This window comes from Gossypium hirsutum, chromosome A07 (assembly GCF_007990345.1).
Source record: "Gossypium hirsutum isolate 1008001.06 chromosome A07, Gossypium_hirsutum_v2.1, whole genome shotgun sequence".
Classification (NCBI taxonomy): domain Eukaryota; kingdom Viridiplantae; phylum Streptophyta; class Magnoliopsida; order Malvales; family Malvaceae; genus Gossypium; species Gossypium hirsutum.
The window spans coordinates 4,497,994-4,570,082 of NC_053430.1; the positions used below are offsets into that span (position 1 = coordinate 4,497,994).

The 72,089-nt window shown below is 32.8% G+C and overlaps 3 protein-coding genes and 1 non-coding gene across 7 annotated transcripts in view; 3 read left to right on the plus strand and 1 right to left on the minus strand.

Moving 5' to 3' along the window:
* The window catches only part of LOC107933129 (protein NRT1/ PTR FAMILY 6.2), a 3,784-nt gene extending 1,549 nt beyond the window's left edge, over window positions 1-2,235 (plus strand). The window contains exons 3-6 of the mRNA XM_041117267.1: window positions 188-405; window positions 515-1,062; window positions 1,143-1,483; window positions 1,560-2,235. Of these exons, the coding sequence (XP_040973201.1) occupies window positions 188-405; window positions 515-1,062; window positions 1,143-1,483; window positions 1,560-2,092 (1,640 nt within the window). The 3' untranslated portion in view covers window positions 2,093-2,235. The remainder of the gene's footprint in view (window positions 1-187; window positions 406-514; window positions 1,063-1,142; window positions 1,484-1,559) is intronic.
* A 19,956-nt stretch (window positions 2,236-22,191) lies between these two features.
* On the plus strand, window positions 22,192-46,563 carry LOC107933173 (nuclear pore complex protein NUP205). Of its 4 annotated transcripts, none has more exons than XM_041117268.1 (45): window positions 22,194-22,534; window positions 22,639-22,734; window positions 23,119-23,193; window positions 23,302-23,406; window positions 23,538-23,648; window positions 24,613-24,772; window positions 26,702-26,787; window positions 26,927-27,049; window positions 27,149-27,376; window positions 27,909-27,998; window positions 28,774-28,929; window positions 29,441-29,557; window positions 29,653-29,859; window positions 30,869-30,970; window positions 31,127-31,270; window positions 31,595-31,725; window positions 31,799-31,918; window positions 32,676-32,799; window positions 33,325-33,522; window positions 34,296-34,414; window positions 34,502-34,652; window positions 34,774-34,886; window positions 34,978-35,059; window positions 35,205-35,291; window positions 35,403-35,480; window positions 36,039-36,242; window positions 36,905-36,997; window positions 37,075-37,188; window positions 37,304-37,471; window positions 37,571-37,626; window positions 37,707-37,779; window positions 37,876-38,066; window positions 38,150-38,276; window positions 39,678-39,755; window positions 40,356-40,520; window positions 41,483-41,647; window positions 41,729-41,863; window positions 43,006-43,149; window positions 43,621-43,743; window positions 43,868-43,963; window positions 44,069-44,206; window positions 44,365-44,465; window positions 44,698-44,817; window positions 45,460-45,592; window positions 46,110-46,563. In XM_041117268.1, the coding sequence occupies exons 1-45, from the start codon at window positions 22,394-22,396 to the stop codon at window positions 46,191-46,193; spliced, it is 5,652 nt and encodes a 1,883-aa protein (XP_040973202.1). In that variant the 5' UTR covers window positions 22,194-22,393; the 3' UTR covers window positions 46,194-46,563. The 4 variants fall into 4 exon arrangements, 2 of the variants coding, with proteins under 2 accessions (XP_040973202.1, XP_016720827.2); XM_016865338.2 differs by having other exon boundaries at window positions 22,195-22,534; window positions 37,301-37,471; XR_005930232.1 differs by lacking the exon at window positions 46,110-46,563 and having other exon boundaries at window positions 37,301-37,471; window positions 44,365-44,462; window positions 44,696-44,817; window positions 45,460-45,593.
* A 17,584-nt stretch (window positions 46,564-64,147) lies between these two features.
* On the plus strand, window positions 64,148-64,229 carry TRNAS-GCU (transfer RNA serine (anticodon GCU)). Its single transcript has one exon. It is a non-coding gene; the product is annotated as a tRNA-Ser (tRNA).
* Window positions 64,230-65,149: 920 nt separating this feature from the next.
* LOC107933185 (SPX domain-containing protein 1) lies at window positions 65,150-67,842 on the minus strand. Its single transcript, XM_016865350.2, has 3 exons — window positions 67,293-67,842; window positions 66,602-66,728; window positions 65,150-65,760 (listed from the first exon to the last, which is right to left on the minus strand). The coding sequence occupies exons 1-3, from the start codon at window positions 67,605-67,607 to the stop codon at window positions 65,300-65,302; spliced, it is 903 nt and encodes a 300-aa protein (XP_016720839.1). The 5' UTR covers window positions 67,608-67,842; the 3' UTR covers window positions 65,150-65,299.
* Between the last annotated feature and the right edge of the window lie 4,247 nt (window positions 67,843-72,089).

Sequence of the window (72,089 nt, forward strand, 5' to 3'; positions counted from 1 at the left end):
CAAGTTTTTACATGGCATCCTAGGGTTTTCTGATAGAAAGCTTTAAATCATTGTATCCCTCACCAGCAAAGGAGAAAGCTGATAAAAATGATTTCTTTTGTATCCGAGTTCTTTTCTTTTTTTGAGCTCTTTTTTTTTTTTCATTTATAAAGAAGTAAAGAAAAATAAGTTTGAAATGATTTCACAGGGATTGAGATCTGTGAGAGGCTTTCAACAATGGGAATTGCAGTTAACCTTGTGACATACTTGGTTGGTGTACTGCATTTGCCAAGTTCAACTTCAGCCAATGTTGTGACAGATTTCATGGGGACATCTTTCCTCTTGTGTTTGCTTGGAGGCTTCCTTGCTGATTCATTCCTTGGCAGATACAAGACGATTGCCATCTTTGCCGCTATACAGACACTGGTGGGTGTTTTAAACAGCTCCCTTCTTAACTTAAAACAACTCAAAAGTGTTATTTCAATCTTCTGCAGCATGTCAGGTTTTTTGACTTTGATGGTAATGGTGATTTTAGGGGACTGGGGCATTAGCAATAGCTACAAAACTGCCACAACTACGCCCACCACCATGCCATGCGTCGGCATCCCATACATGCAAACCAGCCAATGGATTTCAGATGGGGATTTTATACGTGGCCTTATATCTAATTGCACTAGGCACTGGTGGCCTAAAATCTAGTGTCTCAGGATTTGGAACTGATCAGTTTGATGACAAAGATGAAAAGGAGAAAGCCCAAATGACCTATTTTTTCAACAGGTTCTTCTTCTTCATTAGTACCGGAACCCTGACGGCGGTTACGGTGCTCGTCTACTTACAAGATGAAGTCGGTCGAAGCTGGAGTTATGGAATCTGCTCTGTTTCCATGTTTGTAGCCATCTTGATATTCTTATCAGGGACTAAAAGATACAGATATAAGAAAAGTATAGGAAGTCCAATAGTTCAGATTTTCCAGGTTATTGTAGCTGCAATAAATAAGAGGAAGATGGAACTCCCTTACAGTGTTGAATTGTTATATGAGGACACCCCAGAGGCTCAAAGAATTCATCACACAGATCAGTTCCAGTGAGTTTATTTCACGGGAGTAAATATATTACTTAATGATTTATTTCTTTGGTTGTTGTGCTAATATAACTCTACACTAGGTTCTTGGACAGGGCAGCCATTGTTGCCGAAGGAGATTTCGAAAGAAATGTTGTTTCAGCTCCAAATCCATGGAAACTTTGTTCTGTCACAAAGGTAGAGGAAGTGAAAATGATGGTGGGGCTTTTGCCGGTGTGGGCCACAACCATCATATTTTGGACCACTTACGCCCAGATGATCACTTTCTCAGTGGAGCAAGCCTCCACCATGGAAAGATCAATTGGAGGTTTCCTAATTCCTGCCGGTTCCCTCACCGTCTTCTTCGTAGCAGCTATACTTATCACCCTTGCGGTATACGACCGTCTCATTATGCCATTATGGAAGAAATTAAAAGGAAAACCAGGCAAGTATATGACACAAAAAATCTGCTATGATAACTGTTTCAATGGTCTTAAACTAATTACCATTTCCTGCAACAGGTTTTACCAACCTACAGAGAATTGCCATAGGCCTAGTGCTATCAACGTTGGGAATGGCGGTCGCGGCACTAGCCGAGAAGAAACGATTGGCAGTGGCGAGAACCGTGGGTGCCAACACAACAACGCTGCCTATAAGCGTCTTCATGCTGATCCCACAGTTCTTCCTAGTGGGGGCTGGTGAGGCCTTCATCTACACAGGCCAACTTGATTTTTTCATCACTCAATCCCCCAAAGGAATGAAAACCATGAGCACTGGTCTCTTCCTCACGACACTATCGCTGGGTTTCTTCGTCAGCAGTTTCTTGGTATCAGTAGTGAAAAAAGTGACGGGAAGCAATGATGGGCAAGGATGGCTAGCGGATAACATAAACCATGGGAGACTTGATTGCTTTTATGGACTTTTAGCAGTTCTAGGCGTGATAAACTTCGTACTGTATCTTGTTTGTGCGGTGTGGTATAAACCAAAGAACCCAAAACCTGCCCTACAGATGGAGACCATTGTCAATGGCTCATCTGCTGAGAATAAGTGCTAGAAACGTGTTATAATTGCATTTTGTTGGTGTTGTTGTAACTTTAGTTTCATCGCCTTCTTTTGTGTATTAATAACTGGTTTGGGTTTGGTTTCCTTTCTCTTATTGTCTTTTACAATCAATAGAGAATCAAGGTTTCAGTTTCATCTCAAGGATTCTTTTCCCTACGCCGTTATACCACAATATGCAGCCACTTTGTACTCTTCTTGGAAAATCATAAGTCATGATGAGATTACCCTTAGCTTAAAACAATATCAACCTCTAAATCAATATATGACTCATGCCAAATAAAACAACCGTCTATATTGCCCAGTTTCTTACTATTCCATGAAATACAAATGTTAAAATTGCGTGACTCAAATTGTTGTTAACGAAATAATACAGTGGTGAAACTAGTTGATCTGTGCAGGGCTTAAGCCACAAATAATAGATGTAGATTTTTCTTGTATCATTCGATTTTCAATAATAGTGAATTTTCTTCTCTTCTGCTCGTAATTTTTTCCCGAAAAAGTTTCGTGTGTTTTATTTTTATTTTTTATTTCTTTATGATCATTCTATATTGTTATTATTGATGTTTAGTTTTAGCAATTCACTTTAAGCTCAAAACATAAAAAATGTCTAAGTATTTCGTAAAATATGAAATAAACTATAATGTATACATAAAAACATAAATTTGTAAAAACTAAAAAATTAAGTGTTTCATAAATGATTTTTATTTTTCATTATCTTACTAATTTGACTTTTAAAAATAATTATAATATTTGATTTAAATTTATTAGATAAAAAAGTGACATAAAATTATCACTTGAATAGAATTCTAAGAATAAAATATATAAGGAAATTGTAAAAATTATAATTATTATTTAATTTACAATTATTAGTTAAAAATAATTATAATTTAATTTTAAAATTATTACAAAAATAATTTTTTTTAAATTGTGCTAATTTTATTTATATAAAATAAAATTATTAATTGAATAAAACTTTAAGCATCTTATTTATCGCTTAATTAATATTAAAATTATATACCAATTAAATTTAACTTTAGCTTTATAAGTAGCATCTAGTAGTTAAGTATACTTAATCCAATAATATTTTTAAAAAATTATCCAAAAAATAGAGATTAATAATAAAAAATTAAAATTATAAAAAAAAAGAATGAAAAGATTCTAATCCAACAAAATTTTCCATGCATAACAATTTGTTTTATGTTTACTTTGACTCATTTATATGTTGGTGTTTGTTTATATTATTTTTTTCGTAATATGTTGTTGTTTGTGTTCTTTTATGTGCTTAAAATTTTATAAATTTATATATAATTTTAAAATTATATCTAAATTTTTACGCGTGGATATTATGTCATCCACATAAATTTTCCATGACATAATATGTTCAATTATTTTATTTTTTTCTATATTTCAATTCATCTCATAATTAATCAAAATAATTTAATTTTAATAAAAGCTAATATTAAAATTTAAAAATTTAATGTAAAATTCAAAAGCCAAATGAAAAAGATACTCTAATTAATGGTAATTTGCTTGAAACCACAGCCTCTAATCCACTCCAAAATAATTTAGAATTGGAATATGAACTAAGTCATAAAAGATTTGGGATCTATGATATCATAGGCCCTGCTTCTCTTTTTATATAAGTTAGGATAAAATTTAAACACAAATATATTCTTTGAAAGAAGAAAGAAAACGAGGGAAAATATTTGGTATACTTCTAATAAAGTTTTTAAACATCATGAGTAAAATTTAAAATTTTATAGGTAAAATTCATGGTTTACGTTTGTCTTATAAAAATATAGTAAAATATTTTTGAAAAAATACATATGACAAATTTTAAAATTATTTGTGAAATATTAAAAATATACTTATAAGTATATCAAATACTATTCCTATTTAATATAAAAAGATATATAATCTTTTCCATATTATATCAAATAGATGTATTAAATAAAATACTTTTTAAGCTATTAAAAAAAATAATGGAGAATCTAAACAACACAGTATATATCTATCTCTAAACAGGGCTGTATTGATTCTACACCCCATGTTTGGTATCTTACAAATTGGAATAGGTAGCTAAGCCTTCCATCTTTTTTGTCAGAAGAGATCCCATTTTTTCCAACATCATATCGAAGAAAAGTAGCATATTTTCGGGTTTTTGAATCAAATAGTAGGCTATTTTATTAAATTGACTCAAAAAATAACTTAAATTAAAAAATAATCACTAAAATAATTTGAAATGAATAGTAGAATAGGGTTTTGGCCTATCAATGGTCACCACTAACTCGTACTTTGGACCCATGATTGCCTGATAATTATGTCAGGCTTTAAAATTTTTTTTTTGTTTTGGCCCGTCAATGGCCATCACCAATGTATTTTTTTTAAATCGTATCATACTGGTATATAAAAATACTAGTATTAAAAAAAATTTGGTGCTGGCCTGTCAATGGCCGGCAATAGAGTACGATTTTTTTTAAAAAAAATTTGGCACCAAGTACAAAAAAAAAATCAAATTTTTTTGATGTTGCCCTGTCAATGGTTGACACCAGAGTACGAATTTTAAAAAAAAATTATATACACCATAATCGAGAGTAAATGGATATTGCGTGACCGGAGGTGCCGATAGAAAAATATCCTCAATGGTGGGTGTAAGTGCTTCGGGATGCATCTCCAGGTGGTATGAGGACGATCCGAATTGTGTCGAATGTTGTGGCTCGATGTCGTCACCAAAAATATCCTCGAACGATGGAGGAATTTCTCGCAACGGATCTGGATCTCGGTTGTGTGATGATGAGCCGGTTGTGTGATGGCCATTGACAGGCTAGCACCAAAAAAAATTAATTTTTTTTACTTGGTGCCGGCCAAAAAAAATATTTTTTTTGAAACTCGTACTCTGGTGCCGGCCATTGACAGGGCAGTATCAAAAAAAATTGATTTTTTTTGTGTACTTGGTGCCGGCCATTGACAGGCCAGCACCAATTTTTTTTTAAAATACTGGTATTTTTGTATACCAGTATGATACGATTTAAAAAAAAATACATTGGTGATGGCCATTGACAGGCCAAAACCAAAAAAAAAAATTTAAAGCCTGACACAATTATCAGGCAATCATGAGTCCAAAATACAAGTTGGTTGTAGCCATTGACAGGCCAAAACCCCATTCTACTGTTCATTTCAAGTTATTTTGGTGATTGTTTTTTAACCTGGACCATTTTTGTATATATTAAAATTTTTTGAGTCAATTTAGTAAAGTAGCCCAAATAGTATGTGAGCAAAAATCGGCACTCGATTTGCTATGCAAATCGGCACCACAAATGCGGAATTGTGGTATGCCAGTCTATGTCCCTACTCCCCTGACATTGACAAGCCCTTTCATTGCGGGAATCTAAGAAGAAATGCTGGAATCAAAGAGAAAAAAAACTTGGGTTTAAAGTTACAGTTTGAGATTCAAAATAACCTTAAAAAAAAAGACCTCACTTAGCCAAAAAAAATATATCATTTGTTAATATATTAAAGAAAAAACACTTGTGAAAAATTTTGTTGCTTATGTATACTACGAAAGCAAAATTTATCGATCTAAAGTTGTTGTTGGTTTTGAATCCAACCAACAGATCGATGTAAGGTTCAATTGTGATGCTAGGATTGATGAAGTAAGAAGAAAGATTGAAGCGAAAATATCCCGCCGTTGTGGAAGGATGATATCAAGATTCTTCTACATATATCCAATATCATCTAATCCTCGTATCTTAATACCTTGGAACTTGTTGACAATGAAGATGTGAATACAATGGCATATGTACATACCAAATACGAGGACCTCTATGCTACTGAGTTGTATGATGAGTTAGAATGTAACAATGTTGAAGTGGAGGTAGATATTCAATGGACATCATTGGCGGATGTTGTAATTGATGCTACTCCAGTAAATTAGTAAAATCCTAGAGCTCAATGCCCCTACGATTTCGATCTTAACACCTGTTGGATTGATCCACCTTAATGTAGTGTGGCACCAGCATCTGGTGGCAACCTTAACTATACCTAACCATCAGTCGTCAAGTTTGAAAACAACATAAGGTTACCAGATGAAATAAAATAAGAAAAGGAAGATAAAGAGGTCCCAAATGTCGATGTTGATGAATTTAGCGAATAAGATTAAGATGAAATTTCCAATGACGAATTTGATGAAGACCAAATTCAAGATTTTCATGACTTCCTACAGACTGGTCGAACTTTGGGTGGTATGGTAATCAAATTCCAACCCACTGAATATTTATCAACTATAGATAGGCGTACTCATGGGTCAAGTCGAGCCAGGTTTGGGTTGGACTAAGCAAGGTATTTAAACCACTTTTTCAAAAAATGGGCCAAATTCGACCCAAAAATGGGCTTACTCTTTTGCCTAAACTCGATTTGATTTAAAAAAAAAGTAAACTTGGACTCGACCTGACCAGTTCATATTTGAATTTTTTAGATTAATTTTTATTTAAATTTATTTTAAAATATATATAATGCACTAAAAATATTAAAATAAAAGTTTTCCAACACGTTAAAAAATATTTATATTATAAACACACTATCATAAATATAATAAATGTTTTATTATATTTTCCTACAAAGTCAATAAAAAATACGTCTAGTTGATTTTGATAAATAAAAAACTTTTCCATGTTATTTGGGTAAAAGATATCGACTTATTCCGTTAATTTTTTTTAAAAAAAAGTTAACCTGTTAACTAATTTAACGAATTTGCCCTCCATATTATTTCCATCAATAATTGTGGGTTTATGTTATTTTGATAAATAAAAAACCTTTTCATGTTATTTGGGTAAAAACCCCATACTATCCTAAGTTTTGAGTATGGAATTATGACTGGTATACATTCGTCCTATTTCTTCCCTTCTTTTTTTTATTATGCCTTTTGGTGTCAAATCTTGACGAGACAAAAGCTGGGTGAGAAATGGACAGTTTGATTGATGATGATATATTATTCTCCTGCAAAGGGATCGCTCACTTGTTCTTATGGTCTGCAACCATTGATATATGTAGTTACGTGGCCAATTATGGTACACAATTGTAGAAAGGGTTTGGGGGCAGCTCATCTGAGATGATTTGTAGGTTTGAAGGAGTTGACAAGTCTAGTAACCTAGTTTTATTTTAGATTCAACGTACACCTCTGAAATCACAACTTGTATATATGTTTGGTCGTTTAAATCAACTTGATTTGAAAGCAAGAAATGGTCGATGATAACCGTAATTTTGATTCCAATCATGTCATCACTTCAAAGGATTTCCTTACTAATTATGTGTAAAATATTTATATAATAGGAGCTTTCATTTTTTTCTAAAAAGAAGATTTAACTACAGTCACATTTTTTTACTTTTATATTGTTCAATATAATATTATTTATTAATATCCGGTGTTGAAATGTTATTTTACATGGATGTTGGCAGATAGGAGTTCAAAAGTTTGTCAAATTCATAAGATTTGAGTTTAATATAACTTGAGTTCATAATAAATTTGAGCCCTAAAAAATTCAAGAAAATATTTAAGCTCGAGAAAATTTGAGTTCAAGAAAGTTCAGACTTGAGAAAATCCAAGCTCAACAAAACCCGAACCCAAGAAAGCCTGAGTCTAATACCAATTTGGCCCAAGTCGGAGATAAATCCGATCCAAAACTTGAACAAAGTTTATATATATATATTAATTTGGAATGAGTTTACTTTTATTTAGATTGGATTTTGAATAAAGCTTAAAATGGACTTAGGTTTGAGTTTAAGCTTGATTGGTATTGGGTTTGAATTTGAGTTTATATATATAGATATAAATTTGAGTACTTAATATACTACCAATCACCCAAGCAATTTAATTACTATCCATCATACAATTACATCAAAAATTCAATTTCATACAATTAATACAAAGTAAAAAGGATGAAATTGCAAAGTTGAGAAAAGTTTGGGATTTGTGCAGAAGCTCCTTGATTCAATGGAAAGAATAATTCATTCCACAAAATTGATGAAAGCCCGGTTGCTAAAATCTTCAATTGAATAATAGAAACAAATAAATTGCAAGTAAAAATACTAACCTTCAAAAATAGTCCCTATCCCATTCCAAACCCTAGAAAAAAATCAGTAGCTGGAATAAAATTAACTTAAAACTTTTAAAACTAATTTCTAACCTCCCTTAAAAGCTATTATAGAGTACTATTTATAGGGAAAAAGTTTTTTAACCTATCAATTACAATAATACAATTAATTATAAACTTGATGGAAAATTTGACCCAGAGTGTCTTCATGTTGCCCTCTTGATTTTAACTCCGTTAAGTTCAACATCACGACATCATGTCTAATGTCGCAACATTCTCATCAGGAAGCTCTAGGTTGCAAAATTGAGAGGGTGTGGTCGTAACCTTACTCGATTCTTCCACACCATGGCTGAGGTTGATGTTGCGGTGACTTCAAAGGGCTCAGAGTCGCAACTTTGAAGATTGAATGTAGGAGCTTTAAGGGCAGGCTCCTTGGCAGATGGATAACAAGCAATGTTGCAACATTCATAGGTAATGTCACGAACTTAGGGTAAAAAAAACTCTTGGTTGTAACATTGCATCTATCTGCTTACTTGCCTCATCACTCTCTTCATTTAAGTATTTGAAAAGGTCTTAAACTTCAAGTATGTACATAAAAACATATAATTGATATTTTTATTCAACTAAACATAAAACAGACTAGAAATTGTAATTGAAATTAAAATCTACCCTAAATATGAAGAAACGATAAAAGGCTCAACTAATTACATGAAAACAAGCTCTTTACATGCTTAAAGAGCATGATTTGTCATATCGAAATATGACACATCAACAAGGTTGTGGAAACTTTTAATTCACCTTACAATAAGGTTAAACTGAGGTTAAAGAAAAGGTATTGGATTTCCTTGAAAAGTGAAAATGCTTTCAGTAAAATAATTTATGAAAAATTATTAATGTAACATCCCGAAATAGGGCCTAAACGGAACAGTGGTTGCGAAACCACAAATTCGAGGTAGAAAATTTTATTTTATTATTATTTTAAGGTTCATGATATGATTGCATGATTATGTGAAAATTTCGTAATGAAATTCTTTGCATAAAATGCTTAAGTTGAGATTAGGGACTAAATCGAATAATTTGCAAAACTTGCATTCTAGAAGTTTTTAGTATAAAATTGCTTTGGAATATTAATTAGGAGGGTTTAAATAACAATTTGACAAATTTCTAAGTTCATGGACAAAATAGGACATGGATGGAATTTTTGAAAGTTTAATAAGGAAGGGCATTTTGGTCATTTGGATATTAAATAAAATAAAAAGGGAAAAATAACACAAAATTCATCTTCTTCTTCATTAGCACGAAATTTCAAGGGTTCTCCATAGCTAGGGTTTGTTTCAAGCTTTCAAGCTCCATAATCAAGAAGAGCGAAATTCGGGAGTAGATCGGGGAAAAGAAAAAGTAAAGGACTAAATTGTAAAGTTTAGTCACATTTTGTATCGAGGTAAGTTTACAGTAAATAAATGCAATATTCTTTTATTTTACATTATTATTGTCAATTTTCAGCATTTATATGCTTATTTTCTTTGAATATTTAAAGTCGAATTAAAGGCGAAGTGACAGAGAAAAAGCATTAGAAAGCCCCGTTTGAACATTAGGAATGTTAGGATATTGGGGTTGACAGGACAGGACAGGACAGAAATGAGCCATGTAAGTCCATATCAGTTATATGGCTTTGGAGACAGGAATGAGCCATGTAAGCCCATATTATATATATATGGCATTGGAGACAGGAATAATTCATGTAAGTCAATGTCGAAGACATGGCATTGGTAGGATATTGATAGACAGGAACGACCCTAGTATCCTTAGTATTCCGAGTGGTTCAACGGGTCATTGTACACGTTAAATTACAGTGAATTATCAGCAAAAGGGAAGGTAGATTATATTTATGAATAGTGAAAAGTCAGGTAAGAAAGAAGGTAAGTGAGTAAAGAAGAATGTAGAAAATGAGAAGTAAAGAAAGTTTATGAGGCTAGGTGACATTATGTATAATTATTCATTATGTTGAATGTTGTAATTTATTTGCTTGTAAGCTTACTAAGCCTAGTGCTTAATCTATTTATTTTCTTTTTCTTATAATTTTTATCAAGCCACTCGGGGATCGAAGGAAACGTCGGAGACCCGATCACATTATCGAAGAAATCACATTGGTATAGTTAGACGTTTCGTTTTGTGTATGGCATGTATAGGAACTTGGTTTCTTTTGATATTATATGATCAATGAATGATGTGTAAATACTTGCTAGTGATTAGCTAATAGAGTGGCTGATGATATACATGTTTAATAGTATGTATGATTAAGTAGTAACTATCACATGAAAACTAAGAAAAATGTGAAAGTAACTTAAAAACATATTCAAGTATCAGAAATAACGGGATTTTGAAAAATCACAAGAAATTGTAGAGACATGGTTTGATGGTGAATAATATATGAAATTAAAGCTCGTTGTGTCTATTTTCATATGGAATAAATAAAACAGGTAAATGTTTTGTATTTTATAGGGTATCTGAGTTTTGGTGAAATAGGGCCAGAGTGATTTCTGGATCCCCAGTTCCAACTTTAGAAATTCACCATAAATTTTAAAAAAAATAATTAAGTGGTGTACTTTATATGGTTAGAATCCTTATTGAATATAGTTTTAATAGAAACAAACAGTATAGTCATATGATTTTTGTACAGAGAGAAAAGTGGTTCGTAGTAAGTAGAGGCTAATGCAGTCGAATTCTGAAACAGGGGTAACTTTAACTAATAAACTGTACTAATTGGCTGAGTCAAAAATTCTAGAAAAAATTGTTAGATAGATATATGAGTCTAGTTTCAGAAAAAATTTACGGATATTAATTTTGAGTTTTGAAACTCGAGAAATGAATTTTTAAGCAACCATGATGCAGAAAAACTGTTTATTCCAAAAATTAAAATAAGTGGTTTAGAGTTGTTTAAAAGGTAAGATAAGTTTAGTAACACCTCAAGCTTGACTCCGGTGACTGTTTCGGGCTTGGGGGTGTTACATTTATTGGTAGCAGAGTAAGTTTAGTCGGTTCTCGGAACAGTTAGTGTGAGTAAAAGTCTAGCTATACATGCCATACCTGTATTTTGATAGTGTGACGACTCATGACGATTTTTAGATATTTTTTTTATAGTAATGGATCCCGAGCGAGCTGGTGATGATGATGTAGAAAGTAATGCGCCTGCTTCCGTGGAAGGGGCAGTGCCATCTAAGAATAGGCCAGTAACAGTTAATTAGGGAGGAGTGACTCGAGAAGCTCTCTTCCAAGCTTTGAATGATTTGTTTGCCGAGTTCGTTTGTACGAATCCAACAGTTAGACCTCCACCCCCTCATGATTCTCAGGCTACCCATGTAGCTCAAGCTCCCCCAGTCACAGGTACAGTGATAAAGAGAAAAGCCACCAGTTGATAGAATCAGGAAACAAGGGGCAGAAGAGTTCCAAGCCACAAAAGATGATGATGCAGAAAGAGCAGAATTTTGGTTAGAAAATACTATCAGAGTCTTTGACGAATTATCTTGTACACCGGAGGAATGTATGAAATGTGTAGTATCACTTCTTAGAGACTCAACCTACTACTGGTGGAAGACACTTGTATCAGTTGTACCAAAGGAGAAGGTCACTTGGGATTTATTTCAGGAGGAATTTCGTAAAAAGTATATCAGTCAGAGGTTTATTGACCAGAAGAGAAAGGAATTCCTAGAATTGAAACAAGGTACTATGACAGTGACCGATTATGAGTGCGAATTTGTCAGGCTTAGTAAATATGCTCGAGAATGTGTGTCCACAGAGGCTATTATGTGTAAAAGGTTTGAGGATGGGTTAAATGATAATATCCGACTGTCAGTGGGTGTCCTAGAAATAAAAGAGTTCGTTATTTTAGTTGAGAGAGCCTGTAAGGCAGAGGAGCTGTTAAAAACAAAAGGCAAAGTTGAGACAGAGACACAAGATACAAAGAAGAGACAGATGAGCAGGTCATTCCAGGCTATATCCAAAAGACCAATGGAGTTTTCTACCAGATCTAGTTTCTCAGCCGGGTATTCTAGTCAGAATAGAGGCAGCAGATTTAAGGATTCGAAGGCTCAGAACACCTCGATTGCAAGTGTAGGTAATGTTGGACAGGGTAGATTAAGGTGTTCACGGTGTGGTAGACTTCATTATGGTTCTTGTCGGGTAGGCGAAAATGTTTGTTATAAATGCGGTGCTCCAGATCATTTTGTACGAGAATGTCCAGAGGTGGCTAATCGAGAGATAACACAGAGTGCTAGATCCAGAAATGCTCCTACTAGAGGCAGATCACCGAGGCAACCGGGAGTAGGAGCAAGTAACAGAGGTACCTCAAGAGATTCGGCTGTGAGACCAGATGTTAGAGCCCCTACAAGGACTTATGCTATTCGTGCACGTGAAGAGGCATTCTTCCCCGATGTGATTACGGGTATATTTTCTCTATATGATATTAATGTCATTGCTTTGATTGATCCGAGTTCAACTCATTCATATGTTTGCAAGAAATTGATGTCTAGTACAAGTATGCCTATAGAATCTACAGAATTTGTGATTAAAGTATCGAATCCATTAGGCAAGCATGTATTAGTAGATAAAGCAATTAATGAACAAAAGTATTGCACTTGTGAAAGTACTATGGAATAGACATGGGGTAGACGAGGCTACATGAGAACCCGAAGAGGCTATGAGAAAAAAGTACCTAAATCTCTTCACAGGTAAGATTTTCGGGGACGAAAATCCCTAAAGAGGGGAGAAATGTAACATCCCAAAATAGGGCCTAAACGGAACAGTGGTTGTGAAACCATAAATTCGAGGTAGAAAAATTTATTTCATTATTATTTTGAGGTTCATGATATGATTTCATGAATGTGTGAAAATTTCGTAATGAAATTCTATGCATAAAGTGCTTAAGTTGAGATTAGGGACTAAATCGAATAATTTGCAAAACTTGCATTCTAGAAGTTTTTAATATGAAATTGCTTTGGAATATTAATTAGGAGGGTTTAAATAACAATTTGACCAATTTCTAAGTTCATAGACAAAATAGGACATGATGGAATTTTTGAAAGTTTAATAAGAAAGGGCATTTTGGTCATTTGGATATTAAATGAAATAAAAAGGGAAAAATAACACAAAATTCATCATCTTCTTCATTAGCACGAAATTTCAAGGGTTCTCCATAGCTAGGGTTTGTTTCAAGCTTTCAAGCTCCATAATCAAGAAGAGCGAAATTCGGGAGTAGATCGGGGAAAAGAAAAAGTAAAGGACTAAATTGTAAAGTTTAGTCACATTTTGTATCGAGGTAAGTTTACAATAAATAAATGCAATATTCTTTTATTTTACATTATTATTGTCAATTTCCAGCATTTATATACTTATTTTCTTTGAATATTTAAAGTCGAATTAAAGGCGAAGTGACAGAGAAAAAGCATTAGGAAGTCCCGTTTGAACCTTAAGAATGTTAGGATATTGGGGTTGACAGGACAGGACAGGACAGAAATGAGCCATGTAAGTCCATATCAGTTATATGGCTTTGGAGACAGGAATGAGCCATGTAAGCCCATATTATATATATATGGCATTGGAGACAGGAATAATTCATGTAAGTCAATGTCGAAGACATGGCATTGGCAGGATATTGATAGACAGGAACGACCCTAGTATCCTTAGTATTCCGAGTGGTTCAACGGGTCATTGTACACGTTAAATTATAGTGAATTATCAGCAAAAGGGAAGGTAGATTATATTTATGAATAGTGAAAGGTCAGGTAAGAAAGAAGGTAAGTGAGTAAAGAAGAAGGTAGAAAATGAGAAGTAAAGAAAGTTTATGAGGCTAGGTGACATTATGTATAATTATTCATTATGTTGAATGTTGTAATTTATTTGCTTGTAAGCTTACTAAGCCTAGTGCTTACTCTCTTTATTTTCTTTTTCTTATAGTTTTTATCAAGCCACTCGGGGATCGAAGGAAACGTCGGAGACCCGATCACACTATCGAAGAAATCACATTGGTATAGTTAGACGTTTCGTTTTGTGTATGGCATGTATAGGAACTTGGTTTCTTTTGATATTATATGATCAATGAATGATGTGTAAATACTTGCTAGTGATTAGCTAATAGAGTGGCTGATGATATACATGTTTAATAGTATGTATGATTAAGTAGTAACTATCACATGAAAACTAAGAAAAATGTGAAAGTAACTTAAAAACAGATTCAAGTATCAGAAATAACGGGATTTTGAAAAATCACAAGAAATTGTAGAGACATGGGTTGATGGTGAATAATATATGAAATTAAAGCTCGTTGTGTCTATTTTCATAAGGAATAAGCAAAACAGGTAAAGTTTTGTATTTTATAGGGTATCTGAGTTTTGGTGAAATAGGGCCAGAGTGATTTCTAGATCCCCTGTTCCAACTTTAGAAATTCACCATAAATTTTACAAAAATAATTAGGTGGTGTACTTTACATGGTTAGAATCCTTATTGAATATAGTTTTAATAGAAACAAACAGTATAGTCATATAATTTTTGTACAGAGAGAAAAGTGGTTCGTAGTAAGTAGAGGCTAATGCAGTCGAATTCTGAAACAGGGGTAACTTTAACTAATAAACTGTACTAATTGGCTAAGTCAAAAATTCTAGAAAAAAATTAGTAGATAGATATATGAGTCTATTTTCATGAAAAATTTACGGATATTAATTTTGAGTTTTGAAACTTGAGAAATGAATTTTTAAGCAACCATGACGCAGAAAACAGTTTATTCTGAAAATTAAAATAAGTGGTTTAGAGTTGTGTAAAATGTAAGATAAGTTTAGTAACACCTCAAGCTTGACTCCGGTGACGGTTTTGGGCGTGGGGGTGTTACAATTAATATTTTAAAAAGCTAATATCTTGTTAGATGATTATATGAAAAATATTTTTTTATTGTTTAACAAAATTTATTAAAATATTTAAAAATATATAGTGAAACAAGCATAGCTTAGATTATATTTATTGAAAAATATGATATAAGCATTTACTTTTTACAATTGGAATTTATTTTATAATAACAAATGTCTTATAATAGTTTTAATAATAACCCTTGCCTAATTAAAAATTTAATTTGAAGTTATATATATATATATACACACGAGAGTGGATGTAGATATATTAAAGTTGGAAAGAATACATAAAGCTAAAATAAGCATATATTCATATTTTATACTATAAAATATTTATTACTAAATATTTATAAATTGTAATATACATTTATTATTAAAATATTAATATAAAATATTTTTCAATAAAGTATTAAGAATAATATTTAAAATTTAAATTTATTTCTAATTTTAAGATTTGTTATTAAAACGAAGTTGTAATATTAAATAAGTTTGTTAAGGTAATAAATTATATCAATAATAATTAATTCTACCATCTAATATAAATATGTATGTTTAATAATGTTTTATTATTAAATATAATTTCACGAGGCTGTTTTCCTAAAATGGTTTTTGTTATATTTAAATAAAAATTATTAAGTTAGTATGCAAGTTGATCGGGGATGGCTGGCGGTAAGCTGATCAATGATGGTCGAGGATGCCTGGCATTAAGTCAATCGACCATGGTTGACGACAGCGTTAGCCGGTGGTGGTTGACGATAGTGGTCGAACGGTGAAACCCTCTGTTGTTTAATTATTCAAGTTTTGGGATTATTTTTGACGAATAGGTTAATTTGCGGGTTTTGGGAATTTTTTAATGGAATCCGTAAATTATTTGACTTTTACTCAAAAGACTTAAAAGAATTACTTTGGAAAAATACTGTAATTTTAATTATTTTATTTTTCTTTAGGATGAAATCATGGAAAGCTTTGGTTAATTAGAGCTAGTGTCATTTTTTTTGCAATCTTATAGCTATATGAGAATGATATGAAATTAAATTGAAAAAGTATATTCATGCATATATAATATAAGCATATCATATAGTTTAGGAAAAAAAATGCTCATTTTTGCCTTTTTTAGTAATTTCTTTTCAAAATTTAATACTTAAATCAATTTAAGTTTACTCACCATAAATCTTTATTATAACTCTATGAGTAATGAAATCGCACTTTGACTTGTTTCCGATAAAAATAAGAAAAGTACAATTCTTTTTAAAATTTAAATTTTAGTACTTTTTGTCACATTTTCAATTATTTTCACTTTATCTCATCTTCAACGTCATATTCCTTTCCTAAAATTTATTATCCAAGTCATTCCATAAATTATCTCATAATTTTTTCAGTATTCGACCCCAAAATTATGTCACATGACATAAAATTTTTTTTGAGGCATTACCATTCTTTAGGGATGTCGTCGCCCCCTATATGTACTACTTAGCATAAAACTTGTATCTTATATTAAATTATTATTATTTAATTAGACATTATTCAAACAAAGCTCTTGTTTCGTTTCTCTATAAATAGGAAATATGAGTCAAATTATTTAGAAATATTATTAAGCGTCTTATTCTATCAAAAAAATAGTTAAAATTTATTTTTAGAATAAATTTTATTTTTTAAGAAAAATTAATAGTTTCTAGTTTATAGATAAAATTAACTTTCTCACTGAGAGTTAAGAAAAGTTTTCATTCTATGTACTTGATTTGTTTTGTTTGAATTCACACTCAAAACAATTCGAAGTTCAAAAATAGCAAATGAGACCGTGTTGGAGAAATTTGGTTAAGAAAAAAGTTATAACAGTTACAATGAAAGTTTAAAAATTTTCAAAACCAAGCCACTTTGTGACATTTATGGCAATGAACCTTAACCGACATGTATATGTGTTTTGTGTGAAACGAATTTGAGTTGATCATAACTTTCGACCAAATGACCTTCTTCACTATCATTGTACCCCAAATTGCACCAAGTGTGGTCTTGAACAACACAAACCAACACAGAAAAAGAAATGATGTAATTACTTTCAGAAGAAAACATTTTTTCTCAATATAAACCTGTAAATATCATAATTCTCATAAAACAAAATTCATTTTTAGACAATATATTCTTATTATTTTCTAGCAGAAATGCAGTGTATGAAACTTATAATTCTAGGTCAACCAATGTCATTTATTTATAGGGAGAGATACAATAATACTGGTTGAACAAGTCATTGTAAAATAATATTATTTAAATAGAAGACACACTCCTACTCTAGTTAGAGTAGGGATGGGCAACACACCCTAGTAAATACTAGGGTTGTTGCCCCACACTTATCATATGAAGGAGTTTGGGCCTCTCATGTAGTGAGTCAATTTATACATGCTTCTTAAACTTTTGATCCGACACTTTATAATTTAATTCAACTCAATATTTTTTTTATTTCCCCAATTAAATATTATTTATTACATCAATTTAATTAATTAAATTAACTAAATTAATTTTTCAAATAAATAACTTTCTAAACTCAATTTTAATTTCAGCAAAGTAATGATGATAAGTTTACCATAAAAGAATCTATGAGTAAATCATTAATTAAATAGTAATTTAAAAAACTTAAATTAATTTTCAAGTCATTTTTGCATTTAGTGAGAAAACACATTCGTTTGTGAATGCGACGCGTTTCTCTAATTTCATCATTTCCATTCATTTCTTGCCATTTGGTTCTTCATGCAATTCATTTTTTATTTCAACGAGTTAGTGGAGGGATTGATTGGACATATATATTAGGACTCAAATAATTTATAATTAAGTTACACTTTTTATTATTATTAATTATAAACTTATTTAATCACGAAGTTATTTCACTAAAGTATTGTGATTGAGCTCTCCCTAATTACAGACCATTATAAAAGCTAGTTAATAAATACTCGTCCAATAACCTTGTCGTAAGTGTGTTACCCTCATAGAATATCCTTAATCTTTTTGGAATAAATTCGTTTTTCCAATATAATCCTATTTTATCTCATGTAACCATTACATCTTTCTTTATGGAAAGTCAATTACTATCAAATAGTAATAGAATAATTTATCACAAAGACAAATGACTTGTGATCACATTTATTTTTCATCTTTCATGTAATGTTGATGAGAGGATATCATTTACCATTTAGTTCGGCTTTTGAATTCCGCTATTTTGGAGTGATGTTACATACTGCAGAAGTCGTATACCCAACACACTGACTTTTGGTTCATTATCTGTTTGAACTTAAACTTTTACTTACATCAAAATATACGAGTCACGTATACATATTCCATCATCCACTCATGATTAAAGTATGTCACATTATAAACGTCACAAGTGAATAGATCCATAAATAGATGTAATATTTATTCTACTAAGGTCTTGTCTGATGTACTGGTAATTTAGTCAATCACATTTATATCTTATTTTCTGACAGTCATTTGCCTCGATGCTTAAGATAAAAACATCTACCTAATTAGACTTGATATATGACATTAGTCTTTCAATCGATTTGCTCATTTTTTATTAAATTAAGGACCTATTTAGTTTTATCTATTAATATAAGTTGTCTTTTCATATTACAATCAGACCACGTAATATTGTTTAGTATTAGTTAAATGTTAGATAACTAGTGACCCAACATTTGCTTATATTTTTTTGTGTGCAAAAACTATTGAGGAAAATATACAATAATATTAATATAATTGTTAAGATTGACCCGATTAAGCAACAAGTAAAAGAAAAATAGCAGAATAAATTGAGAAATTGAAGACACAAATTTAACATGAAAAAACCCCTCCAAAGAGGATAAAAAATCACGGGCAAAAATAATTTTATTATAATGACAAAAGAACGAAGAGTACAAAAGATGGAGATAAAAACTAAACCCCGAAAATCCAAAAACAAAAAACTTTCAAAACGTAAACACAAAATTCTCTAAATGTGTTATGATTTCTAATCTCTAATGGGTGTATTTTCTAAGGTTGCAAAAGAATCTATTTATAGACTAAATTAGTAGGTCAAATAACTATGCTAATAAATGCTAAATATATTATACTAATAAATACTAAATCTTCTAAAAAAAATATATTTGGTTTAACTTGACTTGTAAGCAATCTCTTAGAATTTGATTCACACAACTCTGACAGTAATTATTAAATATTTTTATTAAATTAGTTTATTAGAAAAATACAAATATACGTAGATGAAAATACTACACTAAAGACACTAGATCTAACAAACTGTTCGGTAGAAAGCTAAATCGATTTTAACTCAAGCACATGTATAATTTTGGTTAAGAGTTTATTGTCATAAATATTATAAGGCTCGATTTTAAGAAACTTTTTAAACTTTCACCGTGCTTAAAAACACTATTTTGTAAATCAATTTTTTCAACCGTTTTTGGTTAAGAGTTTATTGTTATAAATATCACAATGCTCAATTTTAAGAAACTTTTTAAACTTTTACCATGCTTAAAAACACTATTTTATAAACAGATTTTTCCAACAGTTAGGTCTGTTCGAATCAGGTTTGTTTTATGCCCGATAGATGCATCTCTGATAATATTATTGGGGCTAAAGAGATTATTCATTCGATTAATAGAAAATTGGGAAAAACAGGATGAATGACTATTAAGATAGGTATGGAAAATACATATGATCAACGAGGGCTGAAATTTTATTAACGAGGCTCTGTTTGACGTGGGGATCTTGGGAAATTTGAAATATCTTATTATGCAATGTGTCATAACTCCTATAATATGGATTAATTGGAATGATGTACTTATGGATGAATTTATACCCTTGCATGGCATTATACAGGGTGATCCCCTCTCTTCCTACATTTTTGTGATCTGCATGGAGAGATTGGCTCATTCTTTTACTTGGGAGGAGGTGAGTAGGGGTAATTGGAAGCCAATTAAGTTGAGTAGAGAAGGCCCAACTTTATCTCATTTACTTTTGCCTAAGATTTGTTTTTATTTGCTGAAGCTTCCTTGGAACAAATGAGAGTCTTAAGCAAGGTAATCGATGAGTTTTGCCAATCATCTGGGCATAAGGTGAACATCCGGAAAACTCAAATTTATTTCTCCAATAATGTGTCAGATGAGTTGCAAGAGACTGTTAGCTGTGGGATTGGCTTCTCGAAAGTGAATGATTTAGGTAGGTACTTGGGTGTTCCTTTGCTGCACAAATGAGTTACAAGGGAAACTTATGGGTACTTGTTGCAACGGATTCAGAATAAACTTACTAGTTGGAAAGCTCACCATATTTCGATGGTGGGCAGAGTAATCCTGGGTATATCTATTTGAACTGTTATTACGTCTTACGTAATGCTATTGACAGGGCCATTCGAAATTTCATTTGGGGTCAGCTAGATGACAAGAGGGGAATTAATCTAGTGAGTTGGGAGGAAGTTTGCAAACCAACAAATGAAGGTGGACTTGGTCTGCATTGTATGTAACATATTAACACTTCTTTTTTGATGAAGATCGACTTCTAGCTGCTCAAAAGCTCTAACCATCTTTAAGTGCGAGTTCTTCGTCCTAAATATAAGTGGACCGATGTTTTCCTTTCACCGCAACGTACACCATAGCTTGCGTCTTTGGCGAGGGGTCTGCTAAATTGTTAGTAAGCTCGAGGAAGACTTAATATGGAATGTGAGAAATGGGCGAAATATTGATTTTTGGCAAGATAAGTGGATTTTGAGAGAGAACTCCTTTGTGAATTTATGCTATAATCGGGAACTTATCCCCCATGATTTCGTTTCTGTTGCTTCTATGGTAGCAGCGAACCATGATTAGGAGTGGAGCAAGTGTTGGGATTTATTGCCATAGGATATGATCTTAAGAATAGTAGCTACGTTGCCCCTAACAGCAATTGATTCTGATGATGATCGTGGTTGGGCGTGGGATGATAAGAAGATATTCACAGTAAAATCAGCATATCGATCCCTTCAACGTCAAGATAGTGTGCATGACTGTGATTTGTGGAAGCATCTCGGGCATTAAAGAGGGCCGCCAAGATTGAAGAATTTGCTTTTGCTAGCGTGCAAAGGTAAATTACTCACTAATCTTGAACGTTTTCAACGGTCCATTGCGCCTAATGGAAATTGTCCTTGGTGTCCAAATACTGCTGAAAGTATAAAACGTGTTAAGGTGGTGTCCTTATGCTCTTAGGCATTGGTCATCAATCATAATCCTTGAGAAATTGCATGAAGTCCTTGCTATGGATGATAAAGATTGGCCTATGACCAATCACTGTAAACCAAGTTCCTTCTCGACTATTCCTGATTGGAAGCTGCTATTTGGTTTTATCCACTGGGGGCCTTGGAAATTCATATGCAAGAGGATTTTTGAACCTGATCTAGGGTTTAAGGAAGGTGTTTTGCAATGGAGTGTTAGATAGTGTAATGAGCTGACAGTTGCAATGAACAAAATCTTTACTCGTCTGCAGGTGTCGCTCGGGTATTGCAACAATTGTGTTGGTCTTCCCCCTGCTAGTTGGTGTAAAACTAAATATGGATGGAGTCTCTCGACAGTTGGATGTGTGGTAGCTGCTAGAGGGGTGATACGGGATGAGAACAGACATTGGATGGAAGGCTTTGCCAAGCCTTTAGGCATATGCTCGACGAATGGTGCTGAATTTGGGCAGGTTTTTGAAGGACTGAAACGAGCTTGAAGTCTATGAATCGATAAACTGTTGCTTGAGACCGATAATTTATGGATAGCCAAAATGTTGCAAAAGGAGGCCTCTATAGATTCTCCAAGGTTGCAGGAAAGGATTAGAGATTGGTTGGCCATAGCGTGGACTGTTACTATGAAGTATTGCTATCGGGAATGCAATGGAGTCGCTAATAGGTTAAGTAAGATGGCGTTACTCGATCAAGTAGAAGCACATGTTTTTGTACGCCACCGAATGAAGTCATGAAGCAACTGCATGATGAGTCAGCTGCCTAACCGGAGACTTCGCTACATGTAAGGTTCAATAACCAATAAAATAAAAGAATAAAAAAATAAAAAAAATTTCCCTCCTGTGATCAAACTGACGGGAAAATTTTAAATTCGACCCGTTAGATTAGATTTTAGGGCTTAGGGAGGGTTTCTATTTTTTTCCTGTCTTCTCCTTTCTGCCGAGTCCATCCCTTTCCTTTTTTACCCTCCGACATCCATTTACTTGTCCACTTTCTCTGTTTTCCTCTCATTCTTTTTTCCTCTATATGCTACTCATTTCCAAGATCTCGTCCTCTCTCTCTTAGGGTTTCATTAAACAAAGATGGTGACGCCAAAGCAACTCCTCTCCATCATCGAATCCTCTGTCGTCAGTCCTTTTCCTCCATCGCCGGCGCAGCGAATCGAGCTCCTTCACGCCATTCGAACCTTACTTCCCTCTTTCAAATCTCTCCTCTCCTATCCGGTATTTTCTTTCTTCTACAATTTGTACGAAAGCTCTTTTTTTTTGTTTGCTACTAAATTGTTCGTTCCTTTATTAATTCTTTAAAAAAATTGCGGATTTTGTAGCCCCCGAGACCCTCCGACCGGGCGCAGGTTCGGTCCAAAGAAGTGAGACTTCCGAATTCTCCGCCAATCTCGCTTGACGATCAAGATGTTCAAATTGTCAGTTGAATTTTGCTTTAATGCTTTGCCGTTTATTTTCTATTCCTTTTGCAGTTTCTTTTCTTATGAAAATGAGGCGTTGATTTTAGGTTTTGTTTTGGACAGTTAATTAGAAATTGGCTTAAAAGTTAGGTGAAATACTTTTAGTCGGTACTGTTTAACGTGGTTCTTGGATGGAGAGGGAATTACTATGTGTTTTTTTGTTTTTCATGAGTCCATTGACCAACCTTGATGTGGTTCCATTGGGTTCAGTTTTAGTAATTTCTTCACTGTGGAAAAAATTGCTGCATTATGACGCCGTTGTTGGAACTAAGTTGATTATGCCATTTATTCTTTATCATCTGCAATGTTATTATCTTATTACCATGCTACTTTTGATTATAGGCATTGAAATTGAGTGATGAGCTCTATCTAAATGAGATAGATTGCGTTCAATTGCTTGTTTCTGCCAACCAAGAGGTATCTTTGTCCTTTCTGTATGTGCAAATTTTTAATAATTCTGTTGTTCCATGCTTGTAGACTAATGTTTTGTTCGGGCATTTATGTTTTATTATGAAAAATTTCCAGTGGGGCTTAGTTGGACGAGGACCTCTAGAGATTTTACGCCTTGCAGCAGGACTTTGGTATTCTGAGAGGCGAGATATAATGATGTCTCTCTATACACTTTTGAGGGTAATTCCCTCCCTAATGCCATTCAACATCCTGCATCATTTGGTTGCAATTCTGTTCTTTCATTTTTTTTTCTTTTTGTTGCTGTTGTTGTAAGAACTGATAATTGTTTTTTTCTTTTTTCTTTTTGTTAGGCTGCTGTGATTGATCCGGGACTTGAAGCTGGTCTTGTGGCTGATATTCAGAAGTACCTGGAAGATCTTATCAATGCTGGACTTAGACAGCGATTGATTTCTCTAATAAAGGTGTGGAACTTTGTAAAATGGTTGCTTTCGTATTATGCCTTCTGAGAATGGGTCTGTCTTTTTGCATTAATTCTTATTCTTCTTTTAGATTGTTAATATTGTCCAGTTGTGAGAGAATTGATAGCTCATTGCAATTGTCCATAATCTGCCTAACCATCATTATTGTTCTGAATGGTTCAACATTTGATTTGATCATTATTTCTGGATTTTGTGATGGTCTTCATTTGACTAGTCCATTACGTATTTTTCATGATAAGATGGAATAAATGACTTAATAGTTATGTCTATCAGATATGTGGTTTATTTGAGAATCATATAGCTTAAAGGTAAATGTATAATATATGTGTTTCTTTCCTTTAGTTTTACTAGTAAACACTACTTGAACTACTTGTTATAGAGCCAGGGAACTATATAGAGCATGCCCAATGATGTAGATAACCGTGAATATGATCTGTTTTCTAGTGGATTTGATGGGCTGAATGATGTACCTATGTCTCTGAGCATTTAACAAGTACATTATATTGGAAATTTTCTAAGTGAAGTTCTTTTGTAATCTAGTTTATAGAACTGTATAGCATTACCACCTGGTTAGTTTAACTTTCTTTAAATCTAAATCATTTTTTTAAATCATTTTTTTTTCTTTTCTGAATAGAATGGCCTAATTAGCCTGGTTGTCAACTTGATTTATAGTTTGAGTTGCAGAATTGAAAACCCACCTTTTTTACATATTTATTTTGTGAAGTAGTTGTAAGTGGTGTCAGGTTATATGTTATGAGATTTCATATTTGAGTACAACCGTCATTTTAAAGATGCATTTAGTTGAGCTTTATCTCATTTCACTTTGGTGAATCGTAGGTGATTGGTTTTAGGATAACTTTCCCTTTCTTGTTGGCGTTAAATATGAGCTTTCCTCTAGTACTTTTCTGTTTGGTCTTTTAAATGCAATTAATTGTCATTGGCTTAGGAACTCAATCGGGAAGAACCAGCTGGTCTAGGTGGGCCTCTCTCTGAACATTATCTTCTTGATTCTAGAGGTGCCCTTGTTGAGCGGCGAGCAGTGGTCTATAGGGAACGGCTTTTACTTGGACATTGCCTTGTCCTTTCGGTTCTAGTTGTGCGGACAGGTAAGCAGACAATTCAATGCACTTTTTGCAGTGACATATGGCAGTAATCCACATTTGATTGAATGGTAGGACATGCTTTTTCAGTGATTTCTGCATGTCATCCTTATAGCCCGCATTATATTAAATTAATGTCATTTCTTAGCTTCTAAAGTAATGTTACTGTTCCAGTCTGTTGGCTAAAAATAGTACTACTAAATAGTGTTTCAAACATGCAAAGGAGGGACATGTAGAGAAGATATGATTTGATATAGTACCCGTGTCATGATAAGGATTGAAAGAGCAAAGAGGATTTATAAAGGATCTTATGTATGTTGATCTTATTGAGCATATTGCTTTGTATAGAGCCAACAATGATGCATGATGATTCGTAGATCCTACATAGTGGGAAATGCTTAGTTTGTGATAGTTGGTTTATGTACCTCATAAAGTTTTACTTTTTGCATTAATTGATTAAATTTAGCCCCGTTCATTAATCAAAATCTGAGAAAGGAGTGAGCAAGGAGGTTAGACCATCTAGACTCAAAAAGCTTTGTCTCCAATTCTTGTTGAAATTGTTTTTTTGGTACTATTTTATGCAAACCCCACTACTTGGTTTTTTGGCTGATTCATTGTCTATAGTTTACGTTATTCTGCAATAGTGTGTGAAAATTGGTAATGCAGCGTGTAGGAGGAATTTAGCATTTCTACAAGATGGAAGTAGATATTAATCTAGATGGATATGGTTCTTTTGAAGGATTTGAAGTATGTTTGAGTGCAAAACTTGTGTTATAAACTTTTCTTATGAGGGGTTATTTTCGAATGTATGGTGTGGCCTTTGCTGCTGTAACTTGGAATCCTGGATGATGTTGAGAGTTCAGGGTTCTAACTTTAAGATTCTCTTGCATAGAAAATCTAACTTCAAGCTCTTGTAATTTCAGTTTCAAGTTGTGATGCTTTTGAATTGTGAAGTAACACTAACAATGATGGGCAACCTATAAACCAGCAGTAAAATAATTTCTGAGCTATTTGCTTTGTTTGAGTAGCTTCTTTAGGATATAGAGTTGGGGGTTATAAACTAATTAGTAGGAAATGTTATGTCCATCCGTGATGTTCTCATTTTGACTTGGGTTTCTTTTGGTTTAGTTGTATGCTTCATGTGATATTGTGGAGCTTCTATGTCATTTTCCGGTTCTGCCACCAAAATCTTGATTCTTCAAGACCTTCCCCCCTGTTTGGTGGTTATTTAAAGGTTTTCAACATGGAAAGACTGAACATCATAAACTATAACTAGGTTGGGAGCATTGTTGGCTAGGATAATGTAGCATGAGATTTGCTTTGATCTTACCATAGGAGACCATACATTGCCCCTTTGTTGTGATTAATGCTGGTAGTATCTGCCCAAATTTTTGAATGAAGTTTGAAAACTTAATATTGGTTATCCTGATGGTAGAAAAAAACAAAGCCATGTTAAAGAAAAAGTTGTAGGATCCTGAACGCTCAACTCAAATTGAATATTAACTGCCAACTTCAAAATTACACTGCACAAAGTAAGAAGATTTCCATGGTTTTATGAGGTTCTATGTTTTGTTTAGTGGTCATTTTCCCATAGCAGCCTATTATGAAGCTTATTGGTCTTGGTTTAACGAATTTATGTGGTAATCTCTATTCTTTGTTTTTCATTTTGATAGAAAAGGGGTAAAATTAATACAAAAAAGGAAAAATCTTTTATATTTTAATCCATGAATATACCAAATACTGGAAAAAAGAACTAGGCTATTACTGGAACTTCTTCTAAGACCTGGATTCTAATCACAGGATGTACACTGTGTCTACATTTCTTCTGCACACCACCTTTTTATTTGACATTTTACTGATTTTAACAAATCTGCACAGCCTGTATATCTTATTTTTTCTGATGTTAACAATTAATTATACATTTTTATCGTGTAGGTCCGAAAGATGTTAAGGATGTCTTTTCTGTTTTAAAAGATAGTGCTGCTGAACTTAGTGAGAGCAGTGACACCATAAAACATCAGGCATGCCATTTTCTCTATAATTTTCTGTGGAAAAGATTTTCCTTTTATGTTTCTCGTCTTGCAAATATGTGCAGACAGATTATATATGCACATGCTTCTGTATGCTTCCAGACACTTATTATTGTTCATTTCTATGCAGATTACACATAGTCTTCTTTTCTTCCTTGTCATTGCTTTCGTATCAGATGCTCTTAGTGCATTATCTGATAAATCATCCATCCTCTCTCATGATGCTTCTTTTAGAAAAGAATTCCAAGATACTGTAAGATGAACTACTGTCTCAGTTTCTTTTTCCCTTGCTGACTTGATTTTTTTAGCGAAAATCATGGTGTTATTCTCCTGAAACACTTGAACATTTTAGGTGATGGCTGTGGTAAATGACCCAAATTCTGAGGGCTTTGTTGGTGGCGTAAGGCTCGCTTGGGTTGCACATTTGATGTTAATACATGATGAGATTGGCCTTGGTGAGGCAGTGTCAACTGTGTCTTCAAATGAATTTGGTTACATAAATTTTTGCTTGGAATCGGTTTTTGCCAAGAATGTGTTCCACTTTTTGCTGGAAAAGGTTCTTCGAAGTGCAGCATATCAGGTGGATAAAGTTCTTTTGAAAAGATGTTCTCTATTTCCTGGTTCTTGCTTTTATTAATTTGGAGTACCTGCACCATCCCCCTTTACGTAGTGGATTTTCATATTGATTTTTCCATTTTCTTAATTGTTGTCATCATTTTGATATAGCAACAAATTTTGACTGTACAATTACAAGTATAAGACAGGTACAAATATATGTCCGACCAACTACAATGTAGAATCTGACCAATACAATGCGCAGCGGAAAAAGAACTGGACAAAAGCCGGACCAATCTGGAAAGAATCGGACAACACCCACACAAGGCATTTGCACATGGTGGGAGGGAGACTCACACATCACAATTGCAGATGGTGGGACTTGAACCCCGATCTTCAAAGTCTGGGATCTCGGCCTCTGTCAATAGTGCCAGGGCCTCATTGACTGATAGAGCAACAATTTATTTTAATTTTTGGGGATGTTGTGATGTGCTTTATATTTTTCGCTTAGAGCATATAATTAAGGTAGTTGACCTTGTTGTTTGTGACTTTTGCAGAATGATGATGAGGATATGGTATATATGTATAATGCTTATTTGCACAAGCAAATCACCTGCTTTCTATCTCACCCAGTTGCCCGAGATAAGGTTAGTTCAAATTCTTAAATTTTCTGATCTCATTTATGGCTTGCATGTTGAAAGAAACTTGAATGGAGTACAACTAATATCAGTCAGATTCTGTTGTCAGTCCTTTTATGATATTAAATTATGGCAACTTCGATATCTGTTTCAATATGGTATCTTTAATTTTTTTTCCTGTACTTTAGGGTTGGGGTAGGTGGGCATTGAATCAATTTCTGTTTATATGCAGGTGGCTTAGATAAATTTTTTGTTATCACGGTTTGTGCTTAGTACCTGCATCACTAGGTTTATTTTCTTGATTTCATGCAACATATCAATTTATTGCGAACTCAGTGTATGTAAAATGCTATTTTACATAACAAACATGTACATTTTTTATTTCTTTCATGTATTTTAGGATAATGATGCAATGAATCTAAATTTATCTCATTTAACAATATTGGCTTTTTTCTGTGCATGATAGATTATCATTGTGCTTTTTATATGCGTTTTGTTACTTAGACCTGATTTGTACGAAAATTACTTCACATTGATGATGTCTTTGAGGAGATATTTTTGGAAAATCAGCTTGGAGAAGAGCGTGCTTAATACTTACTAGGTCTAGGGCATATTATTAATTGCTTTAGAAAATTTTTTCACCATTGTCCTTCTGTTTCGATTTATCCTTGACTTCTAGTTCTATAATATGTTTGTGTTAGATTTATTTGCTTTTTACATCGGAAAGTCCATTTTATTTTCATCATTGTCAGCTTGACCTTTTAATTGCAACACTTCACTGTAGGTAAAAGAATCTAAGGAGAAGGCTATGATCACACTTAATACATATCGCATGGCTGGAGATTTTGTGCATGATGGCAGTATGCAAGGTGAACAAGCTGCTGAAGGTGTTCCTTTACCTTTTGTGTCTCTCTTGGAGTTTGTGAGTGAAATTTATCAGGTTGGTTCATCAGTTTGTGTATGATCTATTCATTTCAAAAGCAAAAAGCTTTGTACGTATATTTGGGACACATTGATATTCAGTATAATGTTGATGTTTATAAACCCAAAAGGAAAAGAATTGTGTTCATTACTTGAAAATAAAGGATTGAAAGTTGTTTCTTTTGGTAATCTGATTATTAAATTCTTAATCTGATTAAGCTACTACTCTCTCTTTTGCTTCACAAAAAAAGTCATTTCTGTTTGATGAATGGATATGCTTGTGTTTTTTTATTTTGCTGCTGTTCTGCACCTCCCTGTAATGAGATTGAGTCATTTCTTTTGTGAAAAACAAATTAATCCATTTTTTGTGACGCACAATAAGAATCTTGAAATGATGCTTAACTTCCCTTTTTGTGGTTGAATATATTCTCTCAATCCCATTGAGATGGCCTTCCTCCTTTGACATGTTGGTGTTTTTTGTAGTTCTTATATCATTTTAGCCTACTTTTAACATTTGGTGAATCTTTCAGAAGGAACCAGAGCTCTTGTCTGGCAATGATGTCTTGTGGACATTTGTGAATTTTGCTGGAGAGGATCACACTAATTTCCAAACTCTTGTGGCTTTCTTAAACATGCTGAGTACCCTGGTATTTAATTGTATTATTTGTTTTGCAAAGCATCCGTTGTTGTATTTATGGGGTTTATTGCACTATGGATTTTCTTGATCGGATTTCCGTTGCAGGCTTCTAGTCAAGAAGGTGCTTCAAAGGTTTATGAGTTACTCCAGGGTAAAGCATTCCGCTCTATAGGGTGGAGTACATTATTTAATTGCCTTTCAATTTATGATGAGAAGTATAAACAGTCTCTTCAAACTGCTGGGGCCATGTTACCTGAGTTCCAGGAGGGAGATGCAAAGGCTCTTGTTGCATATTTGAATGTTCTGCAGAAGGTTTTGACCTCTTCTTTTTTTAACAATCTTTAGTGTGTTGTTTAACGTTTATTTGCTCATTCTTCCGGTGAAGTATTCAGGTTTGGCTGGCTGTTCCCCTATATTTTCCATAGAGGCTGCCACTCCGTTCATCCTTTTTTCCTTTTATATCTTTGCTTTTTCTAGCTTTCTCTCTTTTGCCCTCTTCATTCATTTATCTCAAGAACATCTTTCTAGGATCTTTGCAAATACTTGACCACCAACAAATTAAAACTTATGATTTAGTAAGATTTTCTCTTGCGCAAAGGTTTTCGACATCACCTATGGTCTCCCATATAAAAATATATTAAATTGCATGTACTAGAAATTTTCACTTGTTTCTTTTAAGATTTTCTTGAATGATTAATGTTATGGAGAAAGTATGGATAACATATATGATTGAAATTCTTGGGTTGGGTGTATGAATTTCCTTTAGATATTGTTCCATCCTATGTCCTAGTTTGTTGGATTTTTTGGTTTGATTTCAAATTTTGTTTTAGTACTCCAGATTTATAAAGAATTTTTAATTCAGAAATGGTTTCTCCATTGATTTTGATTTCTTGACCTTTCCTATAGAAGATGTCACTGCAGTACATATCATAAATGTTTGTTTAATTTTATAATCTCCATGTTCCTTCATCATATTACAAAACAAGGTGAACGGGTGCGTCAAGAAGTAAAAACTGCTTAGGTCCAATTATAAACTTGTTGGTGTATATATTGGTGAATTGCGATTATAAAAGCTAATCTCTTTGGTTGTGCATTTTCCAGTTTCTGTTGTTTGTAGCTTATACTCACATGGTTTATATTGTATGCATATCCCTCTTTGTGCATGCATATCTATTTATCTTTGTGAGTTTCTTGTCCTAAACTAATAATGTTTACTTGTTCTAGGTTAGGTATCTTTGTCTTCCTATAGACTGAATTGTACATTATCTTCTTTCTGTCTTTCCCATTGATGGAATAATTGGTAATCTGTGATTGGTTACAGGTTGTGCAAAATGGCAATCCTATTGAAAGAAAGAATTGGTTTCCAGATATTGAACCATTATTTAAGCTCCTTAGTTATGAGAATGTGCCGACATATCTCAAGGTTAGTTCTATCATTTTATCCCTTGTCTTTTCTTTTCTCCCTATTTAAGTCCTTTATGTCGTTTTAATCTGAATTTATTGATGATGATTCCCAGACTTCTGCTTTGGCTGGATGTTTTAAGGAATTGCTTTTAAGAATATTTATATATTTTCACAGGGTGCGTTGCGGAACACAATCGCTACTTTTGTTCGTGTCTCTCCAGTCCTCAAAGATACTATTTGGACTTTTCTTGAGCAGTATGATCTACCAGTTGTTGTTGGGTCACAAGTTGGGATTAGTGGCCAACCAATGGCAGCCCAGGTTAATTTTTCTATTTGGTATTAACGGTTGATGTGAAGGTGTTAGGTATTGGCTTTCATGTTTTGTTTGGTTAGGTGGTTGATAAATTGTATCAGATGTGGAGATCTATACTTTACTTTTTGCAAACAAAATTAATAATAGAAGCATATGAGTCCAACAAATTATCCTGAAGCAACTGCTTATTTTACATGAAGTGTTCATGTTAAAATATGCCCGTCAAAATTTCCAGGCAAATAAGTATGATATGACCATGAGTTTTGGCAAGAGAAGTGTGTTGTGCTTATTCAATACATATAGTGTTCATGTTGAGTTTTGTATTCACAGGTTTATGATATGCAATTTGAGTTGAATGAGATAGAAGCAAGGAGAGAACAATATCCTTCAACTATATCTTTCCTTAATCTACTAAATGCTCTTATTGCTGAAGAAAAAGATGTAAGCGATAGAGGGCGTAGGTACTGACCGTTTCTTTGCATTCTTAGTTTCAATTTTCTTTCTGTTGCCTTTCTCATGGTGTGTTTCTTGCAGATTTTTTGGCATCTTCAGGTTCATATATGATCATGTTTTTGGGCCATTCCCTCAAAGGGCCTATGCTGATCCTTCTGAGAAATGGCAACTGGTTGTAGCTTGTCTTCAGCATTTTCATATGTGAGTATCTCTTATAGTTCCTATAGTTTTACTCTGGAAATCCTTTGTGATATTTTTGGTACTTTCATGTAGAGTAAGGGCTTGTTTAGCATTGCTTTTTAATGTCCGAATGTACTTTTTGGAAGCAAAAGCATTGCTAAACAAAAGGCCTCAAAAGTGCTTTTTGAACCAAAAGCAAAAGCTGGTTTGAGGTGCTTTTGCTGTTGGTAAAAACACTATTTAAGTATTTACTTTTATATGATTAATTATCACATATTTGCATAATTTGTATAAAATTATATTTTGAGATTTTATTTTAAATACAAAACATTATTCACTTATGATATATTTACAAATTCTAAAATTATTAAAATAAAAGTATTGTTCGGATGAAAGAATTTTATTTTATTTTTTAAAAAATATTTTTATATAAAATTTCAAAATTTATTTTCATAACATATTATATATATTTTTAATACTATTAATTGATCGAATTATCATTCCTAGTAATCTAGTAATATCAGTTTTTAACATGATGTCCTTTTTAGACATTTTATCTTCTCACAACAATACCAAACACTAACAAAATCTTATAGCACTTATTCATAGCACCGACACTTTTTAAATGCACTTTTTCCGAACCAAGCTTTTCCCAACCACAACAGCAATGCTTAACTAAGCCCAAGTAATGCCAGTTTTTGTTTTGTCAAAATTTATGAGTATTTATTTGACTCCCCTACCCCTTTTTTTTTTGCATTACTTGTAATGTAACTTGCAGGATTCTTAGCATGTATGATATTCAAGAACAAGATATTGATAGTGTTATTGACCGATCACAACTTTCAGCAGTAACGCAACCATCTTCACTTCAGATGCAGCTACCTATCTTAGAGTTGCTGAAAGTATGTTGCATGACTTTTTCTTGTTTCTGTCTTCCTATATGGCTAAAAACCATTTTTGAAGACTGTTGAAGCAAGTTCACCTGTGAACTTATTAACTTTTGGTGCACAATTGTTTATCCTTGGTGCAATCTCTTGATGTTTCCTAATGCAACCATTAATTATTTAATTGCCATCTAATTATTTTCTGCATAGGAAATTATACTTCTGAACAATATTAGTATAATTATCCCTTATTGCTTTGACTCTGTGATCTGTTTCTTGCCAAGGTGGCATTTTAGTGCTAGTGCTTCTAAGGTTAATATTGTAAACAAACTGCATCAAAAGTTGTGCTGGACTTCAAGAATAATTTCCTCAAGTTTAAAATTTGCATGTAATTTGCTCAAATTTATTTATAGTTTTTTTCTTAGTAAGTTTGATAGGAATGATTTGTGCCTGTTGCCTAACATTTTCCTTATTTTTCATGATATGATTTTTTTTCACCTCATTGATATTAAGAACAAAAAAAACATAATGTTCTCTTGGCAGGATTTCATGAGTGGTAAAACTGTTTTCCGAAATATCATGAGTATCCTTATGCCAGGGGTGAATACAATCATTGCTGAAAGAAATAGTCAAGTATATGGGCCACTTCTAGAGAAGGCTGTGCAGCTGTCATTGGAAATTGTAATCCTTGTTTTGGAAAAGGATATACTTTTAGCTGATTTTTGGCATCCTCTATACCAGGTAATTATTCCAACTGTGCTATATCTTTAGTTTTTTCTTCTCTATAGCTTAGGATGGACTTTGTGGAATATTGTTAAGTTGCAAAAAAAATAGGTTGAGATTTGGAATTCTTTTCTGACTTTTTATGAGAGGTTTGGATGCTAAGCAAAATTTTCTGGTGATAACCAAGTTGGTAATGACTTCTATATCTGACTCCGGCTTTTTAATTCCACATATTTTTGTTGATGACCCGTGGTTTGTTTTGGAAACAATGAGGTGCTTTGCTTGATTTAAGAGTGCATGTTTTCTAAAGTCAATTGTTTCTATATTTCTCAATTAAGGCCATTGGCTTTTAATTGATTATGGGTTATTATTAATCTGTGAGCTTTTTTCCTTTTTATACTCTCTCTCTATCTCTCATGTTCCCTGTGTCTAGAAAAGATTTGCATGCAAATTCAAACTTGAGCTAGCCTGTAAAAATGCTAGGAGAAGGTTTTGAAGAGCATAATTGTGAAATAATGTGAATGTCTTTCCTTGGGGAAACATCTGGCCATCATAAAAATTACTCTTTGATATGTTTGAATTTAGCTGATGAACGTACATCTCATCCCTATTCATGTTGGTTGCAGACTTGCAGTGTATTCTCAGCTAACTTTTTGAACCCTAAGTAGTATATTTTACATCACATGCGATTCCAACTGATATTTCCTGATAGTAGCTTCCATGTTTTAGTTATGTGTGTGACTAGATCAGAGGGAAGAAAACAACCTCAATTTTTGCATGTTGCCTTGCAGCCTCTGGATGTTGTACTCTCGCAAGATCATAACCAAATTGTTGCTTTATTGGAGTATGTCAGATATGATTTTCTACCACAAATTCAGCAATCCTCTATCAAAATCATGAGCATTCTAAGGTTGGTTCTATTGGACAATATTTCTCTTATCTCTCTTTCTGATTCTTTGGAATTTGGTTTAAATTTTTAATTCTACCTTGGGTGAAGTTCTCGCATGGTTGGGCTGGTTCAGCTACTCCTGAAATCCAATGTTGCAACTTCATTGATTGAGGACTATGCTTCTTGCCTTGCGTTTCGATCACAAGAATGTCAGGTTATAGAGAACGGTCGTGATGATCCTGGAATTCTGATAATGCAGGTTAATCTGGATTTGTAGTGCGTGTATTTTTTGTTTATTTATTTATTTATTGCGGTCTTTAGTAGTTCAAGTGCTTTGAGCAGTGTCTTGAACTTCTGCGTAACTTTTGTGATATTTTCAGCTCCTGATTGATAATGTCAGTCGGCCTGCACCAAATATTACACATTTACTGCTTAAGTTTGATCTTGATACCTCCATTGAGCAGACACTTTTGCAGCCAAAATTCCATTTCAGGTTTTGTTGCTAGTTTTTCAAATACATTCATGTTTATTTATGTAAATGTTCGCTTGGACCCTTCTGCAATACACTCATTATTATCTTACAGCTGTTTGAAGGTTATCCTTGAAATCTTGGAGAACCTTTCAAAGCCAGATGTAAATGCATCGCTTCATGAATTTGGTTTTCAGGTTAGAGCTACTCTATCGTGTATATTAGATTTCTTAAATGGAAAGTTTCTTGCATTCAGATTAGATCTATTCTCATTCATAGCTTCTCAAATTTCCAAAGAAGTGGGATTATTTCTTAGAAAAATTTACTTGTCCATTGATGCAGCTTCTTTACGAGTTGTGTTTGGATCCTTTAACATGTGGACCTACCCTGGATCTTTTGAGTAACAAAAAATACCATTTCTTTGTAAAGGTATAACATGCTTTGATGATTTAAAGATTTAATGTTTTTAATTGATGTCTCTCTCTCTCATGCGTTTTGCTTGTTTCAAGGAACTAAATCTTATGCATTTTTATGTGGCAGCATCTTGATTCTGTAGGTGTTGCTCCACTTCCCAAACGAAATAGCAACCAGGCACTTCGTATCAGTTCTCTGCATCAGGTTTTTTTCTTTCCTGGTTAATTTAGTTTTATGCTTTTGTTATTGCATCGTTTTGACCAAGTTGTAGTGCCATTTTCTTTTTTATTGTGAGATTCAACTGAGGCAAATCTGATGGGGCATTGTTTTCTGGATTAAAATTTTTTTGGCAACTTCCCTCATGATTGGAAGTTGACTATCTTCTCAATTAAATTTATAATTTGAGCTTGGCCCTTCACACTTGACTTGATTAATACTTGATAACAATCATTTCAGTAACCTGCCTTATGTTTTACTCCCAACAAGATTAAATAATCCTTGTTTTGCTTAAAGCACCCTAGTCTTGTGTCAGGCCTTTCTAAGCTCATTTATTAAACAATTTTGTATTTTACCTTTTTTTCTTTCTGAAGTTTGTTAAATATATTTTGAAACCAGTTGTTTGGTATTATTTTACATTGATTAGTGGTCATTATGGTGCAAGCTTCATCCGCAACAGATTCAGAATTAAGTTCTATTTTTTGAAAATGTCTTGTGAGCTATATTGTACTACTTTTCTTAACTTTTGCTCCTTGTCTTCGGCAGAGAGCATGGCTGTTGAAACTTTTAGCTGTTGAATTACATGCTGCTTACATGAGTAGTCCCCATCATAGAGAGGCTTGTCAGAGTATCCTTGCTCACCTTTTTGGGCAGGATTTTGTTGAAACTGGCACTGATGTAATCTCTCAGTCCTTAATTCTGCAAAATAACAAGGAACATACTGCAACCAGAACCATCAGTAAGACCAAGGTATTACCAGCTACTTGTATCTATTGCAATTTGGAATAAATAAATTTCCTCACATGGCTGATGATCTTAAAAAAAAAAAAAGAAGTTGATGGTTATCAAAAAGTGAGTTTAGTTTCAGTTTCTAGTAGTTCTTTTCACTGCTATTGCTACTGATGTAGTTTTTCCTCTTCTCGATTCCCCAGTTATATGTTTTATGAGTCAAAGTGGTGGTTCCTTTGCTTTTTTAATTATTAATTTTTGGCTGTATCAACAGTCACAAGAAACTTTGACAAGAATTTTGGGAACTTTTGAAAGTTCAGTCTATGTTTTATGCTTGTTTCAAAGTGGTGGTTCCTTTGCTTTTTTAATTATTAATTTTTGGCTGAATCAACAGTTACAAGAAACTTTGACAAGAATTTTGGGAACCTTTGAAAGTTCAGTCTATGTTTTATGCTTGTTGCATACATGCTGATGCATGTTGCATTGTTCCTTTATTTACGTTCCATTATTGGCAGGGTTTTGAATCTTTTTGACTATTGTTTCCATCTATGCTATTAATCCTAGTCTTATACTTTGCATGAGATGCATTTTCTGGTGTGTATTAATAGTGTCATATCCTTTAAGAAGAGTGTGAAGTTGGTTTGATGTCTCACATTGTTGCACTTATTTGAGATTAATTTCAGGTGTCAGAGTTGCTTGAAGTGGTCCAATTCAGATCTCCAGACACCACTATGAATCTTTCTCAAATTATTTCTAATATGAAATATAATTTACTGGTAAAATCCTCCGACTGATTGTAGCTCTGATTCTGAAACTACCTATCATCTGTGCTTGCTCATTTCTGCTTTCATAGGTAGAGGACATACTAAGAAATCCATCAACTTCTGGAAAGGGTGGCATCTATTACTACTCTGAACGTGGTGATCGTCTAATTGATCTTGCTTCACTTCGCGATAAACTTTGGCAGGTCTGCTCCTCTTTCTTAAAAGAAAACTTGCCTCAAAATAAGAGGTTTTGTTGCTTTAATGTTATATATGTATATATATTTCGCTGAGTTTGATCTAATTTTTTTATTTCAGAAGTTCAACTCTGTTTATCCTCAGTTGAGTAACTTTGGTAATGAAGCCGACCTGAATGAGGTTAGAGAGACAATTCAGCAGTTGTTGAGATGGGGATGGAGATACAACAAAAACCTTGAGGAACAGGCTGCCCAACTTCATATGTTAACTGGCTGGTCACATATTGTGGAGGTCTGACCACTTATAGTTGGTTTGTCCATACTCAATTTTTGTTTTTTAAAAAAGATTTCATATTCTCATGCCCTATGTCTGTACCATGTGCTATGGCAGGTTTCTGTATCAAGAAGAATCTCGTCGCTTGAAAATCGATCTGAAATTTTATATCAGTATGCTTTCCTATCATCACTAGTACATATCTTTCTTGTAATTGACTTGCAGTGTTGCTTATTTCTCTGTTGATTGTCAGGATTCTTGATGCATGTCTCGGTGCTTCTGCCTCTCCAGACTGCTCATTGAAAATGGCGTTTATATTGAGCCAGGTAACCTACTGAACTCAAACTTGTGAACTTATTGCCTAGCTTTCCTTTTTATGGCAGCGGTTCTAATAACTTGCCTTCTGCACGAAATGTTGCTAGGTTGCTCTTACATGCATGGCAAAACTACGAGATGATAGATTCTTATTCCCTGGTGGTTTTAGCTCAGATAATATCACATGTCTTGATATTCTCATGGTGAAACAATTATCGAATGGTGCTTGCCACTCACTACTGTTTAAGCTTATCATGGCAATTTTGAGAAATGAATCATCAGAGGCATTGAGGAGGCGGTATGGTTCTTGTTACAGAGCTGGTGCTTTTCTTTGCTTGTTGTTCAGTTGTTATCTGACCTTTCTGTTGTATCTGTCTTCAGTCAATATGCTTTGCTTCTGAGCTATTTCCAGTATTGTCAGCATATGCTTGTTCCTAATGTGCCAACATCAGTTCTTCAGCAGTTGCTGCTTGATGAGCAAGATGGTGAGGAGTTAGATCTCCAGAAGGTATGTACTCTCTAAAACCTTTTTCCGATTATTTCTTCTCTATATTGCAGTTTTTATGTCAATGGCTTAGTTATATATTTGGCTCTTGAACTTGGCGCCTTCACCCATGTTGGTACTTAATTTTTCCTTTTGGGACCATAGATCCACAATAGTACCCGAACTTTCATTCCATCAAACCTTTTGCCCCATTTTTTTAATGCCGTTTATTAGTGATGATACGCCATTTTGAGGGCGTGCCATGTCATCACCTAAAATGAAAAAGATACGATGTAATAAATTCATAAATTAAAATAAAAAAACTTTTCATTATTTTATTTTAATATTCTACTTTCATTTTATTTATTTTATTTACTTTTGTTTAGTTAAAATGAAACCCCCTAAACTTTAAAACCCGTAAACTTCACACTCTTCTTCTCCATCACTGCCGCTGGTATCATCATCAACCTTAGACAAATTCTGGGCAAGTTTTTGAAACGTTCTCTTTTTCTTTCCCTGTCCACCACTTTGATCCACATACTGAGATACAAATTGCTGCCGTCAATGACTCTAACAACCGTCAGATATGTACTACTTATGGTGGTTGGAAGGGAGAGGTTGAAGCCGGTTCTAGCTTTTGTATCGTCGGTGATTGAGGTCCCTGCAATAAGACCTTGTCAGAGACTAAAGCGTGGATGAGTTGACCGAGATAGAGATTAAACCAGTGTTAAATCTCATCAAAAATCACCAACTTTTTTATAAATAATCACTCAAGAAAACAACTTTGCAAGCCTTACATATCTCTTTTCTTTTCGTAATGCTATCAGGGAGGGTTTTTTAATTTTTTAAAGTTGTTTACCCTCATTTCTGATTATCAATCTCTGAAGCCCCTAATGTTTCATTTCTATGAGATATATGTGGCAGGAATTTTATGGGTTGGATATGAAGTGTTGTTATCCTCTCTGCCTTGCATGATTTTTACCGCTTTAGATTCCTCTAGTTGGTATATATAAAACGAAGAATTCAAATTCTTTTTGGGCTCTAGTTCACAGTTTTGTTTTTCTTTTGTTCTTATGATAGAGAGTAGCTTCCAATTTCTTTTCCCAGAATAAAAATGTTGAAACTTTAATCATACAAAGTTTTAGACTTGATATTCCAGCTGATTTTGGAGGTTTTTTTTTTAAAAGTTAAAAAGTTCTTATATATATATTTGAATTTTAAACTTTTTTTCTTTTTCTTTTTTAATTTTCAAATGGTATTACATAAACAAGAAAAGGTTTGGTGGAATGAAAATTTGGGTACTAATGTAGTCCAAAAAAATTAGGTACCAAAATAGGAGAAGGTGCCAAGTTCAAGGGCCAAGTATATAATTAAGCCTAAGTTAATTGAAGAAATACTTCATTGGCACTGATCCACATTTTGCAGATTGACAAAGAACAGGCAGAACTAGCTCGTGCCAACTTTTCCATCTTAAGGAAGGAGGCTCAAGCCATCTTGGACTTGGTGAGTCCGCAACACCCCCCCCTTCTCCCCCTCTCAAAAAAAAAAAAAAAACAGTATGGAACTCTGATAATATTTATTGCAATAGTTTTGCTAATCTTATCTAGCAATTCAATTGGAATATGTTATTTCTGAGAGTTTGAACTCCTGGTTTGTCTGCATTGGAATACTCTATATGTTTGTTGTGTGTATCCATACAGCTCCTTTGAATTCATATACGCAGTCTACTGATCTCTCCAGCTTTTGAATTCTATCAACCTGAAAAACTAGTGACATATTTTTTGGATTCATACATGTGAAAATCAGAGCAGTGATTTTGTTATTTTACAGGTTTAACTTAGTTTATTCTCTTTATTGATATTGTTTACAAATGAACTGTTTTAAATAGTTTTGCAGTTTAATTTTTCTATAATTCTTTTATTTCAGGTCAAGTTTCTTAATTTGAAAAGTTTTCTTGATTGTAAAATTTTTCTGCTGGAGATTCATGCTGTTCTATAGAATGTATTCTTATTCTGGTTGATATGGGGGAATGTCATATATCTGTATTTTGGTGGTTTTTTCTTTCTCATTCTGGTTTCATATCTATTCAATATCAAACTGCAGGTAATAAAGGATGCAACTCATGGCAGTGAACCTGGCAAGACCATATCACTCTATGTTCTGGATGCAGTAGTTTGTATCGATCATGAGAGATATTTCTTAAGTCAACTTCAAAGTAGAGGATTTTTGAGGTCCTGCTTAATGAGTATTAGTAGTTTTTCTTCTGCGGTATGTGTATTCTTCATAAACTAGTTGCTGAATTATTTGCTATATATTATGTTTATAAGCATGAAAAATGTAGAATGAGAAGATGGAGGAGATAAAATATAGAAATATAGAGGGAAAATCAGAAATAGATGGAAACAATTAGGAAGTACAAATGAAATTGGAAGAGAACAAGAAGAACTAGGCTAGAAAACTAGAAAGAATTGAAATAGTAAATTTCAATAATCAATATCACTATTTACAATAACTCAAATATTCATCATAAAAAGCCTACTCAAAACTAAAATAATATAGGTATTTATAACTAAACTCAAAACCCTAATAAAACAAGATACCAAATATAACACTAAAAATTGTAATGCTTGGAAAGAAATAAAATACTAATTAATATATAAAACAATCTAATTATATGAAAAAAATCCGTAAGATATGAAGTCTTAAATACTGTAATCCCTCAACTAGCATAGTTTCCATCATCCCATCATAAGATTAGTTGGGGAAATGTGATTAGATTGGTCCTCAAGTTGGAAATAAAGATTTATTTTGGTATTAGCTGGCTAAAGTGCATTATGCATTCTGCCATGTTATTTTTATCCATAATTAATGATATTAATCAATGATTCTTTTTTCACCAAGGGCCATTTGCCCGGTTATGCGCTCCTGGAGCTAGGGCCTTAAATGTTAAAACTTTTTTAATGCTCTCCATCTTGTTGCTTGTGGTCATTTTGACTTGCACACAAGTTTTCGGCAAAAGAGTACTTGCCCTTGTGTTAATTGTTTGTATGTGAATATAGATTTGTTCCTATCTCCTGAACAGTTTTCCAATTGCTCCCCCTTCTGCTTCCTGACATCCTCTCCCCACCCCCAAAAGGAAAATCTGGAGAAGCATTACCTGAGATCTTTAACCTCTATAAGCTCCATTTGTCTCATGCATTGCATTATGAACTGTATGAATATTGTTTCAGGATGGTGGTCATTCACTTGACTCAATGCAACGGGCTTGTACTCTTGAAGCTGAACTCGCTTTGCTTATGAGAATTTGCCACAAATATGGGAAGTCTGGGGCACAGGTTTTATTTTCTATGGGTGCTTTGGAGCATCTTGCTTCATGCAGGGCAGTTAACTTACAGGTGAAATTGCAATATTTGTGGTTATTATGATATTTATTTTCCTGAAGTTTTTGATTTGATGGAAATTAAACTATCCACCAGGGAAGTTTGAGGGTTGAGACGAAGCTGAGGATAGATGGGGCTGTGGACGTTGACAAACAGCGAATGATTGTAACTCCTGTATTGAGACTGGTGTTCTCTTTGACATCTTTGATTGATACATCTGAGTTTTTTGAGGTTAGTTGGCACTCTTTATTGTCTTTGAAGTGTGGTCACTTATTGCTTGTAATGAAAGGAATCTATTCCTATCCATCCTTTGAGTCTGGTTTAACTGTAGAATTCAACAAAGTTTTCACCTCTTTAATGTTTTTGCATTACATAAGAAGATATGAGGATGAGGGTATGACTCTCTGAATCTGAGGTAAAACTCTCAGAAAGTTAAAGTGACTCATACTGGACATGTATCCATGTTTGTAAGCTAACCATAATAAATAATATTATCCCACTAGCTACATAGCAGTTTTTAGATGGTTCCAATTGACATCGCTCGAGCTTGGTATTCTATTTATTGAAGGCTTCATTTCATTGTTACTTATATTTGCCTTTTTGTTTCACAAACCTAAAGTAAAGAAGTGCATGTGGATCAAAGGCATGAAGTAGTTGTAAAGGATTGAAAATTGTGGTTTAACTGTCATGGATAATAAGAACCATAATTTTGCTTCTATACTGAGTCATTAAGCTAGAATTGGTGTTATTTTATGCAATTTTTTGATTTTTTAATCAAATATGATTTTGCTTTTGGAGGAAGCAGAGATCATGTAATATAAATAATAACCAAACCTAATTAAACGCCTTAACTCATTTAAGGTTCTTGCTACTGGTATTATAATAATCTGTTACTCAAAGTTGATTTCAAGCTTGAGTGTAAGAGTTGAGCTCTGGCTTCAAATCTTTTATCCTAAGCCACTCTTCTTGCTGCTGTCATATTTCTGATTATGATTAATAATGATTGGCGTTATTGTTAAATTAATCTTTATCAAGCTTATGATGGTTTCAAACTAAAGCTCAAGAAACGAGTTCAAGCTCCTTAATATTTGAAATTGAGTTTGATTGATAGCTTCTTTATGACTCCCTTGTTTGACATCTGCAATAAGTCATGTTCATCTGAACTAAAGCATCTGAGACATATGGAAGAGCAGAAACATTGCTGCTAGGATTTTAGCTGGATTACCTTGCATTCAATCTTGTTTCCTCTCTCAAATTTTCATGAGCCACTATTTATTTTCTTTCTTATGTTCATATTAGTCATTTTCCTGATCTTCATTCTCTGTTGTGCCTGATGCGGGTTTTCTCCTATTCCTGTATGCTTTGTTTTATAGGTGAAGAATAAAATTGTTCGTGAAGTCATTGATTTTGTGAAAGGACATCATTTGGTCTTTGATCACGTTCTTCGGGAAGATGTTTCTGGAGCTGATGACTTGTTGATGGAGCAGATCAATCTTGTTGTTGGTATACTTAGCAAAGTAAGAACCTTTGATGTGTGCTGCTGTAATATTATCTGGCTCTAAATTTTTATACTTGCAATCAGGTAGCAATTATCTGCTTGATTGGTGCTTTTTGGACACTTTGGAGGTATATGGCTTTAAAAGATTCAAAATTACTACCTCCCTACCTTCTTTTCTAGTGGTTCTCGACTTCATGTCATATTGATCATCTTTCTTATCTTTCTTGTTGATAGTAGTTTCTTTTGTATTAATAAAATAAACTGTTGACAGCTTATCTTAGCTAATCTCATTACTGATTTTTAGGGATTAGATTAGCTTAAAATTAGGATTGTTGATTTAATGTATTGATTACGTTTCCTTAGATAGCCCTACTCTTTTAGTATAAATAGCCATGTAAATTTTCTGTTTGAATATACAAGAGAAAAGGATTCATGATATCATCATAAACTTTTGATTTGATGACACATGTTTCCCTTTTTTTCATTATAGGTTTGGCCTTATGAAGAAAGTGGCGAGTATGGTTTTGTTCAAGGGCTTTTTAGTATGATGCATATTCTTTTCTCTTGTGATTCAGACAGACCCTTTCTTTCAATCTCAACAAGATCTCCGGAGGTATGCTAATGTCTCTTCTGAAGGTGCTGCAGATGCTACACATGTATTTTTTATCCTTTTTTTTCAAATGATTAGAACCTAATGAATTTGGAACTCTATTTTTTTTCTTTCCACTGGTTAACAGAATCGGAGGAAGTCAGAACTCAATGTTTTTCAATTATGCTTTAGCCTGAGTTCTTATCTCTACTTTTTGGTCACTAAGAAATCCCTCAGGCTGCAGGTATGTTTGAAGCAAATTCTTTCATCTATATATATATATATCTTTTAATTATAGCATACTCTTTTAATACAAAAAAAATATGCCTCATCCATCAACTTGTTGCAGGTTTCAGATGACTCTCCTGAATACCATTCTCCTGTTAGCCTGCAGCAGCCAACACTTAATTTACTTTGTTCGCTTCTGAATGGTGTCATAAATTCCCTCGAAAGAGCAGCTGAGGAAAAATCTTTACTTCTGAATAAGGTATTGTTGGATTGAATTAAGTTGTGAAAGATCTCAATATTTTTTTTATGCCATTTATGTCCGTTGTTCTTTGCACCTGGATATCCTTTCTGCATTTACATTGCTTCTCTCTTCACCCCTTGGAAGTAAAAACTTTTTAATTTTTCTTGAGTTTGCAGATTCGAGACATAAATGAACTATCAAGGCAGGAGGTGGATGAAGTCATAAATATGTGTGTTAGGCAAGATTTGGTTTCGGCATCTGATGACATACAAAAAAGGTATCAATTTTTTTTGTCTTTGCTTTGCTTTTGCCTTTTCTGTTTTATTTAATATATATAACTTCCTTAGCGATGGTTTTGTAACATGCATTTGAAATTAAAGAAATTTCTCTCAATTGAAGACAAGATATTCTTATGGGTTTGAAATTACATTTATTTGTGGTGGTAATAGTGTTCTGGTGCATCCTCAATGTATTCTATTTTTTGATGATGTGGTTTTCATGTTTTACAGGCGATATATAGCAATGGTTGAAATGTGCCAAGTAGCTGGTAATAGGGATCAGCTAATTTCTCTGTTACTTCCTCTTGTGGAGCATATATTGAATGTCATCATAATCCATTTTCAGGATAGGTGCTTTGTCTTTTGCCCCCTGGTTTTGACATAAACCTTATCATTGTGCACTGTTGATGAGTGATGTTATTTTCCTCAGTACTTAGTTTGTGTTGTACATGGTTCTGATCATTCTGTAATTTTCAAAAATTGGTGAACCCATATCGGCTAGTCCTCTAGTTTTTTTAATAATCTTATTTTGTTGAATGGTTTTGGTGCTTAGTAGTGATAAGCCACAAGGAATGAGATGTTTAAGACTGTTGTATGTAAGAGTATTGAAGCAAGTTGGATGAGGTGTTAAAGTTGTGTTGAAATCCTGTATTTGTAGGATTTTGAAGTGTAGAAGAAAGTTCTTTAACTCTCTATCTGGCTCTTTTTTGTGATAGTGAGTGATCAACAGTTCTAGTAGATAATATATTTTAGAACTAAGTTATCTAAGTTAGAATGTACAATAGTTATAAAAAAATTGCCTCTGCCATCCACATTCCTCTCTTCCCTTTTTTTGGGTTCAGTTATAGCATGATTTGTCCTTATAGGCCAGTTGATATCCGAATGTCAGGCACAGCATATTGATGTTATGTTTTCTCTCATTTTAGCTCTCTTTTCCAATACTTGTGTTGTTTTGCAAGTTGTCTTAGATTGAATTCCTGGCTTTCATCGCAGCTCTGGTGTATTCAATACTAATGGAAGCATGAAAACCATTACATATGGTTCCAAGCCTGACTCTGGGCAAGAAATTTCTTTGCTGTGCGGAAAGCTAATTCCACTTTTAGAACGACTCGAGTTATTAAGTGAGGTAAGCCATTTCCCTGATCACTGTATAGACCTCATTCCTTTTCCTAGAATGCACAATCTTCCTTCTTGGAGCTCGAGCTCCTGTTGTTATCATAAAATATCCTCATGCCATATGAGAATTAGTATTAGACATGGAACAATGTGTCTTTACTTTATCTACTGTAGTGGTTGAAATTCTGAATTAATAGCTTTACTGATAAATTGACATTGAACACCAGGTTGGCTACTGACATGAAAAGAAAGTTGGCAATACTGTCAGTGTTAAAATTTTTTGTATTAGTCTGTTTGGAAAGATGGCGGTGTCATGAACTTGAAACTCAGTCAATTAGTTTTAACTTTTGGGAAATTAGAAAGAAATGGAGGCACTTAGTCTAAAGTTTATCCAAAAATTTATATTCGCCTTGGATTTCTTTGAGGCTTGTGTTATCATGGTTTCATTTTCAGCTACATCTCTGCACTTGGTTTTCATTGTTGGAACATGGTGACTTCATTTTTATTGTTGTTTCTCATCTTCTCAGGAAAAAGTAGGTCACAACCTTAAGGTCTTCCGTAGATCAGTGGCTTCACTGAAAGAAATGGCGATCCAAAAGTTTGCTGGATGATGGTTTAATGAGTGAGGGTATTTCGAAAGATGGTAATCGAAATTGTTCACATTACCAGTCACTGCCCTCTGTCTGTAAATTAGGAATGTAACAACAATTCGTGCATTTGACGCTTTCTATTATTATTATTATTTAATTTTTTTAAAATTTCTTTAGCGTATTGGAGAAGAATACAATTTGAATATAGGTGTTGAAACTAATTTCATGTTTTCTGTTGGGGTATAAGATTAAGCCCAAGCAGCCATTTAATTTGAACGAAGCTGCCCATCGTTTCTGATTCCGAAGCTTGTTTTCTGACAGAACACAAGGAGAAGTGGGCAGCATTTAAACAAGTTGTATTTCAAATCTAGTATAAGCATTTCACGTGTCATATCTCAGGAGTTAAAACAGGACAAACAGTTTTGCATAAATACTTTGGTTGGTTTCCTAGTAATACAGAAAATAGTAAGAGATATCATTTTTATGTATTTCATTTTTACTTATAAAAATTGATCTTGTCATTTGTAGTATTTTTGGGGTCTTAATGTTAAACAATTAGGAATGAATTAAGCCATAAATTGTTTTAGGGGCAATTGACCACGTTGTACTCGGTTTTGCACTGTTGTATCGGCCTATGCGCGCTGCCGCAGTAGCACTTTTTTTGCATTGATGAAAATTTTGGTCTATACCTTTTAATCAATTTTGGTCGGTTGGAATATAATGCATCGGTTGGTGCATAAATAATTTTAGAAAATATAATATTTTTAATTGTTTATTATTATGTTAAATACTTAATTTGAATATTATGTTCCAATAGAAAATTGTGCGTGACCACTCGAAAGTATTTGGTTGAAATCATAAAATTAGCTAAAATTTATTTAAAAAGATAATTTAATAAAATTGAGTTATGCTTGGGGGGAAGAAGTAGCATTCTAATAATAGTTTTCACGAAGTTTGATTTGAGATCAATGAATACTTCAAACGTTTGCACTGATGGATGAATATTCCAATTCAAAACTAGTTAGAAAAGTTTTGGCATCTCTATTGAAAGATTTGCAATTAAATTCAATGCCATCAAAGAAGTGACGGATATAGACAACATAAGGATTAATGAATTGATTGAATCTTTACAAACATTTGAGTTAAATCTTGTTGAAGTCGGAAAGAGTTAATTTTAAGGAGAAAAGAGTATTGCTTTGCAAGTTATGAACTCAATGACCATTTTAAGGTCCACTGTAATAGAAGATATTCAGGAATTAAAAGCTTTGCTTAATTAGAACTTCAATGAAGCTTTCAAGCAGTAGTCCAAAAGATTTAAGAAGTTTGAGACCACTAAAGGTTTTCTCGAAAATTAATTCAATAGAGTTGCGTTCACAGAAGAGGCTAAGAAAGAGAAGAAAGAGAGGGAATCTAGTGTCACGAGTGCCACATATTTAGGCACATTTTCGCTGATATGCGAATACTCTAGAAAAGACGAAAAAAAAAATCCTTGTGTGTCACCTGGAGTGATGAGGATTCCACTAGTAACGACGTGGCATTCACAACTATTGTACTGTAGTATGTGATGTTGACAATGATGATGAATTTGAAGGGGAATTTGGAGAAGAGTTTTTGTAGGACTATGCTTGACATATGGGAACAAGTCTATGATGTGAATGCTAAGTTGTTGCAAGAACATACAAAGATGATCAAATAGGTGGAAGCAAAGGAGTCCTTCATTGCTGAAGAAATAACCAAGTTGGAGAAACCTCAAGAGGAACTCAGTGCTGTTTGGGATTTGACGTCATTAGTGTAGTAATATCGTCTTTATGTACTTATAATTTTTTCAACAAATTAGTTTAATAAAATTCCATCATTATTATTAATATCTTTTGCATAATATTGTTAACAGTTTTTGCACGTAAAACATAATGAAAACAAATATTGACTTATTGATCATCTTATTTTTATCTAATAATAAGTTGTATTATGTTGTCGGATCAGAATGTGAGAAGACAACTTATATTAGTAGGTAATCTAAAAAAGGTCTATAGTCTAATCGAAACTGATAAAGTCGATTAAAATACTATTACATCATCTATCAAGTACTATTGGAGAGATACTTATCTTAGATATTGGAGCGGATAACTCCCAAAAGATAGATACATAAATGTGATTTGGACAAGACCCAAATAGAATAAATTCTAAATTTGTTTATGTATTTATTAACTTGTGACGTTCATAATACGACTAACCTCAATCCTGAGTAAGTGACGAACTATATGTTCGTGACTCATATGCATTGATGTGTTAAAAGCCTAATTTCAATTAGTAATAGAGCCGAAAGTTGGTGTGTTAGGTATATTACTTTTGCATGATATAGTAGAATTTAAAGCCCAATAAAGGTAAATGATATCATATCAGTAGCATTACATGGTAGATTGAAAAGTAATGTGGCCACTAGTCATTTATCCTAAGATGAATTATTTAATTACTATGTGTTAGTAATAGATTTTTTCATAAAGAAAGATGTAATGGTTAATATGAGATAAAATAGTATCATATTGGGAGAATAAATTTTATCCAAAAAGGATTAATGATGTCTTATGAGGTTAACATACATATGACAAGTTTATTGGACGAGCATTTGATATAGTAACTTTTGTAATGTTATATAATGTGGAAAGCTCAGTCATGATGTATAATAGACGAAGAGTCAAAATTTAATTACAAATTATTTGAGCTTTAATTATATGTGCTCAATCAATCCTTTCATTAACTTGGTATAATCTTGATGGTTTGCAATAGAATCAATGATATGAAAATGTGAAAAAAACAAATTAGAGAAATAGATCGTGTGGATCACTATTCAAAGTGAATACGTTTTCTTACTATGAACAAGAGATGACTTGATAATTAAATTAATTTTTTTGAATTATTATTTAATTAAATCATAATTAAAATTTGAAGTAAAAATTAAATTAATTAAGTTGTAGTTTAATAAGAACAAGCTATTAAATTAACTCGCTCATAGATTATAGTATGGTAAAATCGTCATGACTTTAATGAGAATGAAATTGGGTTAGAGAAAATAATTTAATTGGTTTAATTAATTAATTTAATTTAATGGATAAATAATATCTAGGGCATAAAAAATATATTTTTGGAGTTAGATAAATTAAATGAGTTAATTTAAAGATCAAATAATACATATAATTGAACCCGATAAATGAGGAGGAGATATAAGACTTGATCAAGAGCAATGGGTGACAAACCCTAATCCAATAAAAGATTATTGTCGCCACCCCTTGTGTACTCCCCTAATGGGAGTTGGTTTTCCTATTAAAAATATTATTTTTCAAGTTACACCTTACTTGACTGAAACTCGTGTTATTTTCTTTTATAAATAGAGGCAGAGTGCTAAATCAAATTTACACTTCACTTAGGTTGGTATTTTGTCAATATATAGTCAAAATATTTTTCCAAAATAAATTCTATATTATCACAGGCCATATTTTTGCTCCCTGTATTTACTCAAACTTTTTATTTTTTATAAAATATGTAGGCCAAATTACCAATAAAAGCCCCGTTTTTTTTTAAATTTACCGAAATGGGCCAGGTTAGAAATTATTAACCGGAATGGGCCAGTTTTTACAAAACGCGTCCACGTTAGCGCATTGTCAAGGGAAAAAGCAGGAAAACGCTTCCTCAAGGAAGCGCTTTGCCTACGTGGACAGAAAACGCTTCCTTGAGGGTGCGCTTTCTGTCCACGTAGGCAAAGCGCTTCCTTGAGGAAGCGTTTTCCTCGTGTTTGAACAGTAGCAACGGCTACTTTTTTGACCGTTGGTAACCCCCCCCAACAGTCCAAAAAAAACTATAAAACCCCCCACCCCTTTCATTTTTTCACACTTAAATCCTTTCAATATTCAATCTTTCAATATTCTCTCAAATTCCTCTCAAATCTCTCAAATTTCTCTTAAATTCCTCTCAAAACTCTCGTTAATTTTTTTCAAAAAAGCTCTAATTTTATTTTTTCTAGATTTTGTAACGTCCCCTAACCTTATACCGTCACCGGAACAGGGTTACGAGACATCACCAGTCAGTATAGTCCAATTCCGGTCATTAATTAAAATAAATATTCGCACACATCCTAGTTTTAAGATGTTGTCCCTTTAATGGGCCCTCGCGGTCCAATATGAACAGTAATTTCAATTCGGGACTAATTTAGAATCACTACTAATTTTTAGTAAATTTCAAAATTCATATTACATACCGTTGCCAACCATAATTTACTCATTTCATCAATACTTTTACAACCTAAATGACTCTCATTAAACATCCTGGGTACATGCCATTATCAATACTCAACATCCTTTACCTTAATGAATTAGGGATCGTCCTGGGATGCTGATTCAACGTACTATCTTTACTTAACCTGCACACGGCAACAAACCGTACGCTGAGTATGATATACTCACTGGTATTTCTATAATTCGAATAATTAATAATATAAAAAATACTTAAGATCATAATAACAATTACAATTATTCAATTATTTATTCATAGATAAATTTCAACTACTTACCATATAAATTTTATACAAATCATATAATAAACACAATAACATAATTGTTCAATTCTTAACTAAATCCATTATTATTTACTTCATTCTTTCACTTACTACTCGGTATAGCTTTCCTTAATTTACTCACAATTCAATATCATTAAACTATATTCAACTATACACTTATCAATCATATTCCATTTTAATTCATTTCAATAACAGTCAATTTCATTTATGTCATATCAACTTATTATCCCTGATAGCTTTCAGTATATACATACGATTCATATATCTCAAATCACATTTCAATTCATCAAGTGGCATCATATATCATCAATTCGAACTCCAATCATTTCATGAACCTTTGGTTCATATTTTCAATTTCATATAAATTTTCAATTCTCAATTCAATTTCTCGTTTCATTTCAATAGCTTGATCAATCAAATTTATTCGATTTATCTTTCACTTATTTACCCCTATTAACAAATCTGAACTTTGACGGATACACAGATTCCAACCCAAACACACCAGTACGGCACATTGTGTCTAAAACGGTACACAGTACCTGATCAGTATACGACACATAAAGTGCCTGATACGACACACGAGGTGCCTGAAATACGACACATAAAGTGCCTGATCAGTAAAGCCAGCAAATCTCGTACACTTCCAGATCCTATGGCATGCCAATTATATCTGACTCAGCCCGACTAGTTAATAGGGTATTTCATTCACTTTCTCAATTTAATAATTCTTTCATTAATATACCATTCTGATAATCACATATATTCACCCATTTTCACAATTCATACAATTTCATTCAATTCAACAATATATTTCAATTATTCACATTAATTCATAATTAAATACAATTCAATTCACTTTTCAATATCAAATATTCAAATATCACAATCTCATATATTCATATCAATTTCCTCATATTTCTAATCAATATATTTTTCAATATAATATTCATTCAATATTCAAATTTCTACATAAATCATATATATTATATAATTCAATCAATATAAATTCAATCAAAATAATTTCAATCAAAATAATTTCAATCAATATAAATTCAATAAATTCATCGCATACCAAAATCAATCCATTCCAATTGTAAAACATCATAATTCTAACACTAACAATTGCCATATGTATATAAATATAACAAATAATAACTAAGTTCGGATTATAGAAATAAAAACCGTAATTTTCGAGCTAACTTCCGTTGACTTTGTCTTGTCCTTTCTTAACCGAGATTTTCAGTACCACATTGACTACGAAATTAATACAATTCATAATCATTAATATATTACTAATTCATATCTTGAGTTATAGAATTCTAAATTAAGATCCACTAATTTTTCCTGAAACTAGACTCACAAATCTTCTTAAAATAAAATTTTCAGAATTTTTGGTTTAGCCATTAAGTACAGTTTATTCTTTAAATTCACCCCTATTCTGCTGTCTGACAGTTTCGTTCCTTCTTTACTAAAAATTAATTATCTCACAGTACAGAACTCAGATAATATTCCCGTTGATTTCTCCTGAAAATAGACTCATTATGGATTCTAAACACATAACTTTAAGCCTCTAATTATATTTCTTCAATTTTTGGTGATTTTCCAAAGTCAGAATAGGGGAACCCAAATTCATTCTGACCTTATCTCACAAAATTCATTATATATCATAATTTACAACTCAATTGCTTATATCGTTTCTTCTATAGGAAACTAGACTCAATAAGCTTTAATTCCATATTTTATTCATCCTCTAATTCAATTTCTACAATTTTTGGTGATTTTTTAAACTTAGACTATTGCTGCTGTCCAAAATAATCTTAGTACAAAATATTGATTTACTTTAATTTCAATTTAATCCTAACTAAATTCACTTACTTTTCTATCTTAATTCATACTTTATTTCTACTCAATTTTTTAACCAAACTTAGATATAATTATCTATTTTTCATCATAAAACCATAATTTCAAAATTATTTCAATTTAGTCCTTAAAGCATAAAACTTATGAATCACTTTACAATTCAATCCTTGTATCATTTTTAACTTGAATTTCTATCAATTTAGCCCTTAATTCATCATTTTATTTAACATGGAAAATATCTAGAAATCTAATAACTTTCAAAATATCAACTTAATTTCATCAAAACTTTGTTCTAAAACTTCTAAAACATCAAAATTAAGTAAAAAGGGCTTGATTGACTTACCTATTAAAGCTTAAAGCTTCAAACCTTCAATTTTCCCTTTTCTCCCATTCTTTCTTTCTTTTTCTCCCCTGCTCTCTATTTCGTTTCATTCTGTTTCTATTTCCTTTCTTTTGTTTCTTTAGTTTATATATATAATATAATATAATATAATATAATTAAAACATAAAGTATCTTTATTATATAATAATATACTAAACATAAAAAAAAATCTTAGATTTTCTTCGATAAACCGCCTCAATTTATACTTTTTATATAATTTCTCTTTTAGTTCTTTTTATTTTCTTTTAATCTATAATTCAACTTTCACACTTTATTCAATTTGGTCCTTTACTTAATTACTCTTAATTAAATTAAACTCACTTAATTAAACTCTAATTAACTACTCATTTTACTTCGTAAATATTTTTAATAAATATTTATGATCCATTTTTCAGAAACGGAGACCCGAAAATATACTTTTTCGGTAACGGTAAAATTCGGGTCATTACAGATTTATTTTTTAAAATAAAAAAATTTGATCGTGTTAGCAATGGCCGGAGAATTAATTCGCTTCGATGATAAACACATATCCGTTGAACAAATGCAAATGGTAAGTGCTAAATTTAATATTTAAATATTATTTAAGATTTCTGTCATTTATGCAAATTTAAATAATTTTTATTTTATTATTTCTTATAAAAGTCTGTAGATCGGATATTGCAATGCTATATCCGTAACATGACTGGTCTTCCACCGTTGATAGAGGATTACCTACGGGAAGCGGGTTTTTGGCACGTGGCGATGATAGGCCGGGGTGCAAGTTGGACCCGAAACTTATTAGTGTGCTGATAGAAAGGTGGAGACCCGAGACGCACACATTTCATCTTCCATGTGGAGAGTGCACTATCATTTTGGAAGACGTGCATTTGCAATTAGGATTGCCGGTGGACGGGGACGCAGTCACTGGGTTTGTTCATTCTGCTGATTGGGGAGCGGTATGCTACGAGCTTTTGGGTGCTATTCCGGACAATATTAACGGAGGTTGGATCGAGATGGGCTGGTTACGAGACACATTTCCGGAGCCGGATGATGATTCTACCGAACTAGAAAAAATTCGATATGCTCGAGCATACATTCTTCAAATAATTGGAGGTTATCTGATGCCAGACTTGTCACGAAACCTTGTACATCTAAGATGGCTGCTGAAACTCGTTGATTTTAGAGCAACTGGTGAATTTAGTTGGGGGTCTGCCGTGTTGGCAACACTGTACCGGGAGATGTGCGGGGCTACGCGACCGAATAAAGCGAAAATCGGAGGTTGCCTATCACTACTGCAATCATGGGCACGATTTCGCTTTTCATTTTTACGTCCTCGAGTGGACCACCCATATAAATTCCCACTCATAACAAGGTAAATTTTATATTAGATTTTACAATTATTACGTAGATTTAAAATATAATCGTATGCTAAAATTTTATTTAATTAGGTGGAACCATTCGGCAAGTTATGCTCGATTACCTACCTGTCTTGAAGATATAAGGCTTCTATTAGATCAACCATCGGAAGCACAAGTAAGTATTAAAAATATATATATACATACATAATAAAATAGTGGATTCATATTTAGTATTTAGTATTTTTTTATTTAGCTAATATTTCCATCATTTTTATATAGTTTCAATGGACACCATACGAGGATCCGGCAATTCAGGTAGTAATTCCGGATGAATATTTGCAAAATTCAAACGCTTGGCACGTGAAGGTCCCATTGGTCAACTTTGCTATTATGGAGATGCACCAATCAGACAGAGTATTACGGTAATTTGGATTTCGACAACCGATTCCTGTGGCACCTGAGGTGTTGGATGATCATCACAAAATCGATTTATGGCAATTGCATACAGATTGGTCGAGATTCTGGTCACACTATATCCAAATGTGGGAAGATCGGTATGATTATATACCTACTCGGGAACCGATCATCGTTCCAGAGTTGGCGTGCGTGCCGGAATACATGCCATGATTTAGGATCCATGGCAAGCCATATTTACTGTCAGAAGAGGAGAGGCAGCGGCAATTACGTGTCCAAAGGGAACGACGTGGCCCTTTAAAATGGAAATTATTTTAAATAAGGCAACATTTTGAATATTTTTATATTATTTCATGTAATTAGATAAAAGGTTGTTTTAAACAAAGTAATTGTAATTTACTTTTATATTTTTAATAAAATGGAAATTATTTTAAATAAGGCAACATTTTGAATATTTTTATATTATTTCATGTAATTAGATAAAAGGTTGTTTTAAATAAAGTAATTGTAATTTACTTTTATATTTTTAATAAAATGAAAATTATTTTAAATAAGGCAACATTTTGAATATTTTTATATTATTTCATGTGATAATATAAAAGGTTGTTTTAAATAAAGTAATTATAATTTACTTTTATATTTTTAATAAAATGAAAATTATTTTAAATAAAGCAATATTTTGAATATTTTTATATTATTTCATGTAATAAAATATAAATAATACAACATATGTAACACCCCTTACTCGAGACCGTTTCCGGAGTCGAGCACAAGGCATTACTTAGCTTATCTTACCAATTCGGAACATAAAAACTAGGTTTGAAAATTTATTTCATTATTCGCAGTAAATCTGTGCAATCGCGCAGTAGTTACTAAATTAATTATAACTTGAGCCACAGAACTTGAAATTTAATTCCGTAAATTTTCCCTGAAACTAGACTCATATATCTAGTCACCATAAAATTTTTAGAATTTTTGGTTTAGCAAATTAGTACAGTTTATTAGTTAAAGTCTCCCCTGTTTCACCACCTGACTGCCCTGACCTCTAGTCACTAAAAATAAGTTTTCTCACTGTAGGATTTTCATATGAAGTTATTACTTGTTTCTACAGAAAATAGATTCATTAAGAAATCTAAGCATGTAAATTTCAACTCATAACCATTTTTTTACAATTTGTAATTATTTTCTAAACTCAGAACAGGGGACTCCAAAAACAGTTTTGACCCTATCTTACTAAAATTCACATATCTTTAAATATAAATTTCCTTTTTCTACACCGTTATTTTTCCATGAAAATAGACTCAACAAGCTTTAATTCCATATATCATTCACCCTCTAATTCATTTTATACTATCTTGGGTGATTTTTCAAATTCACGTCACTGTGCTGCCTGAATTCTGTTTCTTTGCAAAATTTTATCCTTTCATGATTTCCATGCATAATTTATCACCTAATCTTTCATAACAACAAACACCTTCATCCTTAATCATTTTAATAACCATACATCATCAAATACTTACACATCACTCATTAGCAAAATCATCATTACAAACATACAAAATAACTAAATCCCTATACATGCCATAACTCAAACGTGTTTCGATATAAAATACCGAGCAGTTGTAGTTGATAGTGTGGACGATCTCCGACTTCTTTAGGATCCTTGAAGTAGCTTTGCAATACTATAAGAGAAAGAGAAATAAAAGAAGTAAGCATAAAGCTTAGTAAGTTTACTAGCAAATAAATAACAATATTTAACTTAAATAATTAAACTCAATGTCTATATCTCTAGTTTACTCTTTAGTTAATCTCATACTAGTTCTCTTACTTGTTTACTTAGAATACTTGTGTGCATAACTTACTCAATCCTTGCTGCATCGTTGAACATCAATTGATAGTATAATAAGTTCTTAAGTCTTACAACTTACCTGAGCTTGCCATTTATGCTTTAAACTGAACTTTCATGAACATGATTCGTTTACAAGCCCGTTGAGCTACATTGGAATAATAAGGATACTCGGGTCTCTTCTGATAATAACATGCCAAAGCCATGTCCCAGACATGGTCTTACATGGGATGTTCTCGTGATGGTGCCCATGCCATGTCCCAGACATGGTCTTATAGGGGACCTCTCACTTGGTGCCAACGCCATGTCCCAGACATGGTCTTACATGGGACCTCTCAGGATCTTAAGGATGCCAATGCCATGTCCCAGACATGGTCTTACATGAGATCTCTTTACCCAAATGTCATGACATTCGTATCCAGTACCATCCTTATGTATCAACGGGACTTTTAAATTTTAATTCTCTATCATTTCATGCTTGGATCATCATCAAATAAATTCATAAAATAAATTCATAATTGCTGGAAATTAACAGCATTAATAATAAATATTGAAATATTGCATTTATTTACCGTAAACTTACCTCGGTACCAATTATAGCCAAATTCACCAACTTAGTCTTCAACTTTATTCTTCCCTTTGTCTAACCTCGAGTTTCGTACTTCTTGATCTAAAATAGTAAATTTAACTTATTTAATAATCACATTCATCAAAACAGCCCTCGACTCTAACTTTTTCAAAATTACAATTTTGCCCCTAAACTTTTACATAATTACATTTTTGCCCCAAGGCTCGGAAATTAAACTTAATCTCTTATTCTTATGTTTTATAACATTCTGAACATTTTCCCCTTCTATGGCAACATCAAATTCCCACTCTAACATGTACTTATGAACATTAGGTATTTTTACCGATTATGTCGTTTTACTCGTTTTCACTTAAAATCGCTTAGCAAAAGTTATTTAACATAATTTCTAGCTTCATATTCTATCATAAAACATCAAAATAAACACTTTTCACCTATGGGTATTTTTCCAAATATAAACCCTAGGTTAAATTATTGCTAGAATAAGCTAAATTAAGCTACCGGGATCTCAAAAACGTAAAGAACATTAAAAACGGGGCTTGGGATCACTTACTATGGAGTTTGGAAGCTTGAAAACCCTAACTATGGCTTCCCCCCTTGCTGATTTCGTTCATATGAAGAAGATGATGATTTTTTCCATCTTTTTCCCTTTTAATTCATTTTAATTACTAGATTACCAAATTGCCCCTAACTTAAAAATTTTCTATTTCACTTATCTCATGTCCATTTTTGTCTACCAAGTTACCAATGGTATAATTACCATATAAGGACCTCCAATTTAAAATTTCATAACAATTGGACACCTCTAACATGTAGAACTCAACTTTTGCACTTTTTACAATTTAGTCCTTTTGACTAAATTGAGTGCCCAAACGTCGAAATTTTCGAACGAAATTTTCAAAAAATCATTTTGTGAAATTGTAGACCATAAAAATATAAGAAAAATAAAATTTTTTCTCATCGGATTTGTGGTTCCGAAACCACTGTTCCGATAACCTCAAATTTGGGCCATTACATTGACAATTACAACAGCTATCAACTATTGCGATTTGGACATGATCTACTTGTATGGCCTGGGTTCCTACACCATCCACATAACTTCTGTTGATTGGTTGTTTCTCGGATATCTATATTGTTGCGTATTCTAGTCGAGCAAGGTCGACCCTTTGGTTTACGTCGCAACTCTCTATTTGGTAACAGCTTAAACGGAGAAAGCGATATAGAGGGCCACTTACGCTCATCTGGGATCGATGGGAATATGTGTCTCCACACGTTGTACATGTATTCCAATTTGTACACGTCGTCGACATAGCTCATGTGATCCAGACGAAGATTTTGACAAGCTGCAATTACATGAGCGCATGGATAACGAAGTGCGTCAAACATCCCACAATCGCAAGTCCTATTTCTTAAGTGTACACGATATTGCCCGCCAGTAATACCTTGGTGCGGTTTGTCAAACTCTGTCACATGAAACCATAAGTTGTCTCGATCGTGACACACTGTGTGCATAGTGTTCGCCCGTGCCTTCACCTTGTTAATTTCTTGCAATACCTTTACGCACCATACATGGCCTTCCTGCATTTGGCCTGCATAACTGGCTGCTCATTTCGGAAATAGTGCCGCTAAACGAAAATATGTCTCTCTTACAACAGATGTTATCGGTAAATGATGTGTTTCTTTCAGAACAGAATTTATACATTCTGCCAGGTTTGAGGTCATGTGACCATATCGTAAGCCGCTGTCGTATGCTTGTGTCCACTGTTCGAAAAGTATATTACATAGGTAGTCATGGCCCTCTTCGTTAACTGAATGGAAAACTGCCAACATCTCATGAAAATGGTCCTTACTTATCTCATAGTCTGCCAATATAAGTTGATAGCGAAAATTACATACCACTTTTCCATTTAAAATAAATTCAATATTCCAAACGAAATTATATTAATAGAGATAAAGTTAAATACCCATGTTGGCCACTTGTCGTCGTTCACCTTTAGATGGATATTGCCTGTAGTAGTTGGAAGCAATGTGCCTTAGGCAGTACCGATGGTGTGTGTGATGCCATAGGCTTCCCTGTCGCTCAATTGCAGCTAGTATCCTGGTGCCTCGATCTGATATAACACATATATCAGGTTGGGGGCAAACATGCATCCTTAACCTAGAAAGAAAGAAATCCCAGTCATCAACTGACTCTCCCAGTGTTATTGCAAACGCAATTGGAAGGATTCTTCCACTATCATCCTGTGTGACTGCTAGCAATAGCCGATGGGTATATCTACCGTACATAAAGGTACCGTCAATTTGTACCAATGGCTTACAATATGCAAATGTGTCTCGACATTGCTTAAAGCTCCAGAAGAGACGCTTAAATACTTGGCATCCACGGAGCAATCGGTCGTTGTAGTATGCAGGTTCTGTTTGAAGGTCTGTTATACAACCTGGGATGTATCTCTCTAGCACTTGACACCACTGCCATATTTCATTATATGAAGCGTCCCACCCACTATGCATCTTCTCCAAAGCCTTCTGCTTAGCTATCCAAGCCTTGCGGTGAGAGGGCGTGTACCCCATTTGGTTACGAATATTGACAATTAAGACTGGCACTGAAGTCCTAGGATTTGCCTTCACCGTGGGTAGTATTAAGCTAGCTAACATAGCTGAATCCATCTTGGGATGATCTTGTGAAATACCTGTCAACGAAGTATGTTAAATAATGTAACATTACATAATAACAGCATTATTCAAAAACCTTAAATACTGTACCTGCAGTACATGTATGTGGACCTTTATACTTTTTTATCTCCCATAACCCTGTCCTTTTCCTCAATGAGGCGTAGATTTTTCATGAACAACTTTCGTCTTGCACTGCACACTTCACCTCAAACTTATCGGATTTAGATTTAACCACGTGGTAGTTAACACCGTTATTGATGCTATGTTGTTTCAATGCACCAAGAAAACTATCCTTATTAGAAAACTCCTTACCAACTTCAAATTCACTTGAATCCAATAACGAACTTGTATGATCACGTGTTCTGTGAGGTAGATCTGGAAACTCAAATGTATCATCTGCAGATAGATCAACATTATGCATGTGGGTTAGAGGCGAGTATGCCCTGAATCATGGATTTTCTTCTTCATCTGAACCCCCTTCAACATCTTCAGGTTTAGTTGGAATAGGCTCCGGTTCAGAAAATAATCCAACTTCTGTACCATCGCGGCCGGGCTCTCGAGGTGGATCCACATCGGACTCATCATCTAACCCACCATCATCTGCGACGTATGAGGTCCCCTCACCAGTGGACGTCATGGGGAGTACATCATCCCTTATTCTGGTCGTTTCATAACGTCCCCAATTGGATGTAGATTGACAAGCACTATAAGTTAATGTCGTTCCCCAGTACGTATTTCCAGTATCAAACATCGACCCACCTAGGTGCATGTCCCATCCACTAACAGAGTGTCGTGCAGGGGTTGTGTATTCCATACCGCTACCAAAAACTGGCGGTTCCGTGTTATGTAACCCACTAATGGAGTGTCGGGCAGGGGTCGTGTATTCCTCTCGAACAGCAGCCGCAAATGTATCATTTGGTGATGCAAATTGTACATATAACTCAATATATGGTGCTCCACTAGCAAGATGAGTCTGCACCATTGCCTCCAAGCTACGAGCACCTTTGATGTCGAACGAGTCATATGTTACTGGATCAATAGAAGCACAAAATCGATACCTAATAGACAACACTTTCATTGGCGTCGTTCCGAATATTTTATGCCTAATCCTTTTACGAAGTTCTGTCAAATCTATGTTCTGGTTAAAAACCAGTCGTATTGTATTCTCCGAAAAAAAAACAACACCGTTCTCGGTGTGACGAACCTCACCATCATAGTAAATAACAACACTAATGCGTTCACTCATCTTTAATTTTTATCCTTCTTAGCCTCTCTATTTTTTTTTTTGTTGTAAGTTATGCTACCTGAGAACAAAATTTGGCTCATTTATAGCCCAAGTTATTTCAGAAACCACTATAACAAAAGAGCATCCACGTGGGAACTTTTTTCAGTACTTTTGCTGAAAATGCATCCTGCTTGAAGCATTTTTGATACTATTTATGCAGACACGTCTTCTCAAAATTATTTTTTCAGAGACCACTGTAGCAAAAGAGCATCCACGTGGGAGCTTCTTCCAGTAATTTTGCTGAAAATGCATCCTGTTTGAAGCGTTTTTACCACTATTTGCGTAGACACGTCTTCTCAAAATTATTTTTTCAGAGACTACTGTAGCAAAAGAGCGTCCATGTGGAATCTTCTTTTAGTACTTTTGCTGACAATGCATCCTGCTTGAAGCGTTTTTTACACTATTTGCACAGACACGTCTTCTCAAAATTATTTTTTCAGATACTACTGTAGCAAAAGAGCGTCCACGTGGGAGCTCCTTTCAGTACTTTTGCTGACAATGCATCCTGCTTGAAGCGTTTTTGACACCATTTGCGCAGACACGTCTTCTCAAATTTATTTTTTCAAAGACTACTGTAGTAAAAGAGCGTCCACGTAGAAGCTTTTTTAGATTAACAAATAATTTAATTAAGTTATCCTAAACCCCAAACCCTAATTTATTTGATTTTTTTCTTAAATACCCTAAAACCTAAAATCCTAATCTAATTTTTTTTAAATTTATAATTAATTTACTCAAGTAACCCTAAACTCTAATTTATTTGATTTTTTCTTTAAAAACCATAAACACGAAACCATAATCTAATTTTTTTTAAAATTAGTAATTAATTTAATTAACAAACACTAAATCTTAATTTATTTAATTTTTTTCCTTAAAACCCTAAAATTTAAAAATTCAAAATTCTCAAAACTCTAACCCTAATTGTAGAAAACCCTAATAAAAACACAAGGAAAATGCTTCCTCAAGAAAGCGTTTTGCCTACGTGGACAGAAAGCGCGCCCTCAAGGAAGCGTTTTCTGTCCACGTAGGCAAAGCGCTTCCTTGAAGAAGTGTTTTCCTGCTTTTTCCCCTGACAACGCGCTGACGTGGACGCGTTTTGTAAAAACTGGTCCATTCCAGTTAATAATTTCTGACCTGGCCCATTTCGGTAAATTTAAAAAAAACGGGGCTTTTATTGGTAATTTACCCAAATATGTACATATATACTGTTTGTTTATAAAATAAATTGACCTCATTGCCCCCACTTTCCAGGTAGCAATTGGCATTTCATGTAACCATTAATGAAAGAGCCTTCTGGTAATTCAGTTAAACTGAACCTCTTAGCTTCGTTTTAGCCTGATGTGGTAGAACAACCGAAGACACACACACTTCTCTGAAGTTCAAAGCGTCATAAAACAGAGCTGTTCAAGAAAGTGAAAAGACAACAAATTGAAAGCCCAAAAAGAATTGGCAAACTCTCTATGTTTCACTTCTGCTTCCTCCTTCAACACTTCCTGTAAACCAGGCAGTCAAAACATGGATGTTTTACTGATATTGTTTTAATCATAGGTGGTGAAAGTTTTCACTTTTTTCTGCATTTGTTCTAGAAATAGTTACTGACAATTATTTCCGAAGGACGATTTTTCGGGAGCTCCAGAACTGCCAGAATTCAATCTTTAGAAGCTAAGGTATGAGTTAGTTTTTTGCTTTTTATTTATTCACTATCATATTTATAGTCTTAGTCTTGACATTTGTAAGTAAAGTTGGGGAACTGAAAGTATCAGTTGTTGCCAATGGGTTCATACCCATTCTATGAATTTCAATGTGGGCTACAGTGAACATGTTTAAGGGGGAAGTTTAGTTTTGTTAAAATCTTAATTTCTTCTTTATCTTTCTGTTATTTTCTGCTTGCAAGTTTTCTTTACTTAGCTTCTGCTTTATCAGGCTGCAGATAAAAATCAAAGTACCAAACCAAATAGCATCGTCTGTGATGGAAATGGTAAGCAAAAATTGTGGCTAAGAGATTACGTATTACTATGACTTTTATATGAATTTCAGTCTCACCGGACTGAAATGAAGCAGTGTTATTCTAATGCTATGTCCTGATATCAGTTAAACATAGAAATATGCTATCTTGAGTGCAGATGAAAGCTTCGTAGCCAAACACCGACCTTCACACACTCTCTCTTAGCTTCCCTGTTGGTTAACTCATATTCTTCCATATTAAGAGTCTGTTTTTTCATTGTCTTTTTATGATACTTGAAACTTTCTAGGAAGAATCACTTAAAAGAGTTGGTTCACTTATTCTAGCACTTCAACCTACATACAATTATAACTGGTTTCTATATCCAACTACCAGGTGCCAAACAGTATTCTCAATGATGAGGTATCGGAGTTAATTCTGTTGATCACTTCAACGGACAATTTAAAGCCGGTGGCTTGTGTTGGCTTTGCAGGTGCCCATCTCACCTTTTCTTCATCCAATCGGGATAGCTTGCATTAAATATCATTTAGGTCATCACCACTGATTGGTTGCATTCTTAGTTAATTATTTATTCTTCTTTACTCTGGTGTCTGCATTAGGAGATAAACAGGCATTGGAAGTTTGATTTCTTATTATTGAGAAGGTTTGAAGCACGATGAGCACTGTTCCGCAGCATTGTTAGCAAATAGCGATTAACGGGATTAATGTATGTTGTAGGGGGAAAAGGGAGATGTTATGTGGGAATTGTAATGGAGTTGGCTTTATTGGTGGATTTTATGATGATGAGTAATGTAAAAAGCTTAAATTCTGGGTTGTTTAAAAGGATATCATGTATCGTAAATTTTTTTTTTTTCCTTTAGAGAAACAATTAATACCCATTGTTTCAGTCATTATGGGATCGTTTAATTGTTTTGGAAATGCTTCAAACCGTCGCCATGCCTATACTCTAATATCTGCTTTATGGCATTGCCGTGCAGACCTTTAAATCTGATGGTATTTCTGAAAGCTAATAAGTAATATACTATATTAAATATTAAAATAAAATACTCGCATCTCAACGAAGTCGCTTTGGCCGAGTGGTTAAGGCGTGTGCCTGCTAAGTACATGGGTTCATCCCGCGAGAGTTCGAATCTCTCAGGCGACGGTGGTTTCATATTTTGTTACAAATTTCAGTTCCTTTTATTTACTGGTATTCATGTTATAAAACTTACTTTCAACATACATACACTTATATAAATATATATACATATTTACTATGCGAATGAAAATAATTATATAGTATATAGTATATTAATATAAAAATTAAATATAGTTTTGGTTTAAATAGTTGAGTTGGAGAGTAAATGTTATGTTGTTGGGTTCAAATATTATTTTTATTCTATTTTTCTTAATTTAATATGGAAAAGATAAAAATATCTTTAAAATAATACTTATTACTTTGTTAAAATAATATTTTTATTATTTTAATAATTGAGTTGAGACCTAATTGAAAGTGGTGTTAACTCAATCAAACGTTTATAAATAATATCAGTATATATATCTTTGTAATCTCATTTGTTTTTTTATTAAACTCAAACTCAAACCTTTAACGTCGAAATTAACAATAATAATCAAATTATGTACCTTTTACCCTTTTTTTTTTTTAGCTTTCGATGATTGTATTTTGCAGTTTGAGCATGAGTATAATTTTAATATAATTAATCATTATAAATACCTAATTAGATAGATATACACTTATACAATGATAGACTCAGAATTTAAATCTCTAAATTCTTAATACTTCATTATTGGCAACAATCCCAAATTTAGAATTCATATTTTTCCCCTTCTTTTTGATAGATTAAAGTTCTACTACTATTAGTTAAATTCTTTTTCAACTTTAAATCTTAAAACATTTCAAGTATAATTACAAAGTAGGAAGTTTGGCTCAAGGTTTGATAAGGGTATGTTGCTTGTAGTGTTTGTACAATAGTAAATGATTGATTTATATGTAAAAGCTTTTCCACCACACCACACCAAATGCTACACATGTGAAACAAAATTATATAACAATAAGAGCATTGGTAATCAAAACTTTTATAATTATATCAAATTGCTATAGTTTCAATATATATAGCATTTACACGTGTTGCTATCTAAGATTAGCATTATAAAAGCATGAAATGTAAATTAAAAAAAAACCGAAAAATATCAGGGTCTTTTACCAAAATTCAACTATTTGGCTGCTTGTTCAAGAACAGGGATCTTTTTCCATGTCTCGTCCACTCCGCTTATTTGCAATGGAGGCAATGAAAAAACGCTAACAGTTGAGCTTCCACTTCGGATTTCCTTCAAAGCACGCAATGCTGATATACTGCTTTTCATATATAGACTCTCCATGTACTCAATCTCTGCGAGCTCTTTGGACATGAGCCGATCTTCGCTCCTAGAAGTGGATGGCGTTACAGGATCACATCCATCATCCTCACAGTCTCCACCATCCTTATTTTCGGCTTCAGTTGAAGATGGTTTTTCTTTCTTGGGGAACAGATGGTCCAGCATCGCCTCACACTCCTTGACCAGCTTGTAGAGCAAGTCTGTAGTGAAGAAGGGCTGTTGCAAAACCCTTTGAATGAAAGGCAAGCGGATCAAAGCGCCCGTTCTTTTGTCATACTTCTTCAGTATTTTCACCAATCCTATTCATTGCATATAGTGTTTATGATGTTATCCACTAAAACAAATCTTCTAAGTTAAAGCACTCTTACCTAATACTTGAAATAAACAACTTGAAAAAAGCAGTTAAATCTTTTCTTTCTATCCAACAAGCCACACAAAAGATATACTAGAAATGCAAATGATCTTCCTAATAAAGCAAAGTGTAAATCATTGCGACCCTCTATGTTTGTTAACTTTCTTCTCTTTCTTCATAATTTATGTAAACACATTATCTCCTCTGCTTTTTAGTTCATTTGGGAAGAAAAACTCCAAATATAATGGATTAGTATGGTGCAGCTCAATTTTATTTGGGGGAATGACAAAAAAAGGATCCATATGCAGCCCACATGTAATACATAGTTTCTGAAAAAATAACATGAATATGAGAATGTCTCAAGATATATACATATATTATGTACATATAAAGAATGAATTAATAATGGATTATAATCTGTATAAATATAAAATATCTTAAACAAGATTATGACCCTACAAAATACATGAACAAGATATGACAAAAGGCTATAAAGAAAGATCAAATAATTAATGTTTAACTAAAGACTGGATAAGGATAAGTTGTCTGCCAGAAAACTAATGTAAAAAAAGTAAGCATGCCATAATAAAGGAATAAAGAAACTCTGACTTCAAGAGAAACGGACATGGCACCAACAGGCTTACCTATAAACCTAATCATAATATTCCCGGACAAATCATTTGGCCGGCTGAAATATTAACACCAACTATGTAAGCATTAAAAGGAAGCAAGTAGCAATATCTTTGATTAAGCAAAGAGACAAAAGGAAATAAGCACAGCTGAAGTACCTGTGTAGTTAAGAGCGCTATAATTCTCTAACAAAACCATCTCGCCATGAAAGTCCACTATCTCCTTTCGAATCCTTATCATCTCTTCATTACAATCCTTTGCCTTTGCCACACTGTCTTGTAATTCCTGCACCACAAAACCAAATGCCCATCAATGAGCATGAATCTTGAAGAACCGATATATGAAACTTAATAGCGTTAGATCTCTAACTTAGTTACCAGCAATCTACATGATCAAAACTTCACTAAATCTCATAAATTTCTAAATGTTCTATTGCAGTAATCCAAGCTTCCATGTTTTCAGTATCAACTTTTAAGAAAATACCGTATTGTCTTGCAGGTAAGCAAATAGTTGATTGGCGGCAACATTAGCATGCTATTGCAAACTCAAGCTTGTACTTTAAGGTACAACCCCTAAATGTATGTACGCTAGTTGTTAAAGGAAGTTTCTCGCAAGCTGACAACACGTTAAGTTTCAACGATTTAACGGACCCATGAAGGACAAACGAAAAGAAAACCGAAATAACGGGAGGAAAAAAGAATTATGCTATTGAACCAAACGGCAACGTTTTTAGCTTTAATATTAAATCCCCTGTTTGCTTACCGGGAGAAGAAACGAAAAGCCAGATAAAAGGGGAAAAGAAAAACTCCCCAACCAGACAGATAGAATTCAAATCAGAATTCGAATTACCTTCAATCTAATGATGTATTCTTCCTCTTTCTCGACAAAAAAAGTGTTGAATTTCTCGAGCTCATTTTCCAAAAGCTTAATGAAATCGGTCTCCTCTGTCGACATACCGTCTCCGTCGAAGACGCCGGCCTTATCTACGGCACCGGCAACATCGCCTGAATTTCCATCCAATTTAACCCGTTTATTCGGCCTCTCACCGGAATTAGGCTCAATAAGCTTCAATTTTTTCTTAAGCTCCTTATAAGAAAGGAACTTGTCCCGCCATTCAGGCAGAGTCTCCTCGATCTGGCTACTAAGGCTCTTTCCAAATTTCATGGCAAAAAAATCTGTTTTTTTTATATAATTAACAGAAAACTCTTAATTTAAATCTTAAGGGGGGATATTTGGCTGGTAAGAAGAGAAAGCAAGGGAAAATGTGGGAAGGAGGATGGGAGCGGGGGAGGGGGAAGAGGGGGAATATAACGGAAAGAGGGAATATTCGGAGTTGATGGGCGAGAATATCCGTAGGGTTCTTTAAATGAAAGCAAAAGTATATCTTGGGTTTTATTCCTTTCGATAGGGATTTTTTATTATTTTTATTTATTTTCTCTTTTCTTTTTTTGGGCTATTTTTATTTTTAAAATTTTTAAGCGAGTTAGAGCCCGACACCTGGCAATGTAATTTCTTTTGTAGTGGCTCGAATAAGAGAGCTTTTGTTTGGACATTGGCTCGAAACTCGGAACAACTGAGTTGAGCTCGACATAGGGTGTGCATAATTCGGGTAAAACCGAAAAAATTCGGTTAACCGACCGAATTCGGTTAATCGGTCGGTTAACCGAATTTTTTCGGTCGGAGGTCGGTTAATTTTTTTATGATTTTTCGATTAACGGTTAATTCGGTTCGAAACCGGTCGGTTAACCGAAAATTTTCGGTTAACCGAAAAAATTAATAAATAAAATTATCCAACCCAACCCAAACTCAATTACCCAACCCAATAAAACTAAAACTAAAGTTTACCCAATTACCCAATCCAATAAAACTAAAACTAAAAGACAACCCAATTTACTAAAGTCTAAAACCCAATTTACTTTAATAATTTATAAATTTTTTAAATTTTAAAAATAAAAAATAAAAAAAAATTCGGGTATTTTTCTGTAATTCGGTTAATTCGGTTAATTCGGGTAATTCGGGTAATTCGGGTAATTTTTAACCAAAAATAAAAAATACATAATTTTCGGTTAATTCGGTTAACCGACCTTATTAACCGAAAAAATTTCGGTTCGGTTAAATTTTTTTAAAAAAAAAATCGGTTCGGTTAACGGTTAAAATTTTTGGAAGGTCGGTTAATTCGGTTATAGTAATTTCGGGTCGGTTAACCGAATGAACACCCCCACACAGCTGATTGTGATTAGTCAAATGACCAATGTTTGACGATCTAAATTGGATTATTATTTAGCTGTTATTTGATAAATTAAAAAAAAGTGTTTGCTAAAAATTAAGTTTAATTATGAAAAATTAAAAACATTTGATTTTTTAAGTAAAATAAAATATTAAACATAATGGTTAATATAAAGTTAAAAGAAATCAAATTAAATTAATTAAAAAATTATTGCAATTTAAAAAAAATTTATCAACCAGTTTTTATTATAATATTTATAAATTAAATTACTAAAAATATTAATTTTTAGTTTTTTTTTAGAATCGTTATAAAACAAACCTTGACTTTTCTTTCTTTTTTTTTGATAATTAGGGGAGAGGAATGAAGTAACTTGAGATCAAATTCAAGCTCTCATACCTACAACATAATACTCTTGTCACTGGGCAAAGAGGTTGTTGACATTGTTTCACATACTTTTTATTTGTTAAAATTTTGATAGGTTATAGATAATCTATAGTTAGCATTCTCTATAACAGTCACCCGTTATAACAGTTAAGTTTTTAGAAGAATCGATTTTTTATTTTTTATTTTAACTATCTATAATAATTTTTCACTTATAACAACATCTATAGTTATGAAATATTTTTTATTAAATTAGTTCTTTATAACATCATATGGTCTAAATTTTCAAGTAAAATTATAGCTATTTTATATAAAACAAGTCTGTTAATTATCATTTACTATTGAAAATTATCTTCATTAAAATATTATTTCAATGAAATGATTAAATTTCTCGTGAAGAATCTATTTATCATATTTTGTTAAATGAAAATAATCTTTAATGAGTGAAATTAAAGATATCAATTCAATAAACTATTAAGATTTCTAATTAAATATTCTACTATGAATTTAGAACATTATAAACTTATGAATTGGTTACTTGAATTTAGTAACTTATGATAATTTAATTAATATAATTTGATAATTCATATTGATTAATTCAACTTGTTATATTTATAAATATTATAATTAATCATGTGAAAGAATGTAAAATAAAATATGTATAAAAGTAATAATATATGAACATTTTATACATCTTACTAATTTTGTTGATTTTATTGTCATTGTCATTGTCATTTTCTTTTTCTTTAACACAATTCACTTTCTTTGTTTGATAGAAATTCACGATATACATTCTATGATAAGCTTACAACTATTATCTCTATATAATATGTTGTTATAGGTGTACGAGAAGACAAATGAGACTGTTATAGAGAAAGTTGACTATATATATTTATTCAAAACATCATTTAGCAATAAAAACTTTCATAATAAATGAATAAAAAGTAGCTCATAAAGTTTATAAATTAAATTGGATGAATATACATTTTGGTACTTAATTTTGTTTTCAATGTTTAAATTGATACTTTTTGATCCAATTAGGTACCTGAACTTCACTTCTTGAGTCAAATTGATACTTGAACTGGGTTTTTTTCCTCCAAATTAGTACTTACTTAAACTAAAAAGTTAAGTTCAGATATTTAATTGGATTAAAGAAAATCTTAGGTACCAATTTGTATTTTGAGGCTAAGTTCAAGTACCAAAATATATATTTACCTAATTAAATTCAATATACTTATATATATTAGAGAGCATTCAAATTTCAAAAATCAGACAAAAATATAAATCATTTTCAAAGTGCAGAACCAGATTAAGATGTATTGATTCATGGATTGGCAGGACTCCGCTGGTCATGACACATGAATGGTTCAGCAGGATACATGTATCATTTTCGTCGTATCAACATATCACATCCTTAATTTTCTTTTTAAGTCGATTAATGATTCAGATTTTTCTTTTTTATGTTTGGAAGATCTGAAAAGAAAGTATTAAATAATAAATATTGAAGGTTAATATATATATATATTTTTTATTTATTTATTTACTCTAATAATATTCTAATATCAAGAAATTTGAAAGAGCAAGGGAAGTCAAAGTCGCTGCCCCGAGATTCCTGCTGCTTTTCTAATGAGCAGAGTATACTAAGTCGAAACTGGTAAAAGTACCGGGAAGTCCTTATACTTAGGAGTTGATTGTGGTTCGGTTCTTTTTTGAAAAAGTAGGTAAATTAACCCTTATACATTTTGAAACGTGTAAAATAGTTCATCTATTAAATTTTATCTGTTAAATGATGATGTAGAATGTTAATTTAAATGGTTAGTTACTAATTTATCACTGAACTATAGCTAAAATATAATTATAATTTTTTTATAAAAGTTTTCTTAACAATAATTCTAAAAAATAAATTAAAAAATAAATCTTAAAAATAAATACAAATTATTAAAATTATTAAATATATATTTAAAAAATTAAAAATTACGTTAAAACAAAATCAAAACTAGATTTATTAAAGCCAAAACTTACATTAAAAGAAGTTTTTTTTTTGTTGAATTATGATTTTTTTTTGAAAAGTTGAACTCCCTTTCAATAATAGGGAAGAAAGTATTGTAAAAAGACAATGGTTTCTGGGTTTTGATTCGAAAGTTTGATAAACTTTTTTAAAGATTTCTTTTTTTTTTTTTGTAAATTTTTTAGATTTTTTACATATATATTTTAAATTTTTAGAAATTTTTATTTAGAATTTTTATTTTTAAAATATTTTAACCAAAGTTTTAATATATTATATTTATTTTAATTTTTAAAAAAAAGTTAAAATGATATTTTAGTTATAGTTTAGAGACCAAATTAATATTTAACCATTTAAATTAATGTTCCACACCATTATTAACAAATAAAATTTAATGGAGGGACTAATTTGCATGTTTCAAAATAAATAAAGATTAATTTACCTAATTTTTAGTAGAAAGATCAAAATACAATCTACTCCTAAATAGTAAATATAGAGACTTTTCCAATAGTTTTTACAGTAGAAACTCTAAATACAAATAAAGAAATTAGACATTAATTACCCTAAAAAAGGAAATTAGACATTAATGAAACAGTTTTTTGATTGAATTTTGCATTAATGAAACAGTTTTTTCCCCCTAAATTCTACATTAATGCAACTGTTAAATGTGAAAAATAAAATAAAATTCAGTCGGGGTTACCCAGCCCACTTCTTCCCATTTATCTAGTGGGTTAAGCCAGGCTGGCTCAACTTGTGCATTTTATCTAGGTTATTTATGTCCTTTTATTATTATATATTTACCCATTTTATGATCTAAGGTTACTCTTAATTGGGCCAAAAGTGTTATTATTTAAAACATAAAACAAAATTTACTTATTATTTCTTAGTAAAAATAGCATGGAAGTCTCTATACTATATTTTGAATTATATTTTATATTGAAAAATAAATAAATTAATCCCTGTACATAAGATGAATAAACAAAATAGTCTTTTCATCATGCTTATTTTGACATTATGTAAGACATAATAATAA

Coding starts and splice junctions, on each gene's coding strand:
- LOC107933185 (XM_016865350.2), bottom strand. CDS start 67,607: ATGAAATTTGGAAAGAGCCTTAGTAGCCAGATCGAGGAGACTCTGCCT. Junction 66,729..67,292: donor AATACATCATTAGATTGAAG/GTAATTCGAATT, acceptor TTTGTGGTGCAG/GAATTACAAGACAGTGTGGC. Junction 65,761..66,601: donor TAGCGCTCTTAACTACACAG/GTACTTCAGCTG, acceptor TGCAATGAATAG/GATTGGTGAAAATACTGAAG.
- LOC107933173 (XM_016865338.2), top strand. CDS start 22,394: ATGGTGACGCCAAAGCAACTCCTCTCCATCATCGAATCCTCTGTCGTC. Junction 23,649..24,612: donor GATTGATTTCTCTAATAAAG/GTGTGGAACTTT, acceptor TCATTGGCTTAG/GAACTCAATCGGGAAGAACC. Junction 44,818..45,459: donor ATAATCCATTTTCAGGATAG/GTGCTTTGTCTT, acceptor CTTTCATCGCAG/CTCTGGTGTATTCAATACTA.